Here is a 72,089-nt window from a genome sequence, read left to right as displayed (position 1 = left end):
CGTTCAGTACAGAAATGAAGGCCAAAAATCATGTTTTACAGTCCTGTCGTCTCAGCCTCAGATACTTATCAAATCACACAAAGCTCATGTAGAAACAAACAAACAAATGAACAAAATATGTTCTCCTTCATTTCTGTCAAACAAAATTGTATGACACGTTTCCAGCGGTTAGTATCATGGTTGCTAGGCAACCTGGGCAGCGCGACGGAGACTAGACCGTCCCATACAGCCCATGTGTTTGCAACAAAGTTGCCGTTTATTTTGCAATTCGAGCTCAACACTGTCCCTAGCGTCCTGGAGCACTTCCGTTGTGTTTTGGAGTTTGCATGTGTTTTGAATTTTGTAAGTGTTTTGGAGTTTGTACATGCTTTGTCTCTAGGGGCCACCGTACTACACCTCGTGAAAGACCTACCTGTTGACCACTGGGGGACCACTTCCACGTCGAGGGAACCAAAAGAAAAGAAGCCATCGTGTTGGGAGACGTGACTGGATGGAGACACCTGTAAGCAGTGACTGTGAAAACTCTGAAACAGACTTGGAGTATCACCACAAGCTCAGCATCAAACATTTTCATTTCTTTGGCTCTCAGAGGAGGCGGACGCACTTTTTCTCCTCTCCCTTGTCTTCCCTGCTAGTTCTTATGTCCTTGTCTAGTCTCGTGTCTTTTTTGGATTACTTTCCCTGGAACACTCTCTCACAGTCTGTGTCTAAAACCTAAAAGAGAATTATGGATTTGATCAACTGGTCTCTGAATGCTATTGACACCCTTTAACGAGAAGTCTGGGCTCGGGAGAACCCGAGTGCCCTGGAGGTACTTTCCCTGCCGGATACACGATGGATGGGTGGCAGAGGATCGTGTGCCTGGCGGGACTGTCGATTGAGAATGCTGAAGATATCTACCTATTTGGAACCATGATAACAGGGTTCATGCTGATCGGAGCTGGCTTGGCCCTGGCTTATCGGAGAATTAAGAGAGCGGAACCGGCTGTTCAAACCCCCACAAGGCTGTCCGCTGGGATTGGAACGACAGGTGCGACTTCTCAGAAAGGGCTCACTGAAGGCAGCATGGTTAAGAGCTTGGAGGCGCTCACGACTGCAGTGAATGCTCAGAATAACACATCTGAGCGTATGTATGTTGGATTACATCAGGAAAGAATCAACTCAGAACAACATCTCTGGGCGGAAGCTGGATTACATCTCGGATCAGTTGGCTGCGGTCGTGAGGTCTCAGAATCTGCTATGTGAGCAAAAGAGTGACAAGACCACGGAATCGACGGCTAATAACATCATGGAGAAACTCGCAGCTATTAACGGGAGATTGAGAGACCAGTGTCGGCATGTCTGTCCTTCCCATTCCCTACAAGGCCACCTGGGTTGGCTGGAAGACTGTTTACTTAGCCTGGCGGGGCAAAGGACACTGTCTCAGCTGAACTCTGGACACGCACACACATACATATACTGATACTGATACTGATAAGCACTCACTGACGCATCACCCTCCCTATCCAACGTCACCTCCAACGCTTACCTCCCCCATGATGTGGACATCGGGTCGGCTGGAGGCGCAGTCGAAGATTGCAGCGGTCCCAGATCAGATGTACACACTGGAACACTTTCACATGTTGCCTAGGGGACTGGCGAGACTTTTAAGGCAAGTGTTTACTTGCCACGTAGCTGCAAAACTGTGACACAATCTGCTGTGGTGGCATTAAAGTCCTGCCAGTTTACAGCGGCTGATTTGGTCCCTAAAATCCAGAGAGTAATTATTCATGGTAAGGAATTCATGTGGACACTGAGCCTGTGGGCAGGCAAGGACATTTAAACAGTGAGGCTGATGACCTACCATTTCTTCATGTGACTACTTCTGGTCTAAAAGGGACTCCAATACCAAAATCGATGAATTTGACACATAGAAATGCTGGATGATCAGGCAATGTGTGAAACACAATGTTTTCTGGCTTAATGTCTCGATGGTAGACACCCTTGGATTGCATTTCAGTGGCTGCATGTACCAGCTGTCTCATTATGACCAGACAGACAAATGAAAAATACGTTCAAATAATCAGATTTACATTATCCATTAAAGTTTGCCATATATGTTATCTTGCCACTCGCTGACCTTAACCTCCCTCTCGTGCACAAAGGTTCTTCTGTTTGCCAGGTAGGCTTCCAAGTCTATGTTTTTTTTGGCCTTTCAAAGACCATAATGAGTTCGTCTTCCAAGTCTTACCAGTCGTTTTAAGCGGGCGTCACATTGCTGCTCGTAGCCTCTGGTCCTGCCCCCACTTTAATTAGCAATGCCACCTTCTTGGGAATCTCGGTCATTTTACCATTAAGAAGCTTGAGAAACAGAACATCAAGGTCAGTGTTCAAACATTAGGCTGTTTGAGGAACACGTTGGGGGAAAAAAACAGAAAAAGACAAATATTTCTTACCACTGGTAGGTAGCTGACTAAAAACTGAGCAACATGCTTAATCACCACCTGCATTACAGAGAAAATGTGTTTTAGAAAAAGAGAACAGGAGGAACTAGAAGAATTGTAAAGTGCACACATAAGAAGCCATACTGGGAAATTGTCTTCTCTGCGTTTTCCAAAGAAGACAGTCCCAAAGCCTCCTTCACCCAGCTTATCCTGCTCTTCGTATTTTTCTTCAAAGTCCTCTACAGAGAGACAAAACAAACAGGGGTTGTGATTAGTTGTACGTAGGAAAGCTGACTTTGCCTCAATGTACACATTCATACAGTCTTTGTTAGAAGCTTCCTAGTGATTAGCAGATGGATACTGTGAGATTAGGTTAAAGAACATGACCCCCTTCGCAGTATATTCTTATAGTATGTTAGACAAAATGTCTCAGTATATTTTTGGTAGTAGGATAGACAAAAGTTCAAGTATATCTCTGAGGATTAAAAGAATGTGACCATCCTTTGGGTTCTGTTAGACAGGTGGGCGCCACCATTTATCTGCTGTAAATGTTTTACACTGTTTTCTTGTCATGTCAGACTGCTTAAATCATTCTCTGAGAAGGTTGTGTGTGAAGGACCTTGGTCCAGTGATAGCAAAAGCAGACAACATTCTGTGCCCCCACCCTTGTAGGAGGTAGAAAGACAGGGAGCCCGAGGTCATAACTTAGGTGTCATGACAGATAAGAGAGTGTGAATGTTTAGGTTTACGACCAGGTGGGGGCCAGAGGAAAGTATAAGAAGCTGTGTAACACATCGCCATTTTGAGACTTGCTGTGACCCTCTCTGCATCTCTCCCCGTCCGGATGGTTGTTATGCTCATTGTGTGAAAATTGTATGGAAATAAAGGATTGTTGATTGAGCATTTATACACCGAGTAAGTGTCCTTCCTTCAGCCCAAAGATTCAAAGAACTGGGAGAATTCAACAACTTGGTGCCGGTGACCCGGATCTTTTGGTGTGCTGAGGAAGGGCAGATTTGGCCTGTGGTGAGATCGTGGGGCGAGGCGAACAGAGGACGGTCCAAATATAAAAAGGTAAGCACAGCCTGTTGTATTATGAATACCAAATGTGCATATTGGGCTTTCCAAATTAATCTGTTCGCTGAGTTACACGTATTTTCACATTAAATTGTTGGTGTCTGGTTTTCGGCGCAAGATACTAACAACATAAGTTGAGGCTGAATTCAAGTGTTATAGGAACTTTCTAGCAAGATACTAATAATATTCTACGTTGAGACTAGAATTCCAGAGTGTTATAGGAACTGGCTCTAGCAAGATACTAATCATATTCTACGTTGAGACTAGAATTCCAGAGTGTTATAGGAACTGGCTCTAGCAAGATACTAATCATATTCTACGTTGAGACTAGGGTGCAGCCCACTTTTACCCTACATAATTAATTTTGTCTATGACTGGCTTCTGTTGCAAGAAATGTGGAAAAACTTTCAAAAAGCAGCCAAAGTGTAGTATCTGAAATAGAGGTGAAATAGAATCTGGCTTGTGGTGCGCTTGCATTTTTCAAAGGTGAGCTCAGAGGTTTCTGTGTGTGTTTCTGCTGGTGAGACGCGCTTGCTGTGTTTCTGTGTTTCTGCTGATGAGACGCGCTTGCTGTGTTTCTGTGTGAAATATGAACATGGTGACAGTGACGGTTGATGTGTGAATGGGAGGACATTAGAGCAAAGACACATTTTAGGATCAAAGGTTGATGCCTAGTGGACCTGTGGAAATTATTTTTGTTCATGGTGTGGCAACCCCCCTGCCTGTGGACGCGCAGTCAGGTCCAGCGGCGTCTGGTTTGCTGAGGTGGTGACTTGGGGACTGAGGACTCCCGCATAGCCACAGAATAATATTGAAAACGGTTGTGTAATCACGGGTTTACGTTTTATTCTGGATGAGAACATAGAACAAGACACATTTTGCGAACAAAGGTTGAGTTCTAAGAATAGTCAGAGAAATAAGGTTAAATAAGGTTAAAAGGTTGAAAAAGGTTGCATTCCTCGTTTCAGTGGTTGAAATTGTTGTTTGCCTGTCCCCTGACGAGTGTTAAATTAAATAAAGAGGGTATTTGGAGCCACATAGAGAGAGACGGGCTAAATTGGGTGTATTACTCTGTGGTGTAAAAAAAAAAAAAAAAGGAGAGAGAGAAAGAGAGTTGGAGGTGTGTAGTTTGTGTGAAAGCGCCGTTAGAGTCGGCGTCTCGTCAGAAGTATGGGAGTCAATTAAAGTAACAGAATAATTTGTGTCTAAAAGTGTTTGGGTGGTGCAGAAATTGCGGCAGGAGGACAACAGAATAATTTGTGTCTAAAAGTGTTTGTGTTGTGCAGAAATTGCGGCAAGAGGCTGTGTCGTGAATTGTTGCAAACTGTGCAGTCATTAGGAGAATTTAAAGGTGTGTGAAAATGTTGGGTTCTAAGTCTAACATAGAAAAAGGGGGTGTGCGGGAGGAGTGGAAAACTTTTGAGAAGCAGAGAGAGGAGTTGCTGAGGGCGCTGCAGGTCATGCGACCTGGGAGTGCGCCAGAGAAAAAATTAGAGGTTGCAGCTGTGGCGAAGGAGAGTAAGGAGTTGTGTGATAAAGAAGGAGTGATTGGGAATATAAGACGTCTTTGTAAATATAATAGAGAGTTGAGTGTGAAACGAGGCTGTGTGTGACGACAGCGCGCTGCGAGCTAGTTTAGACGGTGTGTGAACATGCAAATGAGGTGGCTGCTGTGAACCCCACAGAGGACTTCCTGTTTAGTGTGTTATTGAGTTTTATAAGTATGATTTGCAAACAATGATACATGCTTGTAATTAAAACGCTGATTTTGTTGATTATAATATTATAAATACAGTTTTTGAATGACTGCGGTGAATGTTTGATGTTTGGCTTGGTTTTGATATGGGAGAGATGGCTTGGCGGCTGCTGGGGGTGAGTGTCGGTGGCCGGAAATCTGCATGCCCATAAAAGGCAACTGCCTGACTGTGTGAACGATGCACCAAGAGAGAGAGTAAAATCTAGGAAAAATAGTAAATGAATGTTTTAGTCTCTTAATACAGGTGGATTTCTCTCAACCTGGAGACCTGAGTGCACCAGCAAAAGGATAGACTAACAAAATTGGGACGACAGACAGGCCAAGCTCTGGCTCAAAATTTTACAGCTTGACCTCTCACGTTGTCCTCACCCTGAAAAGAAGCTTAAAGGACATCTTCTCCTCCAGTTATCGGTTACCATTACTGGAAATTTTCAGGCAAGTTTTTCACTGAATTGTTTTTGGCACCATGTGCTTGAATCTCACAAGCAAGCTCTAATTCCTGGCTGAAGACATGGAATGCTGTTATTTAAGGTGGGAAATTAAAATTTGGGAAACAAAATTAAAAACACACACAATTAGAGAAATGCCTTGTTTGAGAAAAAAGTTAAAATAACCCACCCACAAACGCACATACACGCAATGAAGAAACAGCTTACATTCATGAACACGTGAAGATTTTCCAGCAAGGTTAAAGCAGCGAAACTTAACATACACCTGATGTTAAATGATAAAGTTTATCCACTACTAACAAATAAACTCTCTGGGTTGCAGGACAACAACTTGACTTCAAAAAGACAGACACTGGTATGATAAACCAGTGATGAAATAATAAATTTAGTGGTTAAAAGAGTCAAATTGTGACATGTTTTCTTCTGATTGATTAATACAAGTGATTACTGAATGAAATAAAATTCCTTTTTTGAATTATTAAACATGATCTTAAGAATTTTAACGTGTACCTGTGTTGTCCTGTCAACTTGGTGGGTTAGGAGTTGATTATATAGTGAGAAAAAACCAAAAAAAGGGGGGGAGAAGGCTGACACAGGGCCTGGCCCCTCTCTGAATAACACAGCCAAAATAACATCATTTTCCTGTTCGTCTGTTTTTGTTTTTTCTCTTTATGCTTAATTACAGGCTGCTTTGTCGGCCCGGAAAGCCGAGGCTGACCTGGACTCCTGCTCTCCCCTATACCATCTTTGCTCTCCCTTCTACCATCTTTGATGTGACCCTGACCAAATGCTACAGCAGCTGGACCCACAACAACACCCTGAGAATGTCAACAGTGCTGCAGGAAAAAGATCTCATGCAGCGGAGACGGAGAACGTTAAATCTAAGGCCCGTTTCACTACACGGGGGAGATTACCAGACGGCTTCAGCTGACAGAGCTGTGACAAGACGCCTATTAAGCCCGGATGAAAGGTGAGGCCGAGCAAAAGAATGCTGACCTTAACAACTCTGCATTAAAACTGTGCAGGACAGTGACGGACCAACACGGATGATCGGGCAGCAAAAAGGGCGTGCCAGCGACACGAGTAGTAACTGAGGTCAGAAGGCACCTCAGATTGGACAAAAGCAGCAGAAGAACATAAGCTGAAGGCACAGGTGTCGGGGCTCAGCCAGGAGCTGGCCTCTGAGAAGAGCCGGACAGCAGAGCTGCAGAAGGCTGTGGAAGCAAAGCAAGGAAAACATCAATAAACTTCAATCTGATGTGTACGGAAAAGACTCTGAGGTTTCTGCCCTCAGTGAGAGCTCAAGACATCAGAGCAGAACCTGAGCATGGCTCAGGAGGAGCTGGACAAGGAGAAGATGCAGGACACTGGAGAAAAGGACTGCCTTAATTGGGGCCAGAACCAGTATGGACAGAACTTTGGGCAGCAGCACCAAGGGATGCAAACGGACTGGAAAGGGGAGGCAGGACCCCAGAGCACGCTTCAGGCCGTGGTTTACCCAGAACACCAGAACAGGAAAGTGATGAACACAAACACACACACAAACACACACATCTACATACACTGACTCAGAATTAAGAGAAACACACATATGAACACATATGCACTCATTGATTGACTGAGAAATGATACACACACACACACACACACACACAAATCGAAATGCTGATTCAATTCATTGAGAAGTGATCCACACACACACACATACACATGTTTGTGCAATGAAGAGTGATACACACACGCTGATGCAATGAAGAATGCTTTACTAACAAATTCTATGCTGATACGCAAAATGCTGCACACAAACGTCCAAATACAGAATTTGCTACAACAACAAGAAGCCATTGATTGTTAATTGGTTAAATGCATTTCATGTCACCCAGAGGGCATTTGTGCAGATTTAGGGGACAGGGTCTAAAGCAGTTTGGCTATGAAAACAATGTCTGTGAGTGATGTCTGTTTATGGCTCAAGGCCTCGACTGAATTGTTTACTGTGCTTCACACAGCCTGATAAAGAGCAGTGGTACAGAGTGAAAATGATGAATTAACGGTGTGAGCCTTATTTAGGAACACCACATTTTTGTGATTGAGATTTAATTGAAGGAGGAACACACTGAAAAAATAAATTAAAAAAAAAAGAAAAGGGGGCCAGCCCTTGGATTTACGTAAGTATCCCAGATGTATTTAACACGATTGCCTCAGGCTTTAAAGATCTGTACAGAATTTAACAGGAAATCATAGCTTCCCTGTATTTCCTACATTGTTGGTGAGTGCTGTTGCTCCACAGTAAGAAGGACCTGGGTGCAAGTCCACAGTCTGGCTAGTTTGCAGTGGTTTCTCTCTGGGTATTCTGGTTTCCTGCCACAGTGAAAAGTCATGCAGCTGTTAGAGCTAGGTTAATTGATGATTCTAAATTATCTGTGAATGTAAGTGTAAATGATTGTTTGTTTCTAGGTGATAGACTGGAGACCTGTTCGGGGTGCACCCTGCCTCGTAACCTATCACTTTCTGGTGAAGTTTTGGTTGATTTTGGGGTTTGCTTAACACTAGGTTGATTTTATCAGTGAGGTTTGGATTGTTTTCTTTCTCTAAGAGAGAGAAAGGTGGTTTTATGCTTGGACAGGTTTCTAATGGGCCCCAGTATTTGTTATTATATGAGTATTTTATTGGTTACGTTTGTTTTTGCTTTTGTTACAGTGCACTGAAATAAGAACATCTGAGAGGAGTGATCCACCGGTGGTGATATTTTGGTATTTTGTGAGTTCCTGATTTAACAAATCAGCTCTTTAATCCAGGCCTGAGAGATTGAACTTTAAAGCGTTATAAAACATTCTTACTGAAAACAGTCGCAAAGTATTTTTCTCCACATTAAAATGGGCTCAGGAGAAAGCCACTTATTGGGGAACAATTAGAAAATGAGAGTCCCTGCCTAAAAAGGATTTAGCGAGGTAATCCGACCTAAAGTTCTTCTTTTTCTTTTTGAAATGACGTCATTTTGCTGAGGGTGGAAATCAAATGCGGCGATGGTTTCCACTATCAGCAAAGAAAGAAAGAATGGATGAATGAATGGAAATAAAAACAAACTGACTGACTGGTAAAAGCTGACAAGACTTGACCACGACTCAAAGTTAACCTCCACCTAGACAGGCCAAAAGGGTGGATGAATTTATATGTTTCTTTTTACAGGAGCAGAAAGATGACAGCAACATTCGAGGTTGCCTGACGATTTAACTTGTAAAGGCCACTTTCTGTGTTTGTGAATCTAACACGGGTGTGTTATTCATGGGCTTGTGTTGCTCACAGAGATTACTGTGAGAAAGTGTGTACACACCTGCGCAGCGCTAACCGTTGCATTCTCTTTTCTACAGCATTACAGTTCTTCATGTGATTTGATGATGTGATTTATAACAGGACAACTGGTTGATGTTTGTTTCTCTACTACAGGATTGATGATGCTGTTACACTGTGTTGTTGGGAAAATGTTGAAGGTTACTTTGACGATGTGAATAACGTGAGAAATTTCCTGTGTTGAAACCAGTGTCATTCCTTTTACAGCAGGCTTCATTTTATGACCTTTTACGGCACCTCTGGAACCTATCGACCTGCGCCTGACCACCAGGATTGTCTATGTGTGCTCCTAATGTTGGTTTTTTCTAAGAGTGGATGTGGAGGATTCAGCAGAAAACAGACAAGTGACATGAGGAAACAAATAAGAGATGCAGTGTTTATGGAATAGTTGAATATGAACTCATAGTGATAAAATGGATGGAGTGACATTGTTTAAGGGAAGTCACAGATTAAATTGTGGAATAAATTGGGATGATTCATGATTTGGGACAAATTATGGTAATAATAGTGATTTAATGATTGGAGAAAACCTGCACATGATACTTGTCTTTTATGCTGAATACTTTATCACTCTTATGATCTACAGTTGGGTGCAAATGTGAAGTTTGATTTAACAGATTTATCTTCCAGGATACAGGCTCCAGGTGGAGCTGGGAGTTAAATAGGCTGAACATGTAACTGCTGATTAATGTTTTTACACAGGGTTACAGGTTGGAGTATGGCTGCTCCAAGTGGGAAACCCTGGAGATTGTTTTAAAGAGAATGTGCAACATTCTTGTACATGTCCCATTGGGGAGTTGACACATGGTGGAAGCCATGTGGGGAGAGGAGTGTTATTTTTTTAATCTGTAGATGTCGTGAGGTGCCATGACGAGAAGGAGTGGCTGAGAGGATCGTCCACAAGATGGGAGCTGAGGCCAGGAGAGAGGCTTCAGGAGGATCCGAGATCATCTTCAGCACAGCAGACATCACACCGAGAGCTGTGCTACTGAGCTTCCAGGAGATTGAGAGGAGACTTCCCACAGCAGGATTTTAAATAAAATTAGAGATTCATCGTTGACATTGAGGAAGACAACTAAGGTGTACGACGTGCTCTGCCTTAAATCTTCAGCAGCGTTGGACGTGTGACAACTCGAGGGATGGAGAGAGCGTGCCAAGCTCTAAAAGTGACAGCGCAGAGGAAATCCAGCGATGGAATTGTGTTTTTGTGTGAAGCACAAATACTAGGAGACTGGGAAAGAGTTGACACAAGATTGCAACCCTAGAATGTATGTTGTAAGTGATCTCTCTAAAGAGAGATCAAAGGGGGAATTGTGAGATTAGGTTAAAGAACATGACCCCCTTCGCAGTATATTCTTATAGTATGTTAGACAAAATGTCTCAGTATATTTTTGGTAGTAGGATAGACAAAAGTTCAAGTATATCTCTGGGGATTAAAAGAATGTGACCATCCTTTGGGTTCTGTTAGACAGGTGGGCGCCACCATTTATCTGCTGTGAATGTTTTACACTGTTTTCTTGTCATGTCAGACTGCTTAAATCATTCTCTGAGAAGGTTGTGTGTGAAGGACCTTGGTCCAGTGATAGCAAAAGCAGACAACATTCTGTGCCCCCACCCTTGTAGGAGGTAGAAAGACAGGGAGCCCGAGGTCATAACTTAGGCGTCATGACAGATAAGAGAGTGTGAATGTTTAGGTTTACGACCAGGTGGGGGCCAGGAGAAAGTATAAGAAGCTGTGTAACACATCGCCATTTTGAGACTTGCTGTGACCCTCTCTGCATCTCTCCCCGTCCGGATGGTTGTTATGCTCATTGTGTGAAAATTGTATGGAAATAAAGGATTGTTGATTGAGCATTTATACACCGAGTAAGTGTCCTTCCTTCAGCCCAAAGATTCAAAGAACTGGGAGAATTCAACAATACCAGCTAAACTCTGAGAGCTTGGGAAAGAGGCTCTATTCGCTGCTGTGTGAACCTACCTTTGTACTTCTTACCTTTAGTGTGACTTTTGTATGTGCTGTGTGCATCTGACTCATAGACGGAGCAGCTGGCCTCCTCCTATGAGCTTGATGTCTTGCTCTTTTTACTGCGTGGTTGTTTTGTTCCATCGCTGCTTGACTTTCCTTTGCTGCTCTTCTTTCTGAAAGCAGCTGCAAAAACCAAAACCAATTAGACCTCTGAACTCCACACAGGCCTACAGATGATCAATAACTATAAAACAAAAAATCTCTGAATGTCTCACTTACACTTCTCCAAGACAAGATGGCTGAGGCCAACCGGACTTTTGCTGTCCTTGCTTCTTTGGGAAGCTTTTTCCAGTCTTTCTGTGGCACAATCTTTCCGTTTGGAGCTCTTGATTCGCCCATCTGACGTCCTGTCCTCTATCCTGAGGAACCAGGGATCAGTGTGGCGGTCTGCAGTTTGTACAAAGATCACTTGGTTACTACTGAATCAAAACACCTGAAGTAAAAGCCCCAAATTAAGATGAATTTAACAGGTAAAGGAGACTTTACTCACCTAGATATTTACGCACACCCACAGAACGTGATGTGGTAAAGGTCGGCCAAGATTTTGACCACATGTCAGAAACTGGATCAAAATTGGACTAAACTCACTTGAACTCTGACTTTGTCTGCACTTAGAACTATCACAAGACATTAAAACAAAACATCGGGCATTGATGACATCACAGGAATCTAACATTCTAATCTATGCAAACTGTCTCCATGGCTACATAATATCAAATTAAATCATAGCAAAGGAGTAAAAAGCAGGATCAGTCTTAGGGTGTATGTTACATGTTTGCCAGTTTGGATGAGTGAGTGCAATACTTCATCGGCCTGTGTTGTAGCAACCTGTTGAACCTGCTGAGAAACTTTTCTTTGTCCACTCTGCCCCAAACTTCACATGCTCCATAAAAGTCGAGGCCTAGAGACCTCTGCATAGTTATTAGCATTAGGTTATCAGTATCATCTGATATATATGACATTTACAGTACAGTACTCACACATGCGTAGGAGGAATAAATATGAACTTTTTGACATAAATTTGATCATATGAAATTGGATTTTTTTTAAATATGAAACTTTTTCCTTCCGTCATACTTCAGAAATATAATATATTAAGTTCTGAACATTTTAAAACATTTAAGTTTGGTCGTTGTATTTATAAGATCCTACATGGACGTGCTCCACAATCATTGGTCAGTCATGTTAAAATCCATTATCAGTGGAAAACAAACCTGATCCTCTACTAGAGGCGATTGTGCAATACCTTTTAGACATAACACTCAGCAAACAGTTATTATTAGTTAAAGTCAGTGAGATTTGGAGTGATACATGACACATGACTGAATAAGACACGCAGACTTAGCATGACGAACCGACGAGGAACACGTACACTGTGAATACATACAGAGGGAAAAGAGGACTAGAGATGAGACATGGACATAACTAAGCACAAACAGAACATGATGGCTGGAGGGGAAAAACACACGTGACAGAAGGAATGGGTCACAAGGGCAAAACATGTAAACGAGAGGAGGAGACGGGAGAAAAAGACATTACTGAAATACATGAAGGGCCAGGGCTGGGGCAGCCAACCAGTCACAGACAAACAGCCACATTTTTTACTCTGTCACCGCAAAGAGCCACATCATACACCTGGGCACACATGAACATCACCCATCCCTTCCTCTGTCCTGCATTCAGTTTAGGGTATCAAACTCAGGACCCTAACCCCATCAGGCCGGGGTCTTTGTGTGGAGTCTGCATGTTCTCTCCAGCTTCCTCCCACAGTCTAAAGACATGCAGTCAGTGGGGGTCTTCTCGCCCCGTTCACATTCACACAGAGATGCATTGAAGATCACCTTGTGGTTAGTGCCTTCTATTCGATGTACAGACTGAATAATAACACCTTCTAATTAGTTCTGTCTCCTATTGGTGCTCTTCTACGAGTAATCAGTGCTTGATGGCTTACTAAGCTTAACTTTTTTCACAACATTGATAACAAACACACACAAAACAACAACAACATATATTATCTAAAAGAAACTTGATTGGACCACAGTTTGGATGTTCATCCTACATGTTTATTGAGATTGTCTAATGTCTGCGACGGTATCTTCTCCCATGTCTGCGGACACCCGAGGCCTTGTGGGCTCTCCTGCGTCTGCGAGCGGGGCGAGAAGACCTCGCACGTTTGCGTCTATACCTGCGTCGTGGCATCGTCCAAAACGGCGGTACCTGCTCCACGTCACGGGTTGTATTTATGGACTCAACTTTAGTGATGTCACTGCTGATGTTGTCACTGTTGGTGTCACCTCATGACTCATTCATGCCATCTGAACTCTGGTGTAATTATGAGGTCACAGGGGGACGTGAATTTATTCACAAAGTTGAAAGAGAGTTTGGGTCATAGCTCAAAGACACAATGATGCAGTCAAATCATTGGAATTAAATATGTAAATTACACGATTTAGAGGGGTCTTACATCACATCCAGTCTCTCTGCTGTGATGTCAAATATCAACGCCCAAACCCCACGACCGACAAATAACACAGAACACGCAGCCAGTGACGCACCAAACACACACCACGTTTAGTGACCAATAAATCAAGCGCCACAGGTGGTGTAAATGACAGCTCAGGGATGTGTAATGATGTTGATTTTTTCTGTTCTTGTTCCTTTTTACCAAGCCGGGTTTGTTGGTCCTTGTTTCCCTCTCCTGCTGAGTTCCTCCTGACGGAGTTCATAAGCCAGTCAAAGATCTGCACGTCACAATGGACTGAGATGTCAACTTCCTCCCACCAAAAAAAAGAAAAAAGTAAAGTCGTCATGCAGCACGAGAACAAAAAGTCATACTACAGCTACTGCACCCCTCTAATTAGTGTGAATGCTTGAAAAGCATTCACAGTATTGTTCTTCTAATCTTTATTAGTGTGAATGCTTGTAAAAGCATTCACAGTATTGTTGTTGTAATCTTTATTATTATTATTATTATTAGTGTGAATGCTTGTAAAAGCATTCACAGTATTGTTCTTCTAATCTTTATTAGTGTGAATGCTTGTAAAAGCATTCACAGTATTGTTGTTGTAATCTTTATTAGTGTGAATGCTTGTAAAAGCATTCACAGTATTGTTCTTCGAATCTTTATTATTATTTTCTTTTCCGTACGTTTTTCGCCGTCTATCTCCTTCAAAACCGTTCAACTTAGAAAAACCATTCAAACACCATCAGATTCCTCTTCTTTTGGAAAGGTGTGCTTCTATTTTTTTCATTTTTAACATTTATATTTTTAATTTTATTCAACTTTTTTCATCAAAAATTTCCCATGTATTTCAATGGGGAGACCCTTCAAATCCTCATTCAACTTACTCATTTTTAAACTCTTACTACTTTTACTTTTACTTTTACTACAGCAAAAGTGAGGTGCATGTCTGTGTGCGTGTCACACCTGCCTGCTTAACGAGCTCTGTCTCACTCTGCCAAGATTCATCTTAAACACTTCTCTTTGAACGACTTCTGTGTCCACAGTGTTTGCTCTACAGCCATCATTTTACCCTCAAAACGTCGCCATCATTCTTCTCTTTCCAACACCGTGTCTTTGAAAACTCAGAGATGTAAACTTTTTAAACTGTGTGGAACCAAGTGGAGGGATCACATTTTAGTCATTCAGTGATTCAAAGAATATGAACTTTTAATATTCATTCAGATGTTTTCTGACTCTAAATTTTGTTTTCTCATTTCTTAGGTTTTTCTCATTTACCTTTAAATCATTTTCAGCTATTTTCCAACTTCTTCTGTGTAAATGTCAGCTTTTAGCAGTTCACCACTTTGGTTTTCAGGTTAAAAATTCAGTTTTTTTATCCCATTCAAAATTTTTAACTCAAAATTCAGCAATGAATTCATTTCAGTGCATACATTCAGATTCAAGCATTCACACTGCAGTTTCTTCAGAAAATGCACTTTCTAGTTAGTGTGAATGCTTGAAAAGCATTCACAGTATTGTTGTTGTAATCTTTATTATTAGTGTGAATGCTTGAAAAGCATTCACAGTATTGTTCTTCTGTTTCTTTATTATTATATTTTATTATCTATTCCGTACGTTTTTTGTAGTCCTACTCCTTCAAAACCGTTCAACTTAGAAAAACCATTCAAACACCGTTAGATCCCTCTTCTTTTGGACATGACTGCTTCTATTTTTCTCATTTTTAACATTTATATTTTTAATTTTATTCAACTTTTTTCAACAAAAATTTCCCATGTATTTCAATGGGGAGACCCTTCAAATCCTCATTCAACTTACTAATTTTTCAACTCTTACTACTTCCACATACGTTGAAGTAGAGCCACCATTCAAACTTTAAAACGAAGACAAGACATTCAACTATTCAACTTGTATTTATCTTTTCAATATCTATTATACTTTTTCTTCAGTTCCAGTTTAAGTTTCATGATGTTTTTTCAGCCCGTTTCAGAGTTTATAATGGGTGTGTATGGGACGGAATGTTGGGGCTAGAGTGAGACAGCTCAACTGCTAGAGTGAGAGGAGCGGAAAAATTAATCTTAAAATCTTTACTTAAAACTGCAGCTGTGTCCACAGCGTTTGCTCTACAGGTATGATTTTACCCTCAAAACGTAGCCATCGCTGTCCTCTTTCATCCAATGTGTTTATTATTGTAATAGGTGTTATGGTTCTTTCATAAATGTCACCAATGCACAGCCTCCTCCCTCCAACTCTTCCATAGACTCTAATGTTAAAATGGCTCAGAAAGGTTCGTTTGAAAATCAGAAGAGCATGGTGTCTTTACACTGTCACCACGTCCATATAATAAACTCCACAGGCATGAAAACTGAGAATTTGGTAGACTAGACATTGCTGGTGCTCACGGTGAAAGAATTTTGTCAATACGACATGTACTTTTCATTTGGGAAGGATTTGTTTCGGGCTGACTTTTCTGTTCATTTTAAGCAGCAAAAGTGAGGTGCATGTCTGTGTGCCTGTGTATGGAGCCACTGGGTGCAGTCACTATAGCAACCAGGCTCACACCTGCCTAACGAGCTCTGTCTCACTCTGCCAAGATTCATCTTAAACACTTCTCTTTCAACTGCTGCTGTGTCCACAGTGTTTGCTCTACAGCCATCATTTTATCCTCAAAACATCGCCATTGTTGTTCTCTTTCCAACAGCATGTCTTTCAAAGCTTAGAGATGTAAAGTTTTTAAACTGTGTGGATCCAAGTGGAAGGATCATATTTTAGTCATTCGGTGATTCAAAGAATATGAACTTTTAATATTCATTCAGATGTTTCTGACTCTAAATTTTCTTTTCTCATTACTTGGGTTTTTCTAATTTACCTTTAAAACATTTTCAGCTATTTTCCAACTTCTGTGTGAACGTCAGCTATCATAAGTTCAGCACTTTGGTTTTCAGGTTAAAATTTCTTTATTTTCATATCATTCAAAATTTTTGTTTTTAACTTAAAATTCAGCAATTAATTCATTTCAGTGCATATATTCAGATTCAAGCATTCACACTGCAGTTTCTTCAGAAAATGCACTTTCTAGTTAGTGTGAATGCTTGTAAAAGCATTCACAGTATTGTTCTTCTACATATTTATTAGTGTGAATGCTTGTAAAAGCATTCACAGTATTGTTGTTGTAATCTTTATTAGTGTGAATGCTTGTAAAAGCATTCACAGTATTGTTCTTCTAATCTTTATTCTTCTATTTAGTGTGAATGCTTGTAAAAGCATTCACAGTATTGTTGTTGTAATCTTTATTATTATATTTTATCTATTCCGTACGTTTTTTGTACTCCTACTCCTTCAAAACCGTTCAACTTAGAAAAACCATTCAAACACCGTTAGATTCCTCTTCTTTTGGACATGACTGCTTCTATTTTTCTCATTTTTAACATTTATATTTTTAATTTTATTCAACTTTTTTCAACAAAAATTTCCCATGTATTTCAATGGGGAGACCCTTCAAATCCTCATTCAACTTACTCATTTTTAAACTCTTACTACTTCCACATACATTGACATAGAGCAACCATTCAAACTTTAAAACGAAGACAAGACATTCAACTATTCAACTTGTATTTATCTTTTCAATATCTATTATACTTTTTCTTCAGTTCCAGTTTAAGTTTCATGATGTTTTTTCACCCGTTTCAGAGTTTATAATGGGTGTGTATGGGACGGAATGTTGGCGCTAGAGTGAGACAGCTCAACTGCTAGAGTGAGAGGAGCAAAATAATTAATCTTAAAATCTTTTTTAAAACTGCTGCTGTGTCCGCAGCGTTTGCTCTACAGGTCTGATTTTACCCTCAAAACGTAGCCATCGCTGTCCTCTTTCATCCAATGTGTTTATTATAGTAATAGGTGTTATGGTTCTTTCATAAATGTCACCGATGCACAGCCTCCTCCCTCCAACTCTTCCATAGACTCTAATGTTAAAATGGCTCTGGAGGTTCGTTTGAAAATCAGAAGAGCATGGTGTCTTTCCACTGTCACCACGTCCATATAATAAACTCCACAGGCATGAAAACTGAGAATTCAGTAGACCAGACATTGCTGCCGCTCACGGTGAAAGAATTTTGTCAATACGACCTGTACTTTTCATTTGGGAACGATTTGTTTCGGGCTGACTTTTCTGTTCATTTTAAGCAGCAAAAGTGAGGGCCATGTCTGTGTGCGTGTCACACCTGCCTGCCTAACGAGCTCTGCCTGCCACTCTGCCAAGATTCATCTTAAACACTTCTCTTTCAACTGCTGCTGTGTCCACAGCGTTTGCTCTACAGGTATGATTTTACCCTCAAAATGTAGCCATCGCTGTCCTCTTTCATCCAATGTGTTTATTATAGTAATAGGTGTTATGGTTCTTTCATAAATGTCACCGATGCACAGCCTCCTCCCTCCAACTCTTCCATAGACTCTAATGTTAAAATGGCTAAGAAAGTTCGTTTGAAAATCAGAAGTACAGGCTGTCTTTACACTGTCACCACGTCCATATAATAAACTCCACACCCATGAAAACTGAGAATTATGTAGACTAGACATTGCTGGTGCTTACGGTGAAAGAATTTTGTCGATACAACGTGTACTTTTCATTTGGGAAGAATTTGTTTGGGGCTGACTTTTCTGTTCATTTTAAGCAGCAAAAGTGAGGTGCATGTCTGTATGCCTGTGTATGGAGCCATTGGGTGAAGTCACTACAGCAACTAGGCTCACACCTGCCTGCCTAACAAGCTCTGTCTCACTCTGCCAAGATTCATCTTAAACACTTCTCTTTCAACTGCTTCTGTGTCCACAATGTTTGCTCTACAGCCATCATTTTACCCTCAAAACGTCGCCATCGTTGTTCTCTTTCCAACACTGTGTCTTTCAAAGGTCAGACATTTAAATTTTAAACTGTGTGGATCCAAGTGGAGGGATCACAATTAGTCATCAGCGATTCAAAGAATATGAAACTTTAATATTCATTCAGATGTTTTCTGACTCTAAATTTTATTTTCTCATTTCTTAGGTTTTTTCTCATTTACCTTTAAAACATTTTCAGCTATTTTCCAACTTCTTCTGTGTAAATGTCAGCTTTTAGCAGTTCACCACTTTGGTTTTCAGGTTAAAATTCAGTTTTTTTTATTCACATTCAAAATTTTTTAACTTAAATTCAGCAATTAATTCATTTCAGTGCATACATTCAGATTCAAGCATTCACACTGCAGTTTCTTCAGAAAATGCACTTTCTAGTTAGTGGTGAATGCTTGTAAAAGCATTCACAGTATTGTTCTTCTAATCTTTTATTAGTGTAAGGCTTGTAAAAGCATTCACAGTATTGTTCTAATCTTTATTATTATTATCTATTCCGTACGTTTTTTGTACTCCTACTCCTTCAAAACCGTTCAACTTAGAAAAACCATTCAAACACCGTTAGATTCCTCTTCTTTTGGACATGACTGCTTCTATTTTTCTCATTTTTAACATTTATATTTTTAATTTTATTCAACTTTATTCAACAAAAATTTCCCATGTATTTCAATGGGGAGACCCTTCAAATCCTCATTCAACTTACTCATTTTTAAACTCTTACTACTTCCACATACATTGACATAGAGCCACCATTCAAACTTTAAAACGAAGCCAAGACATTCAACTATTCAACTTGTATTTATCTTTTCAATATCTATTATACTTTTTCTTCAGTTCCAGTTTAAGTTTCATGATGTTTTTTCACCCGTTTCAGAGTTTATAATGGGTGTGTATGGGACGGAATGTTGGGGCTAGAGTGAGACAGCTCAACTGCTAGAGTGAGAGGAGCGAAAAAATTAATCTTAAAATCTTTTTTAAAACTGCTGCTGTGTCCGCAGCGTTTGCTCTACAGGTCTGATTTTACCCTCAAAACGTAGCCATCGCTGTCCTCTTTCATCCAATGTGTTTATTATAGTAATAGGTGTTATGGTTCTTTCATAAATGTCACCAATGCACAGCCTCCTCCCTCCAACTCTTCCATAGACTCTAATGTTAAAATGGCTCTGGAGGTTCGTTTGAAAATCAGAAGAGCATGGTGTCTTTCCACTGTCACCACGTCCATATAATAAACTCCACAGGCATGAAAACTGAGAATTCAGTAGACCAGACATTGCTGCCGCTCACGGTGAAAGAATTTTGTCAATACGACCTGTACTTTTCATTTGGGAACGATTTGTTTCGGGCTGACTTTTCTGTTCATTTTAAGCAGCAAAAGTGAGGGCCATGTCTGTGTGCGTGTCACACCTGCCTGCCTAACGAGCTCTGCCTGCCACTCTGCCAAGATTCATCTTAAACACTTCTCTTTCAACTGCTGCTGTGTCCACAGCGTTTGCTCTACAGGTATGATTTTACCCTCAAAATGTAGCCATCGCTGTCCTCTTTCATCCAATGTGTTTATTATAGTAATAGGTGTTATGGTTCTTTCATAAATGTCACCGATGCACAGCCTCCTCCCTCCAACTCTTCCATAGACTCTAATGTTAAAATGGCTAAGAAAGTTCGTTTGAAAATCAGAAGTACAGGCTGTCTTTACACTGTCACCACGTCCATATAATAAACTCCACACCCATGAAAACTGAGAATTATGTAGACTAGACATTGCTGGTGCTTACGGTGAAAGAATTTTGTCGATACAACGTGTACTTTTCATTTGGGAAGAATTTGTTTGGGGCTGACTTTTCTGTTCATTTTAAGCAGCAAAAGTGAGGTGCATGTCTGTATGCCTGTGTATGGAGCCATTGGGTGAAGTCACTACAGCAACTAGGCTCACACCTGCCTGCCTAACGAGCTCTGTCTCACTCTGCCAAGATTCATCTTAAACACTTCTCTTTCAACTGCTTCTGTGTCCACAATGTTTGCTCTACAGCCATCATTTTACCCTCAAAACGTCGCCATCGTTGTTCTCTTTCCAACACTGTGTCTTTCAAAGGTCAGACATTTAAAATTTTTAAACTGTGTGGATCCAAGTGGAGGGATCACATTTTAGTCATTCAGCGATTCAAAGAATATGAAATTTTAATATTCATTCAGATGTTTTCTGACTCTAAATTTTATTTTCTCATTTCTTAGGTTTTTCTCATTTACCTTTAAAACATTTTCAGCTATTTTCCAACTTCTTCTGTGTAAATGTCAGCTTTTAGCAGTTCACCACTTTGGTTTTCAGGTTAAAAATTCAGTTTTTTTTATCCCATTCAAAATTTTTAACTTAAATTCAGCAATTAATTCATTTCAGTGCATACATTCAGATTCAAGCATTCACACTGCAGTTTCTTCAGAAAATGCACTTTCTAGTTAGTGTGAATGCTTGTAAAAGCATTCACAGTATTGTTCTTCTACATCTTTATTATTATTATTATTATATTCCGTACGTTTTTTGGACATCCTACTCCTTCAAAACCGTTCAACTTAGAAAAACCATTCAAACACCGTTAGATTCCTCTTCTTTTGGACATGACTGCTTCTATTTTTCTCATTTTTAACATTTATATTTTTAATTTTATTCAACTTTTTTCAACAAAAATTTCCCATGTATTTCAATGGGGAGACCCTTCAAATCCTCATTCAACTTACTCATTTTTAAACTCTTACTACTTCCACATACATTGACATAGAGCCACCATTCAAACTTTAAAACGAAGACAAGACATTCAACTATTCAACTTGTATTTATCTTTTCAATATCTATTATACTTTTTCTTCAGTTCCAGTTTAAGTTTCATGATGTTTTTTCACCCGTTTCAGAGTTTATAATGGGTGTGTATGGGACGGAATGTTGGGGCTAGAGTGAGACAGCTCAACTGCTAGAGTGAGAGGAGCGAAAAAATTAATCTTAAAATCTTTTTTAAAACTGCTGCTGTGTCCGCAGCGTTTGCTCTACAGGTATGATTTTACCCTCAAAACGTAGCCATCGCTGTCCTCTTTCATCCAATGTGTTTACTATTGTACTAGGTGTTATGGTTCTTTCATAAATGTCACCAATGCACAGCCTCCTCCCTCCAACTCTTCCATAGACTCTAATGTTAAAATGGCTCAGAAGGTTCGTTTGAAAATCAGAAGAGCATGGTGTCTTTACACTGTCACCACGTCAATGTAATAAACTCCACAGGCATGAAAACTGAGAATTCAGTAGACCAGACATTGCTGCCACTCACAGTGAAAGAATTTTGTCAATACGACATGTACTTTTCATTTGGGAACGATTTGTTTCGGCCTGACTTTTCTGTTCATTTTAAGCAGCAAAAGTGAGGCGCATGTCTGTGTGCGTGTCACACCTGCCTGCCTAACGAGCTCTGCCTGCCACTCTGCCAAGATTCATCTTAAACACTTCTCTTTCAACTGCTGCTGTGTCCACAGTGTTTGCTCTACAGCCATCATTTTACCCTCAAAACGTCACCATCGTTGTTCTCTTTCCAACACCGTGTCTTTCAAAGCTCAAACATTTAAAAATTTGAAACTGTGTGTATCCAATTGGAGGGATCACATTTTAGTCATTCAGTGATTCAAAGAGTATGAACTTTTAATATTCATTCAGATGTTTTCTGACTCTAAATTTTATTTTCTCATTTCTTAGGTTTTTCTAATTTACATTTAAAACATTTTCAGCTATTTTCCAACTTCTTCTGTGTAAATGTCAGCTTTTAGCAGTTCAGCACTTTTTTTTTTCAGGCGAAAATTTCTGTATTTTTCATCTAATTCAAAATTTTTAACTTAAATTCAGCTATTAATTCATTTCAGTGCATACATTCAGATTCAAGCATTCACACTGCAGTTTCTTCAGAAAATGCACTTTCTAGTTATTATTATTATATATTCCGTACGTTTTTTGTAGTCCTACTCCTTCAAAACCGTTCAACTTAGAAAAACCATTCAAACACCGTTAGATTCCTCTTCTTTTGGACATGACTGCTTGTATTTTTCTCATTTTTAACATTTATATTTTTAATTTTATTCAACTTTTTTCAACAAAAATTTCCCATGTATTTCAATGGGGAGACCCTTCAAATCCTCATTCAACTTACTCATTTTTAAACTCTTACTACTTCCACATACGTTGACATAGAGCTACCATTCAAACTTTAAAACGAAGACAAGACATTCAACTATTCAACTTGTATTTATCTTTTCAATATCTATTATACTTTTTCTTCAGTTCCAGTTTAAGTTTCATGATGTTTTTTCAGCCGTTTCAGAGTTTATAATGGGTGTGTATGGGACGGAATGTTGGCGCTAGAGTGAGACAGCTCAACTGCTAGAGTGAGAGGAGCGAAAAAATTAATCTTAAAATCTTTTTTAAAACTGCTGCTGTGTCCGCAGCGTTTGCTCTACAGGTATGATTTTACCCTCAAAACGTAGCCATCGCTGTCCTCTTTCATCCAATGTGTTTACTATTGTACTAGGTGTTATGGTTCTTTCATAAATGTCACCAATGCACAGCCTCCTCCCTCCAACTCTTCCATAGACTCTAATGTTAAAATGGCTCAGAAGGTTCGTTTGAAAATCAGAAGAGCATGGTGTCTTTCCACTGTCACCACGTCCATATAATAAACTCCACAGGCATGAAAACTGAGAATTCAGTAGACTAGACATTGCTGCCGCTCACGGTGAAAGAATTTTGTCGATACGACGTGTACTTTTCATTTGGGAAGGATTTGTTTGGGCCTGACTTTTCTGTTCATTTTAAGCAGCAAAAGTGAGGTGCATGTCTGTGTGCCTGTGTATGGAGCCATTGGGTGCAGTCATTACAGCAGCCAGGCTCACACCTGCCTGCTTAACGAGCTCTCTCTCACTCTGCCAAGATTCATCTTAAACACTTCTCTTTCAACTGACTTCTGTGTCCACAGTGTTTGCTCTACAGCCATCATTTTACCCTCAAAACGTAGCCATCATTCTTCTCTTTCCAACACCGTGTCTTTGAAAGCTCAGAGATGTAAACTTTTTAAACTGTGTGGATCCAAGTGGAGGGATCACATTTTAGTCATTCAGTGATTCAAAGAATATGAACTTTTAATATTCATTCAGATGTTTTCTGACTCTAAATTTTCTTTTCTCATTTCTTAGGTTTTTCTAATTTACATTTAAAACATTTTCAGCTATTTTCCAACTTCTTCTGTGTGGTTGTCAGCTATCATAAGTTCAGCACTTTTGTTTTCAGGCGAAAATTTCTGTATTTTTCATCTCATTCAAAATCTTTAACTTAAATTCAGCAATTAATTCATTTCAATGCATACATTCAGATTCAAGCATTCACACTGCAGTTTCTTCAGAAAATGCACTTTCTAGTTAGTGTGAATGCTTGAAAAGCATTCACAGTATTGTTCTTCTGTTTCTTTATTATTAGTGTGAATGCTTGTAAAAGCATTCACAGTATTGTTCTTCTAATCTTTATTATTATATTTTATCTATTCCGTACGTTTTTTGTACTCCTACTCCTTCAAAACCGTTCAACTTAGAAAAACCATTCAAACACCGTTAGATTCCTCTTCTTTTGGACATGACTGCTTCTATTTTTCTTATTTTTAACATTTATATTTTTAATTTTATTCAACTTTTTTCAACAAAAATTTCCCATGTATTTCAATGGGGAGACCCTTCAAATCCTCATTCAACTTACTCATTTTTAAACTCTTACTACTTCCACATACATTGACATAGAGCCACCATTCAAACTTTAAAACGAAGACAAGACATTCAACTATTCAACTTGTATTTATCTTTTCAATATCTATTATACTTTTTCTTCAGTTCCAGTTTAAGTTTCATGATGTTTTTTCACCCGTTTCAGAGTTTATAATGGGTGTGTATGGGACGGAATGTTGGGGCTAGAGTGAGACAGCTCAACTGCTAGAGTGAGAGGAGCGAAAAAATTAATCTTAAAATCTTTTTTAAAAACTGCTGCTGTGTCCGCAGCGTTTGCTCTACAGGTCTGATTTTACCCTCAAAACGTAGCCATCGCTGTCCTCTTTCATCCAATGTGTTTACTATTGTACTAGGTGTTATGGTTCTTTCATAAATGTCACCAATGCACAGCCTCCTCCCTCCAACTCTTCCATAGACTCTAATGTTAAAATGGCTCAGAAGGTTCGTTTGAAAATCAGAAGAGCATGGTGTCTTTCCACTGTCACCACGTCCATATAATAAACTCCACAGGCATGAAAACTGAGAATTTGGTAGACTAGACATTGCTGGTGCTCACGGTGAAAGAATTTTGTCAATACGACCTGTACTTTTCATTTGGGAACGATTTGTTTCGGCCTGACTTTTCTGTTCATTTTAAGCATCAAAAGTGAGGTGCATGTCTGTGTGTGTGTAGGGAGCCATTGGGTGCAGTCCCTATAGCAACCAGGCTCACACCTGCCTGCCTAACGAGCTCTCTCTCACTCTGCCAAGATTCATCTTAAACACTTTTCTTTCAACTGCTGCTGTGTCCACAGTGTTTGCTCATCAGCCATCATTTTACCCTCAAAACGTCGCCATCATTGTTCTCTGTCCAACACCGTGTCTTTAAAAGCTCAGAGATGTAAAGTTTTTAAACTGTGTGGATCCAAGTGGAGGGATCACATTTTAGTCATTCAGTGATTCAAAGAATATGAACTTTTAATATTCATTCAGATGTTATCTGACTCTAAATTTTTTTTCTCATTTCTTAGGTTTTTCTAATTTACATTTAAAACATTTTCAGCTATTTTCCAACTTCTTCTGTGTGGAATGTCAGCTTTAGCAGTTCAGCACTTTTGTTTTCAGGTTAAAATTTCTGTATTTTTTCATCTCATTCAACATTTTTAACTTTAAAATTCAGCAATTAATTCATTTCAGTGCATACATTCAGATTCAAGCATTCACACTGCAGTTTCTTCAGAAAATGCACTTTCTAGTTAGTGTGAATGCTTGTAAAAGCATTCACAGTATTGTTCTTCTACATCTTTATTATTATTATTATTATCTATTCCGTACGTTTTTTGTACTCCTACTCCTTCAAAACCGTTCAACTTAGAAAAACCATTCAAACACCGTTAGATTCCTCTTCTTTTGGACATGACTGCTTCTATTTTTCTCATTTTTAACATTTATATTTTTAATTTTATTCAACTTTTTTCAACAAAAATTTCCCATGTATTTCAATGGGGAGACCCTTCAAATCCTCATTCAACTTACTCATTTTTAAACTCTTACTACTTCCACATACATTGACATAGAGCAACCATTCAAACTTTAAAACGAAGACAAGACATTCAACTATTCAACTTGTATTTATCTTTTCAATATCTATTATACTTTTTCTTCAGTTCCAGTTTAAGTTTCATGATGTTTTTTCACCCGTTTCAGAGTTTATAATGGGTGTGTATGGGACGGAATGTTGGCGCTAGAGTGAGACAGCTCAACTGCTAGAGTGAGAGGAGCGAAAAAATTAATCTTAAAATCTTTTTTAAAACTGCTGCTGTGTCCGCAGCGTTTGCTCTACAGGTATGATTTTACCCTCAAAACGTAGCCATCGCTGTCCTCTTTCATCCAATGTGTTTACTATTGTACTAGGTGTTATGGTTCTTTCATAAATGTCACCAATGCACAGCCTCCTCCCTCCAACTCTTCCATAGACTCTAATGTTAAAATGGCTCAGAAGGTTCGTTTGAAAATCAGAAGTAGCATGGCTGTCTTTACACTGTCACCACGTCCATATAATAAACTCCACAGGCATGAAAACTGAGAATTCAGTAGACCAGACATTGCTGCCGCTCACGGTGAAAGAATTTTGTCAATACGACCTGTACTTTTCATTTGGGAATGATTTGTTTCGGGCTGACTTTTCTGTTCATTTTAAGCAGCAAAAGTGAGGCGCATGTCTGTGTGCGTGTCACACCTGCCTGCCTAACGAGCTCTGCCTGCCACTCTGCCAAGATTCATCTTAAACACTTCTCTTTCAACTGCTGCTGTGTCCACAGCGTTTGCTCTACAGGTATGATTTTACCCTCAAAACGTAGCCATCGCTGTCCTCTTTCATCCAATGTGTTTATTATAGTAATAGGTGTTATGGTTCTTTCATAAATGTCACCGATGCACAGCCTCCTCCCTCCAACTCTTCCATAGACTCTAATGTTAAAATGGCTAAGAAAGTTCGTTTGAAAATCAGAAGAGCATGGTGTCTTTACACTGTCACCACGTCCATATAATAAACTCCACAGGCATGAAAACTGAGAATTATGTAGACTAGACATTGCTGGTGCTTACGGTGAAAGAATTTTGTCGATACAACGTGTACTTTTCATTTGGGAAGAATTTGTTTGGGGCTGACTTTTCTGTTCATTTTAAGCAGCAAAAGTGAGGTGCATGTCTGTATGCCTGTGTATGGAGCCATTGGGTGAAGTCACTACAGCAACTAGGCTCACACCTGCCTGCCTAACGAGCTCTGTCTCACTCTGCCAAGATTCATCTTAAACACTTCTCTTTGAACGACTTCTGTGTCCACAGTGTTTGCTCTACAGCCATCATTTTACCCTCAAAACGTAGCCATCATTCTTCTCTTTCCAACACCGTGTCTTTGAAAGCTCAGAGATGTAAACTTTTTAAACTGTGTGGATCCAAGTGGAGGGATCACATTTTAGTCATTCAGTGATTCAAAGAATATGAACTTTTAATATTCATTCAGATGTTTTCTGACTCTAAATTTTTTTTCTCATTACTTAGGTTTTTCTAATTTACATTTAAAACATTTTCAGCTATTTTCCAACTTCTTCTGTGTAAATGTCAGCTTTTAGCAGTTCAGCACTTTTGTTTTCAGGCTTAAAATTTCTGTATTTTTCATCTCATTCAACATTTTTAACTTAAAATTCAGCAATTAATTCATTTCAGTGCATACATTCAGATTCAAGCATTCACACTGCAGTTTCTTCAGAAAATGCACTTTCTAGTTATTATATTTATCTATTCCGTACGTTTTTTGCAGTCCTACTCCTTCAAAACCGTTCAACTTAGAAAAACCATTCAAACACCGTTAGATTCCTCTTCTTTTGGACATGACTGCTTCTATTTTTCTCATTTTTAACATTTATATTTTTAATTTATTCAACTTTTTTCAACAAAAATTTCCCATGTATTTCAATGGGGAGACCCTTCAAATCCTCATTCAACTTACTCATTTTTAAACTCTTACTACTTCCACATACATTGACATAGAGCCACCATTCAAACTTTAAAACGAAGACAAGACATTCAACTATTCAACTTGTATTTATCTTTTCAATATCTATTATACTTTTTCTTCAGTTCCAGTTTAAGTTTCATGATGTTTTTTCACCCGTTTCAGAGTTTATAATGGGTGTGTATGGGACGGAATGTTGGGGCTAGAGTGAGACAGCTCAACTGCTAGAGTGAGAGGAGCGAAAAAATTAATCTTAAAATCTTTTTTAAAAACTGCTGCTGTGTCCGCAGCGTTTGCTCTACAGGTATGATTTTACCCTCAAAACGTAGCCATCGCTGTCCTCTTTCATCCAATGTGTTTACTATTGTACTAGGTGTTATGGTTCTTTCATAAATGTCACCAATGCACAGCCTCCTCCCTCCAACTCTTCCATAGACTCTAATGTTAAAATGGCTCAGAAGGTTCGTTTGAAAATCAGAAGAGCATGGTGTCTTTCCACTGTCACCACGTCCATATAATAAACTCCACAGGCATGAAAACTGAGAATTCAGTAGACCAGACATTGCTGCCGCTCACGGTGAAAGAATTTTGTCAATACGACCTGTACTTTTCATTTGGGAACGATTTGTTTCGGGCTGACTTTTCTGTTCATTTTAAGCAGCAAAAGTGAGGCGCATGTCTGTGTGCGTGTCACACCTGCCTGCCTAACGAGCTCTGCCTGCCACTCTGCCAAGATTCATCTTAAACACTTCTCTTTCAACTGCTGCTGTGTCCACAGCGTTTGCTCTACAGGTATGATTTTACCCTCAAAACGTAGCCATCGCTGTCCTCTTTCATCCAATGTGTTTATTATAGTAATAGGTGTTATGGTTCTTTCATAAATGTCACCATATGCACAGCCTCCTCCCTCCAACTCTTCCATAGACTCTAATGTTAAAATGGCTAAGAAAGGTAGTTTGAAAATCAGAAGTACAGGCTGTCTTTACACTGTCACCACGTCCATATAATAAACTCCACAGGCATGAAAACTGAGAATTATGTAGACTAGACATTGCTGCCGCTTACGGTGAAAGAATTTTGTCGATACAACGTGTACTTTTCATTTGGGAAGAATTTGTTTCGGGCTGACTTTTCTGTTCATTTTAAGCAGCAAAAGTGAGGCGCATGTCTGTGTGCTTGTCACACCTGCCTGCCTAACGAGCTCTGCCTGCCACTCTGCCAAGATTCATCTTAAACACTTCTCTTTCAACTGCTGCTGTGTCCACAGTGTTTGCTCTACAGCCATCATTTTACCCTCAAAACGTCGCCATCGTTGTTCTCTTTCCAACACTGTGTCTTTCAAAGCTCAAACATTTAAAAATTTTAAACTGTGTGGATCCAATTGGAGGGATCATATTTTAGTCATTCAGTGATTCAAAGAGTATGAACTTTTAATATTCATTCAGATGTTTTCTGACTCTAAATTTTTTTTTCTCATTACTTAGGTTTTTCTAATTTACATTTAAAACATTTTCAGCTATTTTCCAACTTCTTCTGTGTAAATGTCAGCTTTTAGCAGTTCAGCACTTTAGTTTTCAGGTTAAAAATTCATTTTTATCTCATTCAAATTTTTAACTTAAAATTCAGCAATTAATTCATTTCAGTGCATACATTCAGATTCAAGCATTCACACTGCAGTTTCTTCAGAAAATGCACTTTCTAGTTAGTGTGAATGCTTGTAAAAGCATTCACAGTATTGTTCTTCTAATCTTATTAGTGTGAATGCTTGTAAAAGCATTCACAGTATTGTTCTTTACATATTATTATTTTATTATATATTCCGTACGTTTTTTGTAAGTCCTACTCCTTCAAAACCGTTCAACTTAGAAAAACCATTCAAACACCGTTAGATTCCTCTTCTTTTGGACATGACTGCTTCTATTTTTCTCATTTTTAACATTTATATTTTTAATTTTATTCAACTTTTTTCAACAAAAATTTCCCATGTATTTCAATGGGGAGACCCTTCAAATCCTCATTCAACTTACTCATTTTTAAACTCTTACTACTTCCACATACATTGACATAGAGCCACCATTCAAACTTTAAAACGAAGACAAGACATTCAACTATTCAACTTGTATTTATCTTTTCAATATCTATTATACTTTTTCTTCAGTTCCAGTTTAAGTTTCATGATGTTTTTTCACCCGTTTCAGAGTTTATAATGGGTGTGTATGGGACGGAATGTTGGCGCTAGAGTGAGACAGCTCAACTGCTAGAGTGAGAGGAGCGAAAAAATTAATCTTAAAATCTTTTTTAAAACTGCTGCTGTGTCCGCAGCGTTTGCTCTACAGGTATGATTTTACCCTCAAAACGTAGCCATCGCTGTCCTCTTTCATCCAATGTGTTTATTATTGTAATAGGTGTTATGGTTCTTTCATAAATGTCACCAATGCACAGCCTCCTCCCTCCAACTCTTCCATAGACTCTAATGTTAAAATGGCTCAGGAAGGTTCGTTTGAAAATCAGAAGAGCATGGTGTCTTTCCACTGTCACCACGTCCATATAATAAACTCCACAGGCATGAAAACTGAGAATTCAGTAGACCAGACATTGCTGCCGCTCACGGTGAAAGAATTTTGTCAATACGACCTGTACTTTTCATTTGGGAACGATTTGTTTCGGGCTGACTTTTCTGTTCATTTTAAGCAGCAAAAGTGAGGGGCATGTCTGTGTGCGTGTCACACCTGCCTGCCTAACGAGCTCTGCCTGCCACTCTGCCAAGATTCATCTTAAACACTTCTCTTTCAACTGCTGCTGTGTCCACAGCGTTTGCTCTACAGGTATGATTTTACCCTCAAAACGTAGCCATCGCTGTCCTCTTTCATCCAATGTGTTTATTATAGTAATAGGTGTTATGGTTCTTTCATAAATGTCACCGATGCACAGCCTCCTCCCTCCAACTCTTCCATAGACTCTAATGTTAAAATGGCTAAGAAAGTTCGTTTGAAAATCAGAAGTACAGGCTGTCTTTACACTGTCACCACGTCCATATAATAAACTCCACAGCCATGAAAACTGAGAATTATGTAGACTAGACATTGCTGGTGCTTACGGTGAAAGAATTTTGTCGATACAACGTGTACTTTTCATTTGGGAAGAATTTGTTTGGGGCTGACTTTTCTGTTCATTTTAAGCAGCAAAAGTGAGGTGCATGTCTGTATGCCTGTGTATGGAGCCATTGGGTGAAGTCACTACAGCAACTAGGCTCACACCTGCCTGCCTAACGAGCTCTGTCTCACTCTGCCAAGATTCATCTTAAACACTTCTCTTTGAACGACTTCTGTGTCCACAGTGTTTGCTCTACAGCCATCATTTTACCCTCAAAACGTAGCCATCATTCTTCTCTTTCCAACACCGTGTCTTTGAAAGCTCAGAGATGTAAACTTTTTAAACTGTGTGGATCCAAGTGGAGGGATCACATTTTAGTCATTCAGTGATTCAAAGAATATGAACTTTTAATATTCATTCAGATGTTTTCTGACTCTAAATTTTATTTTCTCATTACTTAGGTTTTTCTAATTTACATTTAAAACATTTTCAGCTATTTTCCAACTTCTTCTGTGTAAATGTCAGCTTTTAGCAGTTCAGCACTTTTGTTTTCAGGTTCAAAATTCTGTTTTTTTTATCTCATTCAAAATTTTTAACTTAAAATTCAGCAATTAATTCATTTCAGTGCATACATTCAGATTCAAGCATTCACACTGCAGTTTCTTCAGAAAATGCACTTTCTAGTTATTATATTTATTCTATTCCGTACGTTTTTTGAAATCCTACTCCTTCAAAACCGTTCAACTTAGAAAAACCATTCAAACACCGTTAGATTCCTCTTCTTTTGGACATGACTGCTTCTATTTTTCTCATTTTTAACATTTATATTTTTAATTTTATTCAACTTTTTTCAACAAAAATTTCCCATGTATTTCAATGGGGAGACCCTTCAAATCCTCATTCAACTTACTCATTTTTAAACTCTTACTACTTCCACATACATTGACATAGAGCAACCATTCAAACTTTAAAACGAAGACAAGACATTCAACTATTCAACTTGTATTTATCTTTTCAATATCTATTATACTTTTTCTTCAGTTCCAGTTTAAGTTTCATGATGTTTTTTCAGCCGTTTCAGAGTTTATAATGGGTGTGTATGGGACGGAATGTTGGCGCTAGAGTGAGACAGCTCAACTGCTAGAGTGAGAGGAGCGAAAAAATTAATCTTAAAATCTTTTTTAAAACTGCTGCTGTGTCCGCAGCGTTTGCTCTACAGGTATGATTTTACCCTCAAAACGTAGCCATCGCTGTCCTCTTTCATCCAATGTGTTTATTATGAGTAATAGGTGTTATGGTTCTTTCATAAATGTCACCGATGCACAGCCTCCTCCCTCCAACTCTTCCATAGACTCTAATGTTAAAATGGCTCAGAAGGTTCGTTTGAAAATCAGAAGAGCATGGTGTCTTTCCACTGTCACCACGTCCATATAATAAACTCCACAGGCATGAAAACTGAGAATTCAGTAGACCAGACATTGCTGCCGCTCACGGTGAAAGAATTTTGTCAATACGACCTGTACTTTTCATTTGGGAACGATTTGTTTCGGGCTGACTTTTCTGTTCATTTTAAGCAGCAAAAGTGAGGCGCATGTCTGTGTGCGTGTCACACCTGCCTGCCTAACGAGCTCTGCCTGCCACTCTGCCAAGATTCATCTTAAACACTTCTCTTTCAACTGCTGCTGTGTCCACAGCGTTTGCTCTACAGGTATGATTTTACCCTCAAAACGTAGCCATCGCTGTCCTCTTTCATCCAATGTGTTTATTATAGTAATAGGTGTTATGGTTCTTTCATAAATGTCACCGATGCACAGCCTCCTCCCTCCAACTCTTCCATAGACTCTAATGTTAAAATGGCTAAGAAAGTTCGTTTGAAAATCAGAAGAGCATGGTGTCTTTACACTGTCACCACGTCAATGTAATAAACTCCACAGGCATGAAAACTGAGAATTCGGTAGACTAGACATTGCTGCCTGCTTACGGTGAAAGAATTTTGTCGAATACGACCTGTACTTTTCATTTAGGAACAATTTGTTTCGGCCTGACTTTTCTGTTCATTTTAAGCATCAAAAGTGAGGTGCATGTCTGTGTCCATGTGTATGGAGCCATTGGGTGCAGTCACTATAGCAAGCAGGCTCACACCTGCCTGCTTAACGAGCTCTCTCTCACTGTGCCAAGAGTAAACCTAAAAATGTCTGCTGCATCTAAGCAGTTGTAGTAAGATTAACGTTTTCAATAGGTACAATAAGACAGATTTCACAGGGTTTTGCCACAGATTAATAGTTTGTCAGTAGTTAGTATTTGCCAACTAAGTACAGCATTGTAATTGGCCTGTTAAATTCAAGCTTATTGTTTAGTGGTGGACTTGAATTCAAAATCCTGCTCCTCACATACAAGGTCTTAAATAATCAGGCCCCATCTTATCTTAATGACCTTGTAGTACCATATCACCCTATTAGAGCACTTCGCTCTCGCTCTGCAGGCCTACTTGTTGTTCCTAGAGTATTTAAAAGTAGAATGGGAGGGAGAGCCTTCAGTTTTCAGGCCCCTCTTCTGTGGAACCAGCTTCCAGTTTGGATTCAGGAGACAGACACTATCTCTACTTTTAAGATTAGGCTTAAAACCTTCCTTTTTGCTAAAGCATATAGTTAGGGCTGGACCAGGTGACCCTGAATCCTCCCTTAGTTATGCTGCAATAGATGTAGGCTGCCGGGGGATTCCCATGATGCATTGAGTTTTTCCTTTCCAGTCACCTTTCTCACTCACTATGTATTAACAGACCTCTCTGTATTGAATCGTATCTGTTATTAATCTCTGTCTCTCTTCCACAGCATGTCTTTATCCTGTCTTCCTTCTCTCACCCCAACCGGTCGCAGCAGATGGCCGCCCCTCCCTGAGCCTGGTTCTGCCGGAGGTTTCTTCCTGTTAAAAGGGAGTTTTTCCATCCCACTGTCGCCAAAGTGCTTGCTCATAGGGGGTCATATGATTGTTGGGCTTTTCTCTGTATCTATGAAGCGCCTTGAGGCGACATTTGTTGTGATTTGGCGCTATATAAATAAAATTGAATTGAATTGAATTGAATTGAACTTGTCTTCTGCACACAGGTTTTTCAGAGCTGGGCAGCTGGAGTCAGTTGATGACTTTAAAATCATCTTTTCTGACTGGATAATTAAAGCTCACAGCATTTACCTGTCTGTAGTTGATTTTCCCACATTTTAACTAACGTTTAACTAATCTAATCTCATTTAATGTCTGTGTTTATAGTCTGTATAGTTTATCTACCCACTAACACACTTAAAGTAGTCTTAAAATAAAACCCACAAAACAGTTCAAGATGAAATACTTTTTATTTGCTCATCTAATGCCAGTTGCCCTCTTTTTCTGTATGTCACTCATTCGCTTATACTCGGGCAAAAAGTACCAATTTGTACACTGATGAGTCTAGTGTATATTTTCCCTCTTTCTCTCTATGTCTCACACACACAGACCAACACACAGACATGTATATGCTCATTATTGCTGTTCAAACTGATGGTCAAATTTCCAAGCACCACCTGAACGCCTCATCTGTTTTTAACCCATCACTGGACCAACTGTCTCATTCCGCTTTGCTCTCTGCTGTGGTAAGTACAGTACACTCAGTACTGCACTGTTTTATTTTTATGATGGTAAAAATACATGTTTGACATTTAAACTCACATATCAAGTCCAACAGAGTTCAACAGAGTTCAAAGAATAAAGAAAGCAAAAAAAGAATAACCTTCGCTATCATTTATATAGGTTTATGACGTTTTGCTGTTAGCAGCAGTGCTAACGCTAGCTTCAATGCTAATGCTAGCAACAATGCTAACGCTAGCTATAGTGCTAACACTAGCCTTAGCAGTTGTTAACTGACAAAAAGAATATTCCTGTGATATTTCTTGGTGGGCAGTGAGACAAAAGTAACAAATGAGCTTTATTATTGCCATTGTGGCTCAGTTTTAACAGTAAGAGTGCTAGCGCTAGCAGCATTGCTAACGCTAGCTGCAATGCTAACGCTAGCTGCAGTGCTAACACTAACTGAAGTGCTAATGCTAGCCGGAATGCTAGCGCTAGCAGCAATGCTAAGGCTAGTAACAGTTTAACAGTAGCCTTACATAAGTGGAAATACTTCAGGTAATTAGTTTGAATTATAAAATAGCTGCTGTGTCTGTTGGTGTGCTATATTATTATATAACTTGCTGATTATTAGTTTAGTGTATCGTGTCGTGTGGGCTTTGTATTTCTGTTAGTCTGATAACACTGTACAGACAACTAACATATTATTTCTCGTCTTACACTTTCAGGAACTTTACTGACACCTGTGCTTTGCCTGGTAGGTGTGCACATACTGTAAGAGAAGTAGACCAAAATAAAAAAATAATCTGACTAATATAAGCTTAGATGGGTTCAAACTTTGTGCTAGACCTTTTAAACACAATTTTATAATAAATACACATAAGTGCAGCTTAATAATTGGGCTAAAATATTTATTTCGTACATTTTTGTAGTCACACTACATGTGATTAGTTAATCATATTTGTATTTAAAAATATTATTGCTGAATTTAATTAAATATTTATTCTTTTAAAAAGTGCCCAATTATGCAACTTTTTGCACATGGCAGCCAACAACAGTTTAGCTTGAATATTTGTTTTGTCCTTTATTTAGTAGTCACAATTAGTTCAAACAATTACCATGTGATTTCATTTTAATAAAATTATTAATTTTTTTCTTTTTTTGTTCACAGTGTGCAGAAGAAGAACAAGGACCAGATTTCCAGTCTTCTCTCTCACATCCCAACCCCCCATCCCCTCTATCCTCTGTCCTGCTCCACCTGTTGTCTCTGCCTTCTTTCCATCTGTATTTCACCTCTGTGGTTTGTGCGAAATTGTGCCAAACCAAGAATCTTATTGCGGTTTGATTTCAAAGCCGTGTCTCTCCTGCTCTGTCTGTTCTCTCTGCTAAATTTTCTCTCTACCTGTTTTTCACTCTTGGCTTGCTGCTGAAAAACGCCAAGCCAATAAAGCAACGAAGAGTGCATATTTTGCCTCAACCTATGAACAAACTGAAATAAACAAAACTCTACGGTTTGATTTCCAAGCCGTGTCTCTCCTGCTCTGTCTGTTCTCTCTTCTAAATTTTCTCTCTACCTGTTTTTCACTCTTGGCTTGCTGCTGAAAAACGCCAAGCCATTAAAGCAATAAAGAGTGCATATATTGCCTCTACCTAAGAACAAACTGAACAAAGAAAACTCTAATTCACGGTGTGATTGTGATTTCCAAGCCGTGTCTCTCCTGCTCTGTCTGTTCTCTCTTCTAAATTTTCTCTCTACCTGTTTTTCATTCTGGGCTTGCTGCTAAGTTGTGCCAAGCCAATAAAGAGAGTGCATAATATTCTCTCAACTGAAGAACAAACTGTCAAACGAAAGACAACTGTTTCAGACAAATAAAAACTGAAATATAAAAACAAAGACAACATCTCCTGGTGTGTGCCACTCTTATCTTGTGAACATATTTTCTAAAGACTAAGAAACACTTGCAGGTGTGTGAAAATGCCAAGGAAGCAGAAAAAGTCACAAGCTGCAAAACAACGCTGGAAGAAGTTCCATGAGTTTCACAGTGTACCAATATGTGAACAGGCTGAGTTTGATTTTCCTCAGAGCTCTGCAGAAGACAGTGTGTCTGCAAAGATCAATTCTGATAGTGTCAAACAGGCAGGTCAACATGTTCCTGCACATGTACAACAGGTATCGTATGCTGATGCTGTAAAGAGTGGACTGCAGCATGAATTTAATGAACAACATGAGGTGTCAAGTGCCCCACAGGTGGGTTATGCTGATTTTTTGAAAAGAGGCTGTCACAGTGATGTGGCAGGACCATCTCATGCAGAAAGAGTGAACCTTGAAAACCAGCCCTCTGTTATACATGTCTGTGCATCTCACAGCCAGGCACATCCTAAATATGGAGACTCCAGAAACAAGCAGTGCACATGTAACTCACTCACATTTCTTGCATTCCTTCATGAGAATGAAAACATGACTACAGCTGACCTTAATCTGGTCTTGGATAAAGGTGATGTGATGTACAAAGAGGCCAAGAAAAGATTTCCTAAAAATATTCATTTGGCAACCGATGAGCTGCCAGACAAAGTTGATGCTCGCAGATCTATGTATCATGTCGACATGACACAGCCTTCCCGGTATGGGACATTTGAAGAACCTCCAGAGGAAGCAGTAGATACCTTTCTCAGCTTAGAAGCAGGACTGAGCTGCCTGTTGTCAGATGTGCAGTATGCCTTACTGATTATGAGTGGATTGTGTATCGCAGTGTTCAGATCCACATCAGGCAAATATGGTTTCTTTGATCCACACTCCAGAACAGCCAGTGGTCTTCCTCTACCACTACAGTCACGTAATCGTGGTACAGCAGTGATGCTGAAATTCACACTCCTCAGTGACATGATTAAGAGGATCCAAGATTCTTATGAAATGATGGAGATATCACCCTCTTGTACCTATGAACTGAAACCTGTGCAGCTCTACGACATGAGCACAGTCAACATGAGTGATATTATCACAGACATAGTCTGCAGACCAAGTGCCACTGCTGTGGCACCTACTCACTCTGATGAAGCAAAATCCTCTACTCCAAGGAGAAACACAACCACTGATCTTACTGAGATCTCTCAAATGTCCATTTGTACACCACTGGTAAACAACATGAAGTCCAAATGACTCAGTTCACATCACATGAAGATCCTGAGAATGAATATACTAATATACCTACTGAAGAATCATCCAGTGACTTTAATTTTCTTCCATCGAATGATGCTTTTTCATGTCAATCAAATGCTGCAATAACAAATGTTGCTGCCTGTGATCTTTCTGATATAGTTTTACAAAAACTGAAAAAAGTTAATAAACAACAAAGGCACAAAATGAAAAGAAGATTAATGGCATCAGAGAAACCCAGAAATCAGAGAACAGAAAACCAAAAAAGGAAAGAACAACAAAAGTATGCTTCAAATAAAGAGTACAAAGAAAAGAAAAAATCTTGCACAAGCGAGGCATATAAAAACAATCCTGAAGTCAGACAGAAAAAACAACAGTATATGAAAAGACGTTATTGTGAGAATGATGACTTCAGAACGAAACAAAAACAATATGTTAAAAGACGTTTTTCTGAGAATGCTACAGTTAGAAAGAAACAACAACAATATATTAAAAGACGCTACTGTGAGAACGATGAATTTAGAAAGAAACAACAACAATATATTAAAAGACGCTACTGTGAAAATGATGAATTTAGAAAGAAACAACAACAATATATTAAAAGACGCTACTGTGAGAACGATGAATTTAGAAAGAAACAACAACAATATATTAAAAGACGCTATTGTGATGATGCTGAATTTAGAAAAAAACAAAAAAACTACATCACTAAAAGGTATCGAGAAAGCCCAGAATTCAGAGAGAGACAGAGATCTCGAGTGACTCAGCGTTATGCACGTGACAACGCATTCAGAGTAAGACACAGACAACTGATGAAACAACTAATGCGAGACAGGTATCAAAGTAATCTTGCATTCAGGATTATGCACAACATGAGATGTGCAATGAAAATAAAAAGGAAATACAGATGGGTGAACAGACAAACCCAAGAGAGTGACAACAGTGTGATCAACGAGGCCATATCTGTGTTCAAATCACAAATCAAAGCTGGCCCATCATACCCATGTACTGTATGCTTCAAGGCTTCATTTCCAAACCAAGTGCGACCCTGCAGAAGGTCAAATTATGTGAAAAACCCACATGTGGTTGCAACATGTTTGACAGGAAGGTTTGTTCATGTTTGTGATGAAAACTGCAGAAATGAGCAGTGCAATGTGCCTGATGAGAGAAAGAGAGAGTGGATTTGTCACACCTGCCACAATCATCTTAAAAATGGATCCATGCCAGCACTTGCTGTTGCCAATAAACTGGATCTTGCTGATATTCCACCTGAACTGTCTGATCTCAACATACTGGAGAGACATCTCATAGCCAAGTGCATACCATTTGCCAAGATCATTCCTCTTCCCAAAGGCAGACAAAGAGCAATTAGAGGGAATGTGGTCTGTGTCCCATCAGAGGTACAGGAAACTGTTGAAGCACTACCTCGATTGAGAATTAATTCTCAGGTGATGAGAGTAAAACTGAAGAGACGCTTGTCTTACAAAGGTCATCAGCTGTTTCAGACTGTAAGCTGGTCTAAACTTCTGCAAGCACTGCATAAACTCAAGCAGATTCATCCACAGTATAAGGATGTGAGCATCAGAGATGATGCTGAGCTCTGTGATCCAACTCTTCCTGATGAAGATGATGAGGAGGAGGATGATGAAAACATGAATGAGGACGATTATGATGAGGCTGATTTAATGGAAATTGACAGCTGTGAGAAAAATGCACTGAGTGAAGCACAAAATAAAAATGAACAGGATATTGACATGTTACCCTGTGAAGGTGAACAACCACGTGAACAGATGACAGATGATTCAGAGCAAGCAGATGGACTGACTAATGGTGGTTTTGCACTCGAGTCCTGTTTGCAGCCCCCTGATGTGGCTGAGGAGATATTATGTTTCAGTGAAGGAATCTACTCTGTTGCTCCTGCAGAGAGAAACAATCCAATAAGTTTTTTCAAAACACCTAAACTGGAGGCCATGGCCTTCCCTGTGCAGTTTCCTACAGGCCAAAACACACTTGATGAAAGAAGGCTGATCAAAGTATCCCCCAGTGGGTATTTCAAATCAAGACTTTTCTGCATTGATGATCGTTTTGCCAAAGACACAAACTATTTGTTCTTTGCACAGTTTGTGACTGAAATACACTTGGCTACTTCCAGCATGACAATACAGTTAAGGAAGGCAAAGCCTCTGACCAGAGATGGGAGAAAAATAACCTCAGGCATGTTACAAGATAAACATGAGGTGGAGAAACTGGTGAGAAATAAAGACGCAGTGAGATTCATGCAGCCTCTGAGAGGAACCCCAGCCTATTGGGAGAAAACAACAAGAGATCTTTTTGCCATGATCAGACAGTTGGGAACTCCCACGTTCTTTTGCACATTTTCAGCTGCTGAAATGCGCTGGCCTGAAGTGATTGAGGCAATAACAAGGCAGCAAGGTGAACAAGTCAATTTTGAAGGACTCGACTGGTCGGCAAAGTGTGACATCCTGAGAAGCAATCCTGTCACAACAATGCGCATGTTTGACAAGAGAGTTGAAGCATTATTCAGAGATTTACTCTTATCTCCTGCAGAGCCACTTGGCAAAGTCATTGACTACTTTTACAGAGTTGAGTTTCAGCACAGAGGAAGCCCACACATACACTGCCTCCTGTGGGTAGAAGGTGCTCCTGTGTTTGAGGAGGATGATGAGCAAACTGTTGTTGATTTTATAAACAAATACATCACAGCTCAGCTGCCTGATCCACATAAACAACCTGAACTGTACAAGAAAGTAACAGAAGTGCAAAAACATAGTAAGAACCACACAAAGACGTGCTTTAGGAGTTTAAGCTCCGGGTGCCGTTTTGGTTTTCCTAAACCACCCTGCAATGAGACAATGATCACAAGACCCAGTGAGGATGATGCACTGGAAGTAGAAACAGCAAAGAACAAGCTCAGACCACTGAACCAGCTGCTGAATGAGCCTGAAACTGCTTCCATGAGTTTAGAGCAGCTCTTGGCAAGATGCAAGTTGACACATGCAGAATATGAGAGATACCTGAATAAAATGAACACAAGGAGTACGATCATACTAAAGCGTGATCCAAAAGACTCTTGGATAAACGGCTATAATCCACATCTGCTTGAAGCCTGGAACAGTAATATCGACATAAGCTTTGTTTTAGATGCTTTCGGCGCTGCAAATTATTTAATGAAATATATATCAAAAAAAGAGGGCGGGCTATCTGAGTACCTGAAAACTGTCATTGAGAACTCCCATAAGGACAGTGTAAATGAGTGCGATGAAATGAGAGCCGTCATGCAGGCATATTCAAAGAAGCGAGAGATCAGTGCACAGGAGTGTGTTGCTCGTGCATGTGGTCTTCACATGAAGCAATGTTCACGTGCTGTAATATTCATACCAACTGATGATAATCCTGTGAAAATGAGTCGTCCCCTGTCAGTTCTGGACAACACAACACTCGAGTCTTCCAATGTTTGGATGACATCTTTGAATGACAAATACAAAGCCAGACCTGAAACACCAGAGTATGAGGAGATGTGCATGGCAGACTTTGCTGCTACTTGCAGGATTGTCTATGGCCAACAGACAAAAGGTAAAGATGTTTTGCCCCTTCTCAATGAGATAGGATTTGTGCAAAGGCGCAAAAACGATAAGCCTGCTATCATCAGATTTCACCGCTGCTCACAAGAAAAACATCCAGAGCAATATTACGGAAGACTGCTTAAACTGTACCTCCCTCATCGTTCAGACCATGAACTGAAAACACCATCGTTGCCAACCTATCAGGCTTTCTATGGTGCTGGCTGTGTACAGCTACCAGGTACTGACCGTCTTGAGTACGTGCAACACATTGTCAAAAGAAACAGAGAAAAATATGAGAAAAACAGTGAGGAGATCGAGAGCGCTGTTGAGGAATATGAGCAGAACAGAGGTGTGACTGACGAATGGTGTAATCTGGCACCTGAATCAGATCTCGTAAGGTTGCCACTTGTTGAACAAGAAAGAGAGCGAGACAATGAAAATGAACAGGAAGATGTGCCCGACTACAGCCGTCAGGCTGATGCTTCAACAGAAGTCAGAGCCATCAGGGAACCCCCTGCTATTGATCCCACATTGTTACGTCAGATGTTTCAGAATCTGAATAAGAAGCAAGCCTGCATATTTTATGCAGTTAGAGACTGGTGCATTAAAAGAGTCTGTGCTCTAAATCCAGAGCAGTTCTTCTTTTATATTAATGGTGGTGCAGGAACAGGAAAGTCACATCTTATCAAATGCATCTACTCAGAAGCATCTAAGATACTGAGCAAAGTGCCCAGATATGCAGACGACGTTGACATATCAAAACCCACTGTCCTGTTAACTGCTTTCACTGGGACTGCAGCATTTAACATTTCTGGAACAACACTGCATTCTCTACTCAAGCTGCCTAGAAGCTTAAAACCTCCCATTCAGGGACTTGGCAATCAGCTGGATGAAGTCAGATCAGAACTTTTGAATGCTGAAATAATCGTCATTGACGAAGTGTCTATGGTGTCAAGACATCTCTTTGCCTACGTAGATGCAAGACTCAAACAGATCAAAGGGACTCGGAGACCCTTTGGAGGCATGTCAGTCATTGCTGTTGGAGACTTCTATCAGCTACCCCCAGTGCGACAGTCTAAACCTCTCTGTGTGCACGACCCGTCCGAGATCGACCTGTGGCGGGAGCATTTTCAGATGATCACTCTGACTGAGATTATGCGTCAGAAAGATGATGTTGTCTTTGCTGAGATGCTGAACAGAATTCGTGTGAAAGGAAAGTTGGATGAGCTTTGTGAAGCAGATGGAGTTTTGTTGTCACAGGCCATAACTGAACCAGCCCTTTGTCCGACTGATGCGTTGCACATTTTTGCAACTAATAAAGAAGTGGATGCACACAACTCTGCAACACTGGCTCTGCTCCATACTCATATCATTGACATCCATGCAGATGATTATAGAAAAGATCCTAGAACTGGCAGAATGGCACTTCAAGACAGACCATTGAAAGGAGGTAAAAACGAGTTACCAGACACACTGAAAGTTGCAGAAGGAGCTCGTGTCATGCTCACCAGAAACATTGACATACAAAATGGTTTGGTTAATGGAGCTTTTGGAATACTACTTAGAGTAGTTTACTCTGAAAACGACCAACACATCATCAAGCTTGGACTTAAAATGGATAATGAGACATCTGGAAAGAATAACCGCACACCAGCAGATGACATGGTGTACATTGAGAGAGCAGAAGAGAATCTGAAGCAGAAAGGAGTGGTACGAAGACAGTTCCCAGTGAAGCTGGCCTTTGCATGTACAATACATAAGGTACAGGGTATGACAACCACATCAGCTGTTGTCTCTCTTAAGAGCATTTTTGAGCCCGGCATGGCCTACGTAGCTGTCAGTAGAGTGACGTCTCTCAGTGGACTGTATCTTCTTGATATGGAGGAGAAAAAAATATTCACCAACCCAGAAATCACTGCAGCGCTTGAGAACATGAGACAAGCCAACCTTGATGACATGATGCCTCTTCTACACGTGAGACAAACACTGAGCAGGTCAGACGTTTTCACCATTGTTCATCATAATACAGAGGGACTGCCAGCTCACATTAATGACATCAAGAGTCACCATGAATTGTGTCTAGCAGATGTTTTGTGCCTAACAGAAACACACCTGCGGGGCTCTTTTGTCGCAGAGAGTCTCCACTTGGAAAATTACAATTTGTTCAAACGCAACAGACACCTGTCCTACACAAACTTTCCCCAGATGGCAACCAGAAGTGGTGGTGGAGTTGCTCTTTATGTGAAAAGTGACATTCAAGTGCATGAAAAACAGTACATCCATAATGTAACTGACCTTGAATTTCTGGCTTTAAAGGTTGAAGCACCAGTCAGTGCTCTGATTGCAGTTGTGTACAGACCTCCAGACTACACTCTGAGGCCATTCCTGAAAAACCTGGTAAGCCTATTAGACTCATTGGAGATCATGGACTGTCATCCCATCATAGTTTGTGGTGATTTTAATGAGAATGTTTTATTCAGTGCAAACAAACCAATCCTGGAGCTGTTTGAGTCTAGGGGATACGCACAGGTCATCACTGCCCCTACCACAGAAAAGAACACACTGCTTGACCTAATTTTCATTTCTCAGCCAGAGCGATGTCTCCATTCTGGAGTCATGAAGACCTACCATAGTTACCATGACCCTGTATACTGTGTATTGTCCTGTGATGATTCATGATCTAGATCTTTGAATACAGTAAGTAATTTCTATATTTTTGAATGACATAAGAAAGTATAGCGATATTTAAAAGTTGGCTTAAGAAAAAACGCCCTGCATTGCAGTATAATGTTTGAATTCTTTTACATAAAATACAATTAAATGAATTAAGTAATGATATCAGTAAAAGATGACAATTTTATTTATTACAGAAAATCTAAAAATCACCTACAGTAATCTATGAATGTCAGAAAAATCAAATATACCAGTTTAAAACGAACAGTGTAGGCATATCCTCTCTGCAGCCAGGCTTCAAAATCCTGCCAGGCTGCCCCAGTCTCACTGTGGCTGGGAGGGAGGGAGGGTGGACCAGAGGATTGCCCAAACAACGCATATATGTTCAACAGCTTCTTCGTTGTTTCTGGGAGAACAACACAGACTAAAGGTTTAAAATACCTAATTACAGCAATAATGACAGTTAAGCCACTTTATGTGTGCCTTTATTTTAAAATACTATTTACAAAAATGCTATTGATTTTGGTTTGTTATCTTTAAACTTTTTCAAAAGTATACGATTATATTTTTGGATAAATCTTACGATGAAATATACATTTTTATGAGCTTTTATCATGTTTCAGCCAGTGCATTTATCAGGGTGGGTCTGGGTGATAAATGCACTGGCTGATAAATGCACACTTCTGGCCAGAAGTGTTCCAGCAGTGTCACATATGTACTACATATGTTACACTTGCTTTCTGTTACCAGCTGATACCCTACATTTGTATAGACATTGGATCTTGTGAGGCTGGGGAGTTGAGTGGGTAGGTGGGAGTTGAGTGGGGGGGTGCGGGGGGTGCGGTGGGAGGTTGTTAGGTTTTTGTTTTTTTGTTTTTTTTAAGAGAGACACAGTCCTCCTGTGTCTTCTTCAAGCTTAAAAGCGTAAAAGCCAACAGTGTGAAGCACATAGCAGCCAGAAACTGTAATGCCACAGATCAGAGAGGCTTCATCATCACCATCTTCGCCGTACAATCAGAGCGTGAGACTTCCCATCTGGAGCACAGGAGACATTCTGTGATAAGTCTTCCTTCTAGCTTGTCCCACAAGCAGTCGGTGAGATTTACTCGCATCAAAAAGGGTTAATGACATAATTTCCATGAAAACATGTATTAAGTTTTTGTAAAGTGTTTAAATTGTGTTTTCACCTGACCTTAGGAGTGTAGATTGTAATGTCTGTACTCAGGTGTTTCCCTCTGTGATCCATCCCTTTCAGAGCTGAGACACTCAGGACTGAACAGACTGCACAGTTTCTGGGACTGAGCCTCCAAAACACCTTCTTTGAAACCACACATGACAGAAGGGCTTTATATTTGCAGCAGCACTACTACAGGTATTCAGTTTATTACAGGATGTGTTTGTTTCTTAGGACCAGCTCTAAGTGCACACTACCTAACATATACACCTTTCTGTTCATTACAAACCAACTACTCTGGATCATATGGCCAGTTGGCAGGAATGTTGCTGCAGGAAAACATCCCTGGAGATCACCATCATTGTCAGACTGACTGTGCCTCCTCTGTGCAGTGTCAAGAGCCTCCCTAAATGAGTGTGTAAGTTAACATTTTCATTATTTTATTCCCTTTGACAAGACAAGTATCACTGATATTTACATTTACAACTACATATGTTCCTGTTTTCTGCTCTTCTTTCAAGGCCTCAGCTATCCTGCTTCTGTGCTGCTTGCCACACATCAAACACTGGCTGGATGACAGGGAGGATCCACTCTGAAGTCACTGGACATGATGAGGATCATCTGGGACTTTATAGTTTCACAGAAACGTTGTGCTCTTTGATTACAGGTTTTAAATGGACATAATGACTGCCTCTCTCTGATCAACAGGCTAAAGGATTGTTTTCATTATTAGAGCTCTGTAGAATGTATGCTTATTTACTATTTCAACACAGAGCAAACCTTTATTTATTTATTTATTTAACATATTTTTATTTGTTTTAATGTTGAATTAACTGTGGGGATTTTTTCAAGTGGGCACTCGGGATGTCATATGACCAGAAATGTGGTAACTGGAATTCAACAGTATGGAAAAAAAATTTGCTAAGAACAAAACACACACAAAAACCCCAAGAGAACTCAAATTCATTCCATGTAATTCAATCTAAAACATCTTAAACTGCTGAACAGCAAAACAAACAGTGTTTTTAAAAAAAAAAAAAAAAAAAAAAAAAAAAAACAGTGTTAACAGAATGATTATGATGAGTTTTTACCAAAGTTTCAGGTCACATGGCACACCTAGTGTGTAGTGTGGGGTATCAGCTGGTAAGTATAGGTTTTTTCATATTTGTGTCCTTAGAGTTCAGATGGATAAAGCCTTGTGTATAATAATTAGTCATAAACACAACTCAAAGGCAGGGACTTACTGAGATAACTAAATTTGGGACTTTGTGTCTGAGCCCAGGCTAAAACACTGTGTAAAAAAGCATTTAGTGGCATGGCTGAACAATGCTGTAAACTAATGATACTTATTTATCCATGTTCACAAAAAGGACTAATGTGTTTATTTGATTATTTGTATGTGTTAAACTGTGTCACCACCTTAGGCTTTCATTTGAATTTACTCAAAAATCTCTATACAGTTCTCTTTTACCACTGTGTGGACTCTGTTTACATTAAAACACAAAAAAGAACGAGTAATAAAAAGATGTGTAGACTGTACTTAATCAGTAGATTACATCTCTTGGGTCTGGGTGCCGTTTCCATCTCTGGGGGTGAGGATACCTGGACCCGGGATATAGAGTATGTTTGGGGAGTGTGATTGTGTGTACATGTCCATTTACGTTTATTCCTGCGTTGGGTGAGTGCTGAGTGTTTGTATATGTGTGCATGAGGGTGGGAATGCATGTCTGTGTCTGTGTGTGCCTGTTTGTCTGTGTCTATATGTCAGGTCGGGTCTTAGACTTCACCTCTCTGGGAACTCCAAGGCCCTCCAAAGTGTGGAGGCCTATCTCCCCTCACCACACTCCCTGCCGGTGACTGATGCCCTCAGGGGTCGGTGCGTTGGTGGTTCTTGGTGTCCGGGGCTGGGCGCTCAGGTATGTACCAGCTCACTCCCGGTGACTACTTGGCGGGGCCTGGCGCCTGCTGCTCGGTCAGGCCTCTTCCGGGGCGCGGGGGGCCCTCGGGCCTCCGGCCTCTGTGCCTGCGGCTCGGTTCACTCTGGCACAGCTGGCTGCCGGCAGAGCCGGCGGGCACGCCGGTGCAGCCCCCTCTAGCTTCTGCCCGGTGGCTACTGGGTGACCCCTCATCTGGGGATCCTCAGCCCTTCCCATGAAGGTGGCACGGATGCCCCTCCGGTGGTCCTCCTTGGGCTCTTGCACTCTGGGGCCTCTGGATGTCTGGGGCCTGGATCTCCTCCATGCCTGCTTCATGCCCTGGGGGACGGGGCTATGGCTCTCTACATCCTCTAGCAGACCATTACATGGGGAAACCATTTGAATACAAGCGCGCCGATCCACACAGGTGTGCACATGGGTGTTCACTATTCGTAGACTTAAATCACACCTTTCTTGGCTGCTACTTCAAAGCACATTGTGCGCTGTATGTCCTGCGTGCTGCACAACAACATTCAATATTTAGTATTTACTGCTGTTTACACTTAGCTAGATTAATGCGATGGTGTTGTGTATAGTATGTTGCATTGTTTTGTTTTTTTTTTTTGCTTGTTTTCTATTCTTTCTCTCTCAACAGGTGATCCCGGAGATATTTTTTCTTCCCCCCTTTCTCACTGTCCCTCTCCCCTTCTGTTTTTCTTTTCCTTCCTCTTTCTTTCTCCCTTTCCTATCCCTCACTCATGTCTGTCCCGTCTGTAACAACTGAAAATAAAATAAATAATAAAAACAAAGGTCGATCAAATGGACCAATACGGCAATGCCATGATGATCCATTTGGCAAAATAAATCCATTGGGTATCCTTGTCGGTCTTCAGACAACAATTCTGACGGCTAAAGAACCAAATGGGACAGGCGGAAAGAAAAAAAAAAAAAAAAAAAAAAAAAAAAAAAAAATCAGTAGATTAAGTAGACTGATAGAAACAGCTGTTCAGCCATGTTCTAAGAAACCAACACAATTTAAATGTTCAGGATTGTGGTTTTAAAAGTTTTCATGTATTTCATATGTTGCTTAATATTTTTATTTAGTTATTTAATTTAGTTATTTTTATTTATTCTACTAGTCCTTTTCAGTCCTTTTATTTTTTATGACATACAAAACAAATTGATGTATATAATACTATTAAACATAATATACACAATATGTCTGAAAAACATTATGCTGCATATTAAAGTGTGTATTTTCTCCAGAATGTTTGTTCATCTTTTAAGTTCATTTCAGCAAATTTGTTTTTACATTTATTTTTAATAAGTTATTTTTTTTATGAATTGGAGATTTATAATACATAATTCCACTCTTTAAGTGATTAGAAAAATGTAAACTTTTAATATTAATTCAGAGGTTTTCTGACTCTAAATTTTCTTTTGTCAATACTCTTTTAATACTCTATTTTCCAAATTCTTCCTTTGTGTAAAAGTCAGCTTTTAGCAGTTCAGCACTTTTGTTGTCAGGTTAAAAATTCATTTTTTAAAATCTCATTCAACATTTTTAACTTAATTTCATCAATTAATTCATTTCAGTGCATACATTCAGATTCAAGCATTCACACTGCAGTTTCTTCAGAAAATGCACTTTCTAGTTAGTGTGAATGCTTGTAAAAGCATTCACAGTATTGTTCTTCTACATATTTATTATTATATTTTATTATCTATTCCGTACGTTTTTTGTAGTCCTACTCCTTCAAAACCGTTCAACTTAGAAAAACCATTCAAACACCGTTAGATTCCTCTTCTTTTGGACATGACTGCTTCTATTTTTCTCATTTTTAACATTTATATTTTTAATTTTATTCAACTTTTTTCAACAAAAATTTCCCATGTATTTCAATGGGGAGACCCTTCAAATCCTCATTCAACTTACTCATTTTTAAACTCTTACTACTTCCACATACGTTGACATAGAGCCACCATTCAAACTTTAAAACGAAGACAAGACATTCAACTATTCAACTTGTATTTATCTTTTCAATATCCATTATACTTTTTCTTCAGTTCCAGTTTAAGTTTCATGATGTTTTTTCAGCCGTTTCAGAGTTTATAATGGGTGTGTATGGGACGGAATGTTGGCGCTAGAGTGAGACAGCTCAACTGCTAGAGTGAGAGGAGGGGGGGAATTAATCTTAAAATCTTTTTTAAAACTGCTGCTGTGTCCGCAGCGTTTGCTCTACAGGTATGATTTTACCCTCAAAATGTAGCCATCGCTGTCCTCTTTCATCTAATGTGTTTATTATTGTAATAGGTGTTATGGTTCTTTCATAAATGTCACCAATGCACAGCCTCCTCCCTCCAACTCTTCCATAGACTCTAATGTTAAAATGGCTCAGAAAGTTCTTTTGAAAATCAGAAGTACAGGCTGTCTTTACACTGTCACCACGTCCATATAATAAACTCCACAGCCATGAAAACTGAGAATTTGGTAGACTGGACATTGCTGGTGCTCACAGTGAAAGAATTTTGTCAATACGACCTGTACTTTTCATTTGGGAAGGATTTGTTTTGGGCTGACTTTTCTGTTCATTTTAAGCAGCAGAAGTGAGGCGCATGTCCGTGTGCGCAGGCACTATAGCAACCAGGCTCACACCTGCCTGCTTAACGAGCTCTCTCTCACTCTGCCAAGGTTAAACCTAAAAATGTCTGCTGCCTCTAAGCAGTTGTAGTAAGATTAACTTTTTCAATAGGTACAATAAGACAGATTTGACAGGGTTTTGCCACAGATTAATAGTTTGTCAGTAGTTAGTATATGCCAACTAAGGAGAGCATTTTGATTGGCACACAGGTTTTTGAGATCTGGGCAGTTTGAGTTAGTTGATGACTTTAAAATCATCCTTTCTGATTGGATAATTAAAGCTCACAGTATCTACCTGTCTGTAGTTGATTTTCCCACATTTTAATTAACGTTTAACTAATCTAATCTCATTTAATGTCTCTGTTTATAGTCTGTATAGTTTATCCCTCTACTAACACACTTAAAGTAGTTTTAAAATAAAACCCACAAAACAGTTCAAGATGAAATACTTTTTATTTGCTCATGTAATGCCAGTTGCCCTGTTTTTCTGTATGTCACTCATTCGCTTATACTCGGGCAAAAAGTACCAATTTGTACACTAGTCTAGTGTATTTTTTCCCTCTATCTCTCTATGTCTCTCACACACAGAGACCAACACACAGACATGTATATGCTCATTATTGCTGTTAAAACTGATGGTCAAATTTCCAAGCACCACCTGAACGCCTCATCTGTTTTTAACCCATCACTGGACCAACTGTCTCATTCCGCTTTGCTTTCTGCTGTGGTAAGTACCGTACACTCAGTACTGCACTGTTTTATTTTTATGATGGTAAAAATACATGTTTGACATTTAAACTCACATATCAAGTCCAACAGAGTTCAAAAGAGTTCAAAGAAAAAAGAAAGAATAACCTTCGCTATCATTTATATATGTTTATGACGTTTTGCTGTTAGCAGCAGTGCTAACGCTAGCTTTAATGCTAATGCTAGCAACAATGGTAATGCTAGCAACAATACTAATGCTAGCTATAGTGCTAACACTAGCCTTAGCAGTTGTTAACTGACAAAAAGAATATTCCTGTGATATTTCTTGGTGGGCAGTGAGACAAAAGTAACAAATGAGCTTTATTATTGCCATTGTGGCTCAGTTTTAACAGTAAGAGTGCTAGCGCTAGCAGCATTGCTAACGCTAGCTGCAATGCTAACGCTAGCTGCAGTGCTAACACTAACTGAAGTGCTAATGCTAGCCGGAATGCTAGCGCTAGCAGCAATGCTAAGGCTAGTAACAGTTTAACAGTAGCCTTACATAAGTGGAAATACTTCAGGTAATTAGTTTGAATTATAAAATAGCTGCTGTGTCTGTTGGTGTGCTATATTATTATATAACTTGCTGATTATTAGTTTAGTGTATCGTGTCGTGTGGGCTTTGTATTTCTGTTAGTCTGATAACACTGTACAGACAACTAACATATTATTTCTCGTTTTACACTTTCAGGAACTTTACTGACACCTGTGCTTTGCCTGGTAGGTGTGCACATACTGTAAGAGAAGTAGACCAAAATAAAAAATAATCTGACTAATATAAGCTTCGATGGGTTCAAACTTTGTGCTAGACCTTTTAAACACAATTTTATAATAAATACACATAAGTGCAGCTTAATAATTGGGCTAAAATATTTCTTTCGTACATTTTTGTAGTCACACTACATGTGATTAGTTAATCATATTTGTATTTAAAAATATTATTGCTGAATTTAATTAAATATTTATTATTTTAAAAAGTGCCCAATTATGCAACTTTTTGCACATGGCAGCCAACAACAGTTTAGCTTGAATATTTGTTTTGTCCTGTTTCAGTAGTCACAATTAGTTCATACAATTACCATGTGATTTCATTTTAATAAATTTATAATTTTTTTCTTGTTTTTTGTTCACAGTGTGCAGAAGAAGAACAAGGACCAGATTTCCAGTCTTCTCTCTCACATCCCAACCCCCCATCCCCTCTATCCTCTGTCCTGCTCCACCTGTTTTCTCTGCCTTCTTTCCATCTGTATTTCACTCTGTGGTTTGTGAGAAATTGTGCCAAACCAAGAATCTTATTGCGGTTTGATTTCAAAGCCGTGTCTCTCCTGCTCTGTCTGTTCTCTCTGCTAAATTTTCTCTCTACCTGTTTTTCACTCTTGGCTTGCTGCTGAAAAACGCCAAGCCAATAAAGCAACGAAGAGTGCATATTTTGCCTCAACCTATGAACAAACTGAAATAAAACAAAACTCTGTGGTTTGATTTCCAAGCCGTGTCTCTCCTGCTCTTTTCTGTTCTCTCTTCTAAATTTTCTCTCTACCTGTTTTTCACTCTTGGCTTGCTGCTGAAAAACGCCAAGCCATTAAAGCAATAAAGAGTGCATATATTGCCTCTACCTAAGAACAAACTGAACATAGAAAACTCTAATTCACGGTTTTATTGTGATTTCCAGGCCGTGTCTCTCCTGCTCTGCCTGTTCTCTCTTCTAGATTTTCTCTCTACCTGTTTTTCATTCTGGGCTTGCTGCTAAGTTGTGCCAAGCCAATAAAGAGAGTGCATAATATTCTCTCAACTGAAGAACAAACTGTTAAACGAAAGACAACTTTTTCAGACAAATAAAAACTGAAATATAAAAACAAAGACAACATCTCCTGGTGTGTGCCACTCTTATCTTGTGAACATATTTTCTAAAGACTAAGAAACACTTGCAGGTGTGTGAAAATGCCAAGGAAGCAGAAAAAGTCACAAGCTGCAAAACAACGCTGGAAGAAGTTCCATGAGTTTCACATTGTACCAATATGTGAACAGGCTGAGTTTGATTTTCCTCAGAGCTGTGCAGAAGACAGTGTGTCTGCAAAGATCAATTCTGATAGTGTCAAACAGGCAGGTCAACATGTTCCTGCAGATGTACAACAGGTATCGTATGCTGATGCTGTAAAGAGTGGACTGCAGCATAAATTTAATGAACAACCTGAGGTGTCAAGTGCCCCACAGGTGGGTTATGCTGATTTTTTGAAAAGAGGCTGTCACAGTGATGTGGCAGGAACATCTCATGCAGAAAGAGTGAACCTTGAAAACCAGCCCTCTGTTACACATGTCTGTGCATCTCACAGCCAGGCACATCCTAAATATGGAGACTCCAGAAACAAGCAGTGCACATGTAACTCCCTCACATTTCTTGCATTCCTTCATGAGAATATAAACATGACTACAGCTGACCTTAATCTGGTCTTGGATAAAGGTGATGTGATGTACAAAGAGGCCAAGAAAAGATTTCCTAAAAATATTCATTTGGCAACCGATGAGCTGCCAGACAAAGTTGATGCTCGCAGGTCTATGTATCATGTCGACATGACACAGCCTTCCCGGTATGGGACATTTGAAGAACCTCCAGAGGAAGCAGTCGATACCTTTCTCAGCTTAGAAGCAGGACTGAGCTGCCTGTTGTCAGATGTGCAGTATGCCTTACTGATTATGAGTGGATTGTGTATCGCAGTGTTCAGATCCACATCAGGCAAATATGGTTTCTTTGATCCACACTCCAGAACAGCCAGTGGTCTTCCTCTACCACTACAGTCACGTAATCGTGGTACAGCAGTGATGCTGAAATTCACACTCCTCAGTGACATGATTAAGAGGATCCAAGATTCTTATGAAATGATGGAGATATCACCCTCTTGTACCTATGAACTGAAACCTGTTCAGCTCTACGACATGAGCACAGTCAACATGAGTGATATTATCACAGACATAGTCTGCAGACCAAGTGCCACTGCTGTGGCACCTACTCACTCTGATGAAGCAAAATCCTCTACTCCAAGGAGAAACACAACCACTGATCTTACTGAGATCTCTCAAATGTCCATTTGTACACCACTGGTAAAACAACATGAAGTCCAAATGACTCAGTTCACATCACATGAAGATCCTGAGAATGAATATACTAATATACCTACTGAAGAATCATCCAGTGACTTTAATTTTCTTCCATCGAATGATGCTTTTTCATGTCAATCAAATGCTGCAATAACAAATGTTGCTGCCTGTGATCTTTCTGATATAGTTTTACAAAAACTGAAAAAAGTTAATAAACAACAAAGGCACAAAATGAAAAGAAGATTAATGGCATCAGAGAAACCCAGAAATCAGAGAAAAGAAAACCAAAAAAGGAAAGAACGACAAAAGTATGCTTCAAACAAAGAGTACAAAGAAAAGAAAAAATCTTGCACAAGCAAGGCATATAAAAACAATCCTGAAGTTAGACAGAAACAACAACAGTATATTAAAAGACGTTATTGTGAGAATGATGAATTCAGACAGAAACAACAACAGTATATTAGAAGACGTTACTGTGAAAATGATGAATTCAGAAAGAAACAAAAACAATATGTTAAAAGACGTTTTTCTGAGAATGCTACAGTTAGAAAGAAACAACAACAATATATTAAGAGACGCTACTGTGAGAACGATGAATTTAGAAAGAAACAAAAAAACTATATCACTAAAAGGTATCGAGAAAGCCCAGAATTCAGAGAGAGACAGAGATCTCGAGTGACTCAGCGTTATGCACGTGACAACGCATTCAGAGTAAGACACAAACAACTGATGAAACAGCTAATGCGAGACAGGTATCAAAGCAATCTTGCATTCAGGATTATACACAAAATGAGATGTGCAATGAAAATAAAAAGGAAATACAGATGGGTGAACAGACAAACCCAAGAGAGTGACAACAGTGTGATCAACGAGGCTATATCTGTGTTCAAATCACAAATCAAAGTTGGACCATCATACCCATGTACTGTCTGTTTCAAGGCTTCATTTCCAAACCAAGTGCGACCCTGCAGAAGGTCAAAGTATGTCAAAAACCCACATGTGGTTGCAACATGTTTGACAGGAAAGTTTGTTCATGTTTGTGATGAAAACTGCAGAAATGAGCAGTGCAATGTTCCCAATGAGAGAAAGAGAGAGTGGATTTGTCACACCTGCCACGATCATCTTAAAAATGGATCCATGCCAGCACTTGCTATTGCCAATAAACTGGATCTTGCTGATATTCCACCTGAACTGTCTGATCTCAACATACTGGAGAGACATCTCATAGCCAAGTGCATACCATTTGCCAAGATCATTCCTCTTCCCAAAGGCAGACAAAGAGCAATTAGAGGAAATGTGGTCTGTGTTCCATCAGAGGTACAGGAAACTGTGGAAGCACTACCTCGATTAAGAATTAATTCTCAGGTGATGAGAGTAAAACTGAAGAGACGCTTGTCTTACAAAGGTCATCAGCTGTTTCAGACTGTAAGCTGGTCTAAACTTGTGCAAGCACTGCATAAACTCAAGCAGATTCATCCACAGTATAAGGATGTGAGCATCAGAGATGATGCTGAGCTGTGTGATCCAACACTTCCTGATGAAGATGAGGAGGAGGAGGAGGATGAAAACATGAATGAGGACGATTATGATGAGGCTGATTTAATGGAAATTGACAGCTGTGAGAAAAATGCACTGAGTGAAGCACAAAATAAAAATGAACAGGATATTGACATGTTACCCTGTGAAGGTGAACAATCACGTGAACAGATGAGAGATGATTCAGAGCAAGCAGATGGACTGACTAATGGTGGTTTTGCACTCGAGTCCTGTTTGCAGCCCCCTGATGTGGCTGAGGAGATATTATGTTTCAGTGAAGGAATCTACTCTGTTGCTCCTGCAGAGAGAAACAATCCAATAAGTTTTTTCAAAACACCTAAACTGGAGGCCATGGCCTTCCCTGTGCAGTTTCCTACAGGCCAAAACACACTTGATGAAAGAAGGCTGCTCAAAGTATCCCCCAGTGGGTATTTCAAATCAAGACTTTTCTGCATTGATGATCGTTTTGCCAAAGACACAAACTATTTGTTCTTTGCACAGTTTGTGACAGAAATACACCTGGCTACTTCCAGCATGACAATACAGTTAAGGAAGGCAAAGCCTCTGACCAGAGATGGGAGAAAAATAACCTCAGGCATGTTACAAGATAAACATGAGGTGGAGAAACTGGTGCGAAATAAAGATGCAGTGAGATTCATGCAGCCTCTGAGAGGAACCCCAGCCTATTGGGAGAAAACAACAAGAGATCTTTTTGCCATGATCAGACAGTTGGGAACTCCCACGTTCTTTTGCACATTTTCAGCTGCTGAAATGCGCTGGCCTGAAGTGGTTGAGGCAATAACAAGGCAGCAAGGTGAACAAGTGACTTTTGAAGGACTCGACTGGTCGGCAAAGTGTGACATCCTGAGAAGCAATCCTGTCACAACAATGCGCATGTTTGACAAGAGAGTTGAAGCCTTATTCAGAGATTTACTCTTATCTCCTGCAGAGCCACTTGGCAAAGTTATTGACTACTTTTACAGAGTTGAGTTTCAGCACAGAGGAAGCCCACACATACACTGTCTCCTGTGGGTAGAAGGTGCTCCTGTGTTTGAGGAGGATGATGAGCAAACTGTTGTGGATTTTATAAACAAATACATCACAGCTCAGCTGCCTGATCCTCATAAACAACCTGAACTGTACAAGAAAGTAACAGAAGTGCAAAAACACAGTAAGAATCACACGAAGACGTGCTTTAGGAGTTTAAGCTCCGGGTGCCGTTTTGGTTTTCCCAAACCACCCTGCAATGAGACAATGATCACAAGACCCAGTGAGGATGATGCACTGGAAGTAGAAACAGCAAAGAACAAGCTCAGACCACTGAACCAGCTGCTGAATGAGCCTGAAACTGCTTCCATGAGTTTAGAGCAGCTCTTGGCAAGATGCAAGTTGACACATGCAGAATATGAGCGATACCTGAATAAAATGAACACGAGGAGTACGATCATACTAAAGCGTGATCCAAAAGACTCTTGGATAAATGGCTATAATCCACATCTGCTTGAAGCCTGGAACAGTAATATCGACATAAGCTTTGTTCTAGATGCTTTCGGCGCTGCAAATTATTTAATGAAATATATATCAAAAAAAGAGGGCGGGCTATCTGAGTACCTGAAAACTGTCATTGAGAACTCCCATAAGGACAGTGTAAATGAGTGCGATGAAATGAGAGCCGTCATGCAGGCATATTCAAAGAAACGAGAGATCAGTGCACAGGAGTGCGTTGCTCGTGCATGTGGTCTTCACATGAAGCAATGTTCACGTGCTGTAATCTTCATACCAACTGATGATAATCCTGTGAAAATGAGTCGTCCCCTGTCAGTTCTGGACAACACAACACCCGAGTCTTCCAATGTTTGGATGACATCTTTGAATGACAAATACAAAGCCAGACCTGAAACACCCGAGTTTGAGGAGATGTGCATGGCAGACTTTGCTGCTACTTGCAGGATTGTCTATGGCCAACAGACAAAAGGTAAAGATGTTTTGCCCCTTCTCAATGAGATGGGATTTGTGCAAAGGCGCAAAAACGATAAGCCTGCTATCATCAGATTTCACCGCTGCTCACAAGAAAAACATCCAGAGCAATATTACGGAAGACTGCTTAAACTGTACCTTCCTCATCGTTCAGACCACGAACTGAAAACACCATCGTTGCCAACCTATCAGGCTTTCTATGGTGCTGGCTGTGTACAGCTACCAGGTACTGACCATCTTGAGTACGTGCAACACATTGTCAAAAGAAACAGAGAAAAATATGAGAAAAACAGTGAGGAGATCGAGAGCGCTGTTGAGGAATATGAGCAGAACAGAGGTGTGACTGACGAATGGTGTAATCTGGCACCTGAATCAGATCTCGTAAGGTTGCCACTTGTTGAACAAGAAAGAGAGCGAGACAATGAAAATGAACAGGAAGATGTGCCCGACTACAGCCGTCAGGCTGATGCTTCAACAGAAGTCAGAGCCATCAGGGAACCCCCTGCTATTGATCCCACATTGTTACGTCAGATGTTTCAGAATCTGAATAAGAAGCAAGCCTGCATATTTTATGCAGTTAGAGACTGGTGCATTAAAAGAGTCTGTGCTCTAAATCCAGAGCAGTTTTTCTTTTATATTAATGGTGGTGCTGGAACAGGAAAGTCACATCTTATCAAATGCATCTACTCAGAAGCATCTAAGATACTGAGCAAAGTGCCCAGGTATGCAGACGACGTTGACATATCAAAACCCACTGTCCTGTTAACTGCTTTCACTGGGACTGCAGCATTTAACATTTCTGGAACAACACTGCATTCTCTTCTCAAGCTGCCTAGAAGCTTAAAACCTCCCATTCAGGGACTTGGCAATCAGCTGGATGAAGTCAGATCTGAACTTTTGAATGCTGAAATAATCGTCATTGACGAAGTGTCTATGGTGTCAAGACATCTCTTTGCATATGTAGATGCAAGACTCAAACAGATCAAAGGGACTCGGAGACCCTTTGGAGGCATGTCAGTCATTGCTGTTGGAGACTTCTATCAGCTACCCCCAGTGCGACAGTCTAAACCTCTCTGTGTGCACGACCCGTCCGAGATCGACCTGTGGCGGGAGCATTTTCAGATGATCACTCTGACTGAGATTATGCGTCAGAAAGATGATGTTGTCTTTGCTGAGATGCTGAACAGAATTCGTGTGAAAGGAAAGTTGGATGAGCTTTGTGAAGCAGATAGAGATTTGTTGTCAGAGGCCATAACTGAACCAGCCCTATGTCCGACTGATGCGTTGCACATTTTTGCAACTAATAAAGAAGTGGATGCACACAACTCTGCAACACTGGCTCTGCTCCATACTCATGTCATTGACATCCATGCAGATGATTATAGAAAAGATCCTAGAACTGGCAGAATGGCACTTCAAGACAGACCATTGAAAGGAGGTAAAAACGAGTTACCAGACACACTGAAGGTTGCAGAAGGAGCTCGTGTCATGCTCACCAGAAACATTGACATACAAAATGGTTTGGTTAATGGTGCATTTGGAATACTACTTAGAGTAGTTTACTCTGAAAATGACCAACACATCATCAAGCTTGGACTTAAAATGGATAATGAGACATCTGGAAAGAATAACCGCACACCAGCAGACGACATGGTGTACATTGAGAGAGCAGAAGAGAATCTGAAGCAGAAAGGAGTGGTACGAAGACAGTTCCCAGTGAAGCTGGCCTTTGCATGTACAATACATAAGGTACAGGGTATGACAACCACATCAGCTGTTGTCTCTCTTAAGAGCATTTTTGAGCCCGGCATGGCCTACGTAGCTGTCAGTAGAGTGACATCTCTCAGTGGACTGTATCTTCTTGATATGGAGGAGAAAAAAATATTCACCAACCCAGAAATCACTGCAGCGCTTGAGAACATGAGACAAGCCAACCTTGATGACATGATGCCTCTTCTACACGTGAGACAAACACTGAGCAGGTCAGACGTTTTCACCATTGTTCATCATAATACAGAGGGACTGCCAGCTCACATTAATGACATCAAGAGTCACCATGAATTGTGTCTAGCAGATGTTTTGTGCCTAACAGAAACACACCTGCGGGGCTCTTTTGTCGCAGAGAGTCTCCACTTGGAAAATTACAATTTGTTCAAACGCAACAGACACCTGTCCTACACAAACTTTCCCCAGATGGCAAACAGAAGTGGTGGTGGAGTTGCTGTTTATGTGAAAAGTGACATTCAAGTGCATGAAAAACAGTACATCCATAATGTAACTGACCTTGAATTTCTGGCTTTAAAGGTTGAAGCACCAGTCAGTGCTCTGATTGCAGTTGTGTACAGACCTCCAGACTACACTCTGAGGCCATTCCTGAAAAACCTGGTAAGCCTATTAGACTCATTAGAGATCATGGACTGTCATCCCATCATAGTTTGTGGTGATTTTAATGAGAATGTTTTATCCAGTGCAAACAAACCAATCCTGGAGCTGTTTGAGTCTAGGGGATACGCACAGGTCATCACTGCCCCTACCACAGAGAAGAACACACTGCTTGACCTAATTTTCATTTCTCAGCCAGAGCGATGTCTCCATTCTGGAGTCATGAAGACCTACCATAGTTACCATGACCCTGTATACTGTGTATTGTCCTGTGATGATTCATGATCTAGATCTTTGAATACAGTAAGTAATTTCTGTATTTTTGAATGACATAAGAAAGTAGAGCGATATTTAAAAGTTGGCTTAAGAAAAAATGCCCTGCATTGCAGTATAATGTTTGAATTGTTTACATAAAATACAATTAAATGAATTAAGTAATGATATCAGTAAAAGATGACAATTTTATTTATTACAGAAAATCTAAAAATCACCTACAGTAATCTATGAATGTCAGAAAAATCAAATATACCAGTTTAAAACGAACAGTGTAGGCATATCCTCTCTGCAGCCAGGCTTCAAAATCCTGCCAGGCTGCCCCAGTCTCACTGTGGCTGGGAGGGAGGGAGGGTGGACCAGAGGATTGCCCAAACAACGCATATATGTTCAACAGCTTCTTCGTTGTTTCTGGGAGAACAACACAGACTAAAGGTTTAAAATACCTAATTACAGCAATAATGACAGTTAAGCCACTTTATGTGTGCCTTTATTTTAAAATACTATTTACAAAAATGTTATTGATTTTAGTTTGTTATAATCTTTAAACTTTTTCAAAAGTATACGATTATATTTTTGGACAAATCTTACGATGAAACATACATTTTTATGAGCTTTTATCATGTTTCAGCCAGTGCATTTATCAGGGTGGGTCTGGGTCTGGGATGATAAATGCACTGGCTGATAAATGCACACTTCTGGCCAGAAGTGTTTCAGCAGTGTCACATATGTACTACATATGTGACACTTGCTTTCTGTTACCAGCTGATACCCTACATTTGTATAGACATTGGATCTTGTGAGGCTGGGGAGTTGAGTGGGTAGGTGGGAGTTGAGTGGGGGGGGGGGGTGCGGTGGGAGGTTGTTAGGTTTTTTTTTTTTTTTTTTTTTTTTTTAAGAGAGACACAGTCCTCCTGTGTCTTCTTCAAGCTTAAAAGCGTAAAAGCCAACAGTGTGAAGCACATAGCAGCCAGAAACTGTAATGCCACAGATCAGAGAGGCGTCATCATCACCATCTTCATTGCCGTACGACCAGAGAGTGAGACTTCACATCTGGACCACAGGATACATTCTGTCTTCCTTCTAGCTTGTCCCACAAGCAGTCGGTGAGATTTACTTGCATCAAAAAGGGTTAATGACATAATTTCCATTAAAACATGTATTAAGTTTTTGTAAAGTGTTTAAATTGTGTTTTCACCTGACCTTAGGAGTGTAGATTGTAATGTCTGTACTCAGGTGTTTCCCTCTGTGATCCATCCCTTTCAGAGCTGAGACACTCAGGACTGAACAGACTGCACAGTTTCTGTGACTGAGCCTCCAAAACACCTTCTTTGAAACCACACATGATAGAAGGGCTTTATATTTGCAGCAGCACTACTACAGGTATTCAGTTTATTACAGGATGTGTTTGTTTCTTAGGACCAGCTCTAAGTGCACACTACCTAACATATACACCTTTCTGTTCATCCAGAAACCAACTATTCTGGATCATATGGCCAGTTGGCAGGAATGTTGCTGCAGGAAAACATCCCTGGAGATCACCATCATTGTCAGACTGATTGTGCCTCCTCTGTGCAGTGTCAAGAGCCTCCCTAAATGAGTGTGTAAGTTAACATTTTCATTATTTTATTCCCTTTGACAAGACAAGTATCACTGATATTTACATTTACAACTACATATGTTCCTGTTTTCTGCTCTTCTTTCAAGGCCTCAGCTATCCTGCTTCTGTGCTGCTTGCCACACATCAAACACTGGCCAGATGACAGGGAGGATCCACTCTGAAGTCACTGGACATGATGAGGATCATCTGGGACTTTATAGTTTCACAGAAACGTTGTGCTCTTTGATTACAGGTTTTAAATGGACATAATGACTGCCTCTCTCTGATCAACAGGCTAAAGGATTGTTTTCATTATTAGAGCTCTGTAGAATGTATGCTTATTTACTATTTCAACACAGAGCAAACCTTTATTTATTTATTTAACATATTTTTATTTGTTTTAATGTTGAATTAACTGTGGGGATTTTTTCAAGTGGGCACTCGGGATGTCATATGACCAGAAATGTGGTAACTGGAATTCAACAGTATGGAAAAAAAAATAGCTAAGAACAAAACACACACAAAAACCCCCAAGAGAACTCAAATTCATTCCATGTAATCCAATCTAAAACATTTTAAACTGCTGAACAGCAAAACAAACAGTGTTTTTTAAAAAAACAGTGTTAACAGAATGATTATGATGAGTTTTTACCAAAGTTTCAGGTCACATGGCACACCTAGTGTGTAGTGTGGGGTATCAGCTGGTAAGTATAGGTTTTTTTCATATTTGTGTCCTTAGAGTTCAGATGGATAAAGCCTTGTGTATAATAATTAGTTATAAACACAACTCAAAGGCAGGGACTTACTGAGATAACTAAATTTGGGTCTTTGTGTCTGAGCCCAGGTTAAAACACTGTGTAAAAAAGCATTTAGTGGCATGGCTGAACTATGCTGTAAACTAATGATACTTATTTATCCATGTTCACAAAAAGGACTAATGTGTTCATTTGATTATTTGTATGTGTTAAACTGTGTCACCACCTTAGGCTTTCATTTGAATTTACTCAAAAATCTCTATACAGTTCTCTTTTACCACTGTGTGGACTCTGTTTACATTAAAACATAAAAAAGAATGAGTAATAAAAAGATGTGTAGACAGATCAGTAGATTAAGAAGACTGATAGAAACAGCTGTTCAGCCATGTTCTAAGAAACCAACACAATTTAAAGGTTCAGGATTGTGGTTTTAAAAGTTTTCATGTATTTCATATGTTGCTTAATATTTTTATTTAGTTATTTAATTTAGTTATTTTTATTTATTCTACTAGTCTTTTTCAGAAAGGAGCTGTAAAATATGACTTAAGATTTTTATGTTATTTTTTATGACATACAAAACAAATTGATGTATATAATACTATTAAACATAATATACACAATATGTCTGAAAAACATTATGCTGTATATTAAAGTTTGTATTTTCTCCAGAATGTTTGTTCATCTTTTAAGTTCATTTCAACAAATTTGTTTTTACATTTATTTTTAATAAGTTATTTTTTTATGAGTTGGAGATTTATAATACATAATTCCACTCTTTAAGTGATTAGAAGAATATGAACTTTTAATATTAATTCAGAGGTTTTCTGACTCTAAATTTTCTTTTGTCAATACTCATCTTTTTCTAATGTTCAGCTATTTTCCAAATTCTTCCTTTGTGTAAACGTCAGCTTTTAGCAGTTCAGCACTTTTGTTTTCAGGTTAAAAATTCATTTTTTTAATCTCATTCAACATTTTTAACTTAATTTCATCAATTAATTCATTTCAGTGCATACATTCAGATTCAAGCATTCACACTGCAGTTTCTTCAGAAAATGCACTTTCTAGTTTATTATTATTATATGTTCCGTACGTTTTTTGTACTCCATCTCCTTCAAAACCGTTCAACTTAGAAAAACCATTCAAACACCGTTAGATTCCTCTTCTTTTGGACATGACTGCTTCTATTTTTCTCATTTTTAACATTTATATTTTTAATTTTATTCAACTTTTTTCAACAAAAATTTCCCATGTATTTCAATGGGGAGACCCTTCAAATCCTCATTCAACTTACTCATTTTTCAAATCTAACTACTTCCACATACATTGACATAGAGCCACCATTCAAACTTTAAAACGAAGCCAAGACATTCAACTATTCAACTTGTATTTATCTTTTCAATATCTATTATACTTTTTCTTCAGTTCCAGTTTAAGTTTCATGATGTTTTTTCACCCGTTTCAGAGTTTATAATGGGTGTGTATGGGACGGAATGTTGGGGCTAGAGTGAGACAGCTCAACTGCTAGAGTGAGAGGAGCGAAAAAATTAATCTTAAAATCTTTTTTAAAACTGCTGCTGTGTCCGCAGCGTTTGCTCTACAGGTATGATTTTACCCTCAAAACGTAGCCATCGCTGTCCTCTTTCATCCAATGTGTTTACTATTGTACTAGGTGTTATGGTTCTTTCATAAATGTCACCAATGCACAGCCTCCTCCCTCCAACTCTTCCATAGACTCTAATGTTAAAATGGCTCAGAAGGTTCGTTTGAAAATCAGAAGAGCATGGTGTCTTTCCACTGTCACCACGTCCATATAATAAACTCCACAGGCATGAAAACTGAGAATTCAGTAGACCAGACATTGCTGCCAGCTCACGGTGAAAGAATTTTGTCAATACGACGTGTACTTTTCATTTGGGAACGATTTGTTTCGGGCTGACTTTTCTGTTCATTTTAAGCAGCAAAAGTGAGGCGCATGTCTGTGTGCGTGTCACACCTGCCTGCCTAACGAGCTCTGCCTGCCACTCTGCCAAGATTCATCTTAAACACTTCTCTTTCAACTGCTGCTGTGTCCACAGCGTTTGCTCTACAGCTATCATTTTACCCTCAAAACGTAGCCATCGCTGTCCTCTTTCATCCAATGTGTTTATTATAGTAATAGGTGTTATGGTTCTTTCATAAATGTCACCATGCACAGCCTCCTCCCTCCAACTCTTCCATAGACTCTAATGTTAAAATGGCTCAGAAGGTTCGTTTGAAAATCAGAAGTACAGGCTGTCTTTACACTGTCACCACGTCCATATAATAAACTCCACAGGCATGAAAACTGAGAATTCAGTAGACCAGACATTGCTGCTGCTCACGGTGAAAGAATTTTGTCAATACGACCTGTACTTTTCATTTGGGAACGATTTGTTTCGGGCTGACTTTTCTGTTCATTTTAAGCAGCAAAAGTGAGGCGCATGTCTGTGTGCTTGTCACACCTGCCTGCCTAACGAGCTCTGCCTGCCACTCTGCCAAGATTCATCTTAAACACTTCTCTTTCAACTGCTGCTGTGTCCACAGTGTTTGCTCTACAGCCATCATTTTACCCTCAAAACGTCGCCATCGTTGTTCTCTTTCCAACACTGTGTCTTTCAAAGCTCAAACATTTAAAAATTTTAAACTGTGTGGATCCAATTGGAGGGATCACATTTTAGTCATTCAGTGATTCAAAGAGTATGAACTTTTAATATTCATTCAGATGTTTTCTGACTCTAAATTTTTTTTCTCATTACTTAGGTTTTTCTAATTTACATTTAAAACATTTTCAGCTATTTTCCAACTTTTTCTGTGTAAACGTCAGCTATTATAAGTTCTGCACTTTTGTTTTCAGGTAAATTCTGTTTTTTTTTTGTTTTTATTTCATTCAAACTTTTTAATTTAAAATTCAGCAATTAATTCATTTCAGTGCATACATTCAGATTCAAGCATTCACACTGCAGTTTCTTCAGAAAATGCACTTTCTAGTTACATTTGCTGTTGGTAGACTAGGAGAAAAGATACATTGTTAATAAGTTCTCAAGTGCTACGTTCCTCTCGATAATGTCGGGCTGGTTTTCAGCAGCTGAAGCGGGCGTTGCATGATGTAGATTTTTTTAAGCAATAACACAACAAAAACAGTATTTAACAAACTCCTTGAGAGTTCAAAGTGTAGACACAGTCGTGAACATAGCGTCACATAGCGCTGCCCTGGGGCTTTGTCTGCTGGCAGCGACCCTGGGGACACAGAAGAGCAGTGGTAGTACAAGTGCAGTCAGAAATTTAGAATATCCTGTTTTTATTTTTGACATGACCAAAGAATCCACTGTCTGACACCGTGTCTTCACAAGTGACTTCTCCACTTCGGTAATTTAGAAGTGAGTCAGAAAAAAAGTATAATCTGATCTAAATCTTTTAGATCAGCTAAAGGGGAATCCCCGACTCTGGCAACCCTGTGAAGGTTTCCTCATATCCAAATATAAACCCTGACCATGACCTTTGACCTGTAATATCTATTGTGACGAACCCCTTCCTTCCTTCAATCTGACAGACAAATAAGTAGAGAAATTTCCTTTTCCTCTGCGTGTTTCCCCCAGATTTAACTCGCAGTGACACAAACACAAAAAGCAGGGTCAGTTCTTCACATCCATACGAGGTCAGTGAAACAACACTGCTGACTTCTTTTGTTCCCGATAATTCAGCCGGACCGTGCATCAGAAATAAAAGGTGACATATTAAACAGTTTAATGAGATTCTTTCTCATCCACGTCTTCATTCACGCACACGTGTCAGTCAGAGACAATGAAGAGTTCATCTGCAGTTTTTCCTGTCGCTCTCTCTCTCCTCCCACCCTCTCCGATTACCCCGTCTGTCCCTCTCATAACAAAGAGAGGGTCTCTCTTTTTTCGAGTCATGTCCAGACATGTGTCTTTTCTCTCTGACTGTCTGTGTTTCTGTCTGATGAACAGAGCCATAAATATACCTGTCACGCAAAATAAAATTGAAGATTATGGAACATCATGGAGTACAGCTTGGGATCCCCAAAGGTCGAGGTTTGTCTGCATTTTGGTCCACAATTTAGCGATATTTAAATACAGTTATACAGGAAAACATATATACATATATATACATATTATAGATGATTGCAGATGATGTCTATATTTGACTACTGCTTATAGATCTAACAGTATTGTGACTTGAATTTGAGTTGCCCGAAAGGAAAAGACAAGCCAGACCTCCCTCTTTGTCTCCCTCTCTCTCTCCGCTCAACTCCAAAAGAGCTTAATTAATACCAAGGTCTCCTTCTGTCTCTCTCTATTGACAGAAACTGGGCATGTCCTGGCGTATCCTGTGGTGGTCTGCAGGCTTCAGCTTCCCTCCCACAGGAAAACAGAACACATTTGTACTGAGACCCAAGGGTTGATTTTCATGAGACTATTTTAGTAACCTTGTTTACAGACATTTAAAATGGTTGCAGCATCACATATTACAAATGATGTCATTAGCAGATTGAAATACAGGCATCGCTGGGAGCTTGTATGCAGCTTACGCAAGTTTGCAATAGCGGCTTGAAACATCCACTCTATGATAGAAGAGTGGATGTTTCAAAACCCCTTTTTCATCATAAATCTCAAAACATATCTTGGATGTATCTAAATAAAAGCAAAAATAAAAGCCATTGCAGTGATTTTGAAACTGCAACCCTCAATTCATTTTCACTGGCTGTACAATATGCTACACTTTACTGTTATCCAGAGCTGAATGTGTTGCTGTTTCAAGCCTGCTGACTCTGAAATTCCAGCGATCTGCCACACAGGAGCTGAAAGCAGCTGAGAGGTCGGAGCATGCGCAGGCCAGCCGTGTGTATGTGTTTGTGTTCGCGCACATGTGTCCGCTTTATGTGAATAAATGACCTGACGTGAAAGAGCTAGACGATGTGTGTTCCTGCTTGTTTCTTCGCTTGTGTTTATGTATCTAAAATGTCCGTGTTGTCAGTTTGCTCATCGATCTGCTGCGTGTGCATGTGTGTGAGTGTGCACCGCTGTGGGTTTGAATGTGTGCCGCAAACTCAGCTGTTTTTGACATTTATATGGTGATTGATGTCCGGAGAGTGCAGTGTGCTCCTCTGCTACATCCATTATCTAATTCCCACTCACTGATTTCCAGGAATATCATGGAAGGGTTCTCCCATGCAGAAATAAACAGAAAGATTCTGTCATTTCATGAATTTAATCTAGTCTAGTCTAGTTTATCTCTGAAGGCATGTTTGGTTTCCAGGTGCCTCTTTAGCTTGCTTGTCATCATGTTAGCATTAGCCAACTTTTACTGGCAAATGATGCTCTGAGAGCTGTTACCATCACTGGTCCAGCTGAAGCTGTAGACAGGTTACATCGTGGATCCTTTTCTCATTTTTACTGTTGGTGGGTTGTATCCTCTTCACTGTTGATCACATACTTCGATGCATCTCACACACTCACAAGATTCCACCATCAGGAAACTGCACTTGGACAAAGGTTTATGCAGAAAGAAAGAAATGCACACTCACAAATACTGATAAACTAAAAAAATAATTAATTCAAGCTTCCCAATGTGTTAAGCATAGAGAAGCTGCTTCACAACATCTTTCTGTTTTATGTTTGTACCTGCAGTCACCCTGAAGGCGAGAAAGCTGTGCTGTGGACAGAAGATAAGAAAGTACGTATTTGTCTGGAGTCTGCTCCCACTGTAAATATGCGTCACTTGGTGTTTTCCTTTCCCACTGAGTAAAAGCAGCAAATCTTTCTACATCAAATCTTTCTTTCTGCTTTTATCTCCTGTTCTGGAGATTTCTGTGTACTGAGGAAACTTGGTCTCATCAAAATTGACACAACAGCTGCCACAAAATTTGCTGTCAAATGCCGATCGTGTGAATACTGCTTATATGCATTTTGAAGACCTACATAACGCTCCAGCCATTTCACTGCAATAAAATAAGCCTTTTCCATGTTTTCAGTTCTTTGGGTTCTTTTAAGCTCTGTGTTGAAAAAAGTGTCTTACGACAGGTTGCATTTGCTGTGCCGAAGTGCTGAAGATTTCCTTCTGCTGTGTTCTCAGAAATGCTGCTGTGTAAAACCCTTAATCTCTGGCCTCTTGTCTTTTTACAACATATGCAACATCTGCATCTCCTTTTCTATCTACACCCTGCTATCATGAAAGCGCTTGAACACATTTTGTGTGTTTTCTGTTGATATTTTGTTTTTTGTTTTTTTGCATGCCATTTCGTGCAATGTATTGGTTTAGGAATGGATCTAAACTTTGACTGTCAGAGTAATTTTATTAAAATTATTAATTAAGGGAACAAAATTAAAATCCTTTAATTTTGTTCCCTTCACCTTTTCCCCTATCTTCCTTTCTAAGTTGCTTCCTTTAGTTTCTTTTTCTCGACTATCTTTTTCCCGGAGAAATATCTTGGCTTGCAGCAGCTGTTACGTGCACGCTCTGTGTGTCCATGTCTGTGTGCAGTTGTGCACTGAAACGTGATCTTTTGGCTGAAAGGAACAGTCTTGAAACTCTCACGTGTATCAGTGCAGCGTGTCACAGGAACGACCAAATAAGGCAGCAAGAGCAGCCGCCATCTGTTACAGCATGCGTGCATGTGTCAAGCTGGCAGAAGCAGCAGGTCTTATTATTATTTAAATAAATCACTTTTTCTCCAGGATTTGAAAGTGGTTTGAAAAGTGTGGGCAATTTTTAGAAATAAAAACAACATTTTTAATAGTGTCAGTTAAGTTCCTAGTAACAGGTTTCTTTCATTGTTCTCCCTGTGCAGGTGTAATGTGATTCGGAAGGGCTGGAAATTTTAGCAAAGATTAAAGAAGTAGAGCCTACAAGAGATGCCTTAACTTCCTTTTTTGGTTCATTGTTTGGGAAAATAAAAGTTGGAGATAAAATTTTCCTTCTATTTACTGACAGCCAGGAAAGTGGAGCTGGAGGATCCTCAAGAAAGGGAGGGCGACTATCATGTAAGGAGCCATTGTAGACCACTGTATTGATTGAAATACAGTATGTGTTTGACCAGACGTGCATGAGACAGATGACTGCAAAACACAGCTGCGATGAATCCCGTATAATGTCCAGTGAACTGTTAGAGACACATGGCCTTTCAGGGCAGGTGCAGGTGGAGCAGGAAGAGCCAGAAGTCCTTCTCGCTGTCTTCACGGTTTGCAAATGCCTCCACAGTATGTACCTCCAGACTCTTATCATGGTTGCACTTACCAGAGGAAGTAAAGGGGCCCATAATGTGTCTCTGCATGTATCACTTTACGTCTCCCTGTGGCAGCGGAGCATGTTCTGAGTGCAGGAAATTTTCCCATAGCAAAAAAACACAACTTGCTAAGTGACGAGGGAAAACCCTGATTAACTAATAAGTGTAGCTTTCTTGCTTCAGACCTGTAGCTCTCCCAGTAAACTGAGAAAACCACAGTCCTCACATAGCAACGCATTTTATGTTTTTCCCATAAAACCCATTAAGGTAACAAAGAGCAGGCAAACAAAAAGACATAAAGGAAACATTCATCTTTTAACAATAACTTTCATCTAATACATGTTTTAACCCCATGCTTTCACTAAAAACTGCACATGTACTATCTTCATAATAGACATCACCTACATCAAATAAAACTGTACCGACAGTATATAAATAAATAAAAAATAAACCAATAAAGCAAATGTTTATTGGTTGAGGTGGAAATTCCATCCAAGAACCAGTCAGGGAACAAATAATACATTAAACTTACACTTTCAATGTGGATGGAGAAGGCATTTAGGATTTTAAAGAACTAAACTAGATGCACCAGAATGCTCAAACCTACTGAAGCACCTGTTTCTGGAGAATTCTTATCTCACAGCATGATTTTTCAGGTCAAACTTGAACAAACGTCAAACTTTGACCTGCAAATTTGCACTGACCAAGTGGGACATTGCTATATATTGACTTTGCAGAGTGGTTCTGCAGCAAACCTATTAGACAAGAAAGTACCAGCAGAGGAATACTCACAAATATCAGGTTATAATGGCAGTGTTGTGAAACTCTGGGAATATGACTGCATATGAATACTCAACCAGTTGTTACATGAAAGCCAGCATTAAGTGACCATCAAGTTAAAAAAAATTATGCCAATGCAATTTCACATTGGCCCTGAGGGTGTTACTTGGTGTAAACTTGTCTTTTCTTGAATCATCTCATGATACAAGTGTGATTAATCTGATATAAACAATTACCTTTAATCCAGGCTACACAAACTTAAACTCTCTTTGGTCTTTCAACATCTAAAAGTAGATTAATGTATATCCTAAAGGTTGAAACACGTCCATCTTCTGCTATTGTTTGAGGTCTCTGCAATTACATTTATTCAATGTGCTGCAGTGTATGAAGTTGTGCAATGTTTCAGATGATGAATCAAAGGCATCCTTCACATAAAAGCTGTAATAAAGCTGTACAGTAAAGCCTGAGAAGATTAACGTAGCGTGTACACCCGCCATGCAAGTTACTGCCTGTTACAGAGATGTACACGGGAAAATATATGTCCAAACTGTTCATCTGTACATCAGAGGGAGAGAAATAACGAGGGAAGGGGAAGTGAAGTGGAAAGAGATGGTGGCAGAGAGGAGGAAAAGGGTAACCAAAGAAGCAGAAGGAAAGACGAGAGTAAAAGTGTGCAGCTGAAAGAAAGAAGAGGATATTGATGACAAGTGAGTCAGTAACAATGTATCTATAACAGTGTGTGTCATTTGAGTTGTGAAATTAAAACTAGGTCCCAGAGGATCTGGGCGTAGACGTGGGATATACGTCTACGCCCATGTGCTTCTTTCCATTCCTGAGTGACACCTTTAAAACTAATAGACTTCCCTGAGGAGTTCTCCCACACACACACCACACACACACACACACACACACACACACACACCACACACAGGCACACACACACACAGACACACACACACCACACACACACACACACACACACACACACACACACACACAGACTCCCCATACAACACAAGTATCTATATAACTTCCCACGCCATATTTCTGTATAAATTAGAATCACTCCAGAACGTGCATATCTTGTGAAACACGTGATCTTTTGTCTAAGCAGTGATGTTCTCATGACACCTGTTATCTACACAGAAACTATTACAACACATTTTCCTGCGGAAAATTTTAATTTTGGTTCTAAAGGAGCTGAACAGCTTGTCGTTCATAGATTACAAACAGCTGTTGACCAAGAAAATCAAGTCCCCACAAAAATGACCCAGTGTTTGAATTAGCCGATAAAATGATAAAGTCGTGGTTAAAAGTGCGATGGGCTTAAATAGTTTTGTGTCTGATCAACTTTTTGAATGTCTACAGTTTACACGTGAACTTTGGACTCACATTCTGAAGCCAGATAGACATAGATAGTCCACTTCAGACAGGTTTGCACTATTGGGAATACTTGGTCTGTTTTAATTTAGAGAACTTTCCAGATAGGCCAGCTCATGATGCCCACTCAGTAGCACTGAAGGCGCCAACAGATTAACTATACTCTTTACATATTGTCACCATGCAGATGTTAACAGGTCTTACAGATTCTGTGTCTATGACTCTTCTCGGGTCTGCTTGCGTCTGATTGACGTAAGTTTCATTATCAGATGGTGAGTCTGAGGGTCTGTGGAGATATCCATGTGCCTGCCAATTTTCTGTGATGTCATCATAAGTAGATCAACAGCCAGGAAATCACATCATCTGTATACTAGATTCTGGAAAAGGATGAAACTGTGTGTCAGCAGAAAAGGAAATATTCAAGAGAACAAAAGGTCAGAACGTATCTTTTGTTATCCTTTATTTTTTACAAGTAAAGGTCTCACAATATTAAAATCTTTTTTAAGACAGACCTACTTTGTCATATATATATTATTTGTTAACCAGACAGTGATGGTTTACTGAGGGTGGACCCTGTACAAATGGAACAAAGGGGGTACCCCTTAAGTTGAAGTGAACTGGATCCATCAGTTATCAGTTTCTGATGAACTGAGAATGATTTGAGTTAGCTACTACTGTGGCTTGGTTAACTGTGAACTCTGCTGATACAAGGATTAAACATATATTGTGTGGTTGACCAGGCTTGAGGGACTTGACA

At 39.6% G+C, this 72,089-nt stretch overlaps 2 protein-coding genes and 2 long non-coding RNA genes across 9 annotated transcripts; all 4 read left to right on the top strand.

Moving 5' to 3' along the window:
• The first annotated feature begins 33,632 nt into the window (after positions 1–33,632).
• On the top strand, positions 33,633–46,207 carry LOC146490176 (uncharacterized). Of its 4 annotated transcripts, XR_014872984.1 has the most exons (5): positions 33,633–35,163; positions 35,578–43,541; positions 45,073–45,189; positions 45,306–45,409; positions 45,513–46,207. XR_014872984.1 is itself a non-coding variant. In XM_085153432.1 (3 exons), exons 2-3 carry the CDS (start codon positions 37,560–37,562, stop codon positions 45,076–45,078), a joined length of 5,988 nt encoding a protein of 1,995 aa, XP_085009558.1. In that variant the 5' UTR covers positions 33,633–35,163; positions 35,578–37,559; the 3' UTR covers positions 45,079–46,207. The 4 variants fall into 4 exon arrangements, 3 of the variants coding, with proteins under 3 accessions (XP_085009558.1, XP_085009556.1, XP_085009555.1); XM_085153432.1 differs by having other exon boundaries at positions 45,073–46,207; XM_085153430.1 differs by lacking the exons at positions 45,073–45,189; positions 45,306–45,409; positions 45,513–46,207 and adding an exon at positions 43,625–43,774.
• Positions 46,208–48,466: 2,259 nt separating this feature from the next.
• On the top strand, positions 48,467–64,399 carry LOC146490174 (uncharacterized). Its single transcript, XR_014872983.1, has 2 exons — positions 48,467–49,599; positions 63,943–64,399. It is a non-coding gene; the product is annotated as an uncharacterized LOC146490174 (long non-coding RNA).
• Positions 50,480–61,014, top strand: LOC146490175 (uncharacterized). 3 transcript variants are annotated; one of them, XM_085153428.1, is made up of 3 exons: positions 50,480–51,015; positions 51,429–59,286; positions 60,823–60,910. In XM_085153428.1, the coding sequence occupies exons 2-3, from the start codon at positions 52,234–52,236 to the stop codon at positions 60,826–60,828; spliced, it is 7,059 nt and encodes a 2,352-aa protein (XP_085009554.1). In that variant the 5' UTR covers positions 50,480–51,015; positions 51,429–52,233; the 3' UTR covers positions 60,829–60,910. The 3 variants fall into 3 exon arrangements, with proteins under 3 accessions (XP_085009554.1, XP_085009552.1, XP_085009553.1); XM_085153426.1 differs by having other exon boundaries at positions 50,482–51,015; positions 51,429–59,586; positions 60,823–60,892; XM_085153427.1 differs by lacking the exon at positions 50,480–51,015 and having other exon boundaries at positions 51,059–59,586; positions 60,823–61,014.
• A 757-nt stretch (positions 64,400–65,156) lies between the features above and the next one.
• On the top strand, positions 65,157–68,253 carry LOC146490173 (uncharacterized). Its single transcript, XR_014872981.1, has 2 exons — positions 65,157–65,981; positions 66,254–68,253. It is a non-coding gene; the product is annotated as an uncharacterized LOC146490173 (long non-coding RNA).
• Positions 68,254–72,089: the final 3,836 nt, after the last annotated feature.

This window comes from Neolamprologus multifasciatus, unplaced genomic scaffold, assembly GCF_963576455.1.
Source record: "Neolamprologus multifasciatus unplaced genomic scaffold, fNeoMul1.2 chr19_1, whole genome shotgun sequence".
Classification (NCBI taxonomy): domain Eukaryota; kingdom Metazoa; phylum Chordata; class Actinopteri; order Cichliformes; family Cichlidae; genus Neolamprologus; species Neolamprologus multifasciatus.
This window is presented reverse-complemented; position numbering and strand designations above follow the sequence as displayed.

Bases quoted from the DNA above. Each gene is read 5' to 3' on its own strand.
- LOC146490175 (XM_085153427.1), top strand. From the start codon at position 52,234: ATGCCAAGGAAGCAGAAAAAGTCACAAGCTGCAAAACAACGCTGGAAG.
- LOC146490176 (XM_085153429.1), top strand. From the start codon at position 37,560: ATGACTCAGTTCACATCACATGAAGATCCTGAGAATGAATATACTAAT.